The sequence below is a fragment of the Carassius auratus genome, unplaced genomic scaffold (genome assembly GCF_003368295.1).
Source record: "Carassius auratus strain Wakin unplaced genomic scaffold, ASM336829v1 scaf_tig00216558, whole genome shotgun sequence".
In the NCBI taxonomy this organism is placed as follows: Eukaryota; Metazoa; Chordata; class Actinopteri; order Cypriniformes; family Cyprinidae; genus Carassius; species Carassius auratus.
This window is the reverse complement of record NW_020528631.1, coordinates 349,981-422,069: the sequence shown is the minus strand read 5'-3', so window position 1 is coordinate 422,069 and position 72,089 is coordinate 349,981. Positions and strand designations below refer to the sequence as shown.

Sequence of the window (72,089 nt, the reverse complement as noted above, 5' to 3'; positions counted from 1 at the left end):
TTTTAATCGTGAATTGTAAGTCTATAATTATTAAATTATTAAAGACGATAATCGAATTAATTGCATGATATGCTGATTAATTAAACGTATTTATCTCAATTAAACACATACATATTCATTAATTTATTTTATTTTATATAATCACACACACACACACACACACACACACACACACACACACAAAGGAAGACCTTTTTTTTTCTTTCTAATAATCGTTAGTTCGTTTACGTCACCTGTTTGGCGTCGCCATTGCAGTTTGGCGTCTCATGAATTGAAGAGCCGCGTTTTGAAATGGTTTAACTTTGACAGTTTAACTGTCAAATATAAAGCACCACAATTTTTAAAAAATACGTCTCCAATTCAAGTTCGCTTTTTAACGTTATAGCCTGTACTGTGTGAACAGCAAAATCAGTTTGTACATCCAGCTTCAGGGGGAAGGAAAATTGACTTCCTTATTAGGGAATTTACATACGGGTCATTGGAAATGATTACATGTGTAGCTTTTAAAAAAAAAAAATTATTTTTACTTTTTTAACACATAATTTTATCCGTAAGGTGTTTTTATTTTTATTTTTATTTTTTTGCCGTCCCTGCTTTCCGTGACATAATAGACTACACTATTTTGCATGTCTATATATAGGCTAACTAAAACAAAGAAGATAATGCCCAAATACTAGGCTACTACCAAGAACTTCAAAGTTAGTGCCAACTATAGTTTCCACTGTTGCCTCCCACAATATCTAAATATGGATGCATAATTAGAGACCATTGTGTAACATAAATAAATATTAAATTTTAAAAACTAAATATTACAAGTTAGAACATCAAGACAATTTTTTTTCCCAACTGAGCATAAGCTTTGAATCCAAAAGCAAGCTGAGCTGCAGACATTCATATGGCTGCATAGTTTGCCTTTACGTCTGCACCCTTTTCACAAGTGCTTTCTGAATGAGCTCCTGTGTCTGATTCCAGCTATGACTTCCTCGTCAAGCGTCTGCTTCAGCACACACATCAGCACCCTGCTGTACCATTGTGGCCTGTATTATCATTTCCACACTGGGCATTCCATCTACATTTAAGCCATTACAATGGTGGCCCAGCATGTTTTCTCCCCAATTCACCCTAGCCTCTTCAGACTCTTCCATTCCTGCCCCTACATATTTTCTTTGAAATGACATATCATGTCTAGTTATTTAGAAGTGTTTTAAGGAATCATATACATGATGTAATTTCATGAAGAATACATTTCGAAATGTTTTATGTCATTCGGCCAACCCAATTTGCAGGATGACCTAAAGCATTTTGGCAAGATTTTTAGCACACATCTACATTTTCTTAAAGACACCTGAACAGACCATTACACATAGACATCTTAGACATCATAGCTTGAATGGAGCTTCAGGTATTCATAGTCTAAGATAGAGCTGCTGCCATACATGCAGTTCAATGGCAGCAGTAGGACTCTGTGGGACTTAGCAGCAGGAACAACACACCAGGCCCTCAGATAATGGACTCACTGAATGTCTACCATCTGGTGTTTGTTTAATACACAGAGAAGGTCAAACGGCCAGCGATCCTTTTCTACTCTCCTGCATTCACCTCTTAGATTGGGGAAATCATTGATTTTACCCCTCTGCCGGATGATCTTTGTGTGCTGGAGCTCAGTGTGACAATGACAACAACCTCATTGCTTAAAACAGCACTCTGTAGGACTGAAACAACCTGAATTCAGCTCGGGAAGTGGATGCTCAGTGGTGTGTCTTTGTTTTGATTGAGACCCCCAGACACAAATTCACCTCATGTCTTCATATGTTCAGGAAGGCTTGAATTATTGGACTTTCATTTGCTTTGATCTCTCTTGCTTGTCCGAAGTGGTTGGGTGCTTTACTGCTCGGCAGTTACTCTCAGATTGAAATTCAGCCTTTATATTACCCTTACCGGTGTATTCTTTTATCATGAATCTCAAGGTAAATCTACACATTCGTTGCCTTTCCATGACATCTTATAGGGCCTTGTGGTTTTGAAAGAGTGAATGGAGGCCCATTGCCTCTTTCAGTTTTATTCATGAGGCGCTCAGTTGCATCATGTACCCAGGCGCATTTAGCGGTGTCCTCATCGGTGGAAGTTACACATGCTAATGATCTCTTAAGTGCTAGACTGGAGAGTAAACCATGACTAACTGCAGAGCTGAGAGAGAACGGGACACGTGCACAGTCTCATTTGGCAACAAGGCAGGCTTTCCTCTCAAATGTGAGGCAACTAAATACACTTAATTGAGAGTGAGTGGACATAGAGGACAAGGGTGAGGAATGCAAGCTGTAACTTGGATTTACTTGATTATGAAAACAAATTTAAGGACCATACTCTTTACAGTTGTTAATGAGAGATGTGTTTTCATGCTAATGAGCTGGAAATATATTGTTACAACAGAAAATAAACAGAATAAATAGAAACTTTTAATTTAATCACCATCGATTAAATTAGTCCTACACAGAGCCTCATAATGTGAAGGCTGCATTAAATCTGAGAGGGTGGGAAAAATATGTGTATTTTTTCTTCATAGAAGAAACATGCTTTATCAAAAGTTGATATGAAGATGATTAATGTGTTGGCACCTCATATGAAGAGCCAGTCTGTTATGCCCTAAGCCTCCTCATAAAGGCCTCCTCAGGAGGGAAATAATACAGCTTATTAGGATGGGCAGGGCTTCTCTGAAGCACACAATGCTTACAACCTCCACAAGCAGGAAACAACTTTGAACCCAGTCACAGGAGGTCAAAGCAAAAGTGGCAAAATCATCTAAATCTCCTTAATGAACTGTTAATAGGTCAGGTGTCTATGTGTGCCAGTCTGAGCCTGCCTCCCCCTTAGTTCCTGTGTCAGTCTGCTGGATCTTCAGCCGGTCAGGAAGTGGGGGAACAGGTCAGGAGGTTGCACTTAAAACCCATTCCCATGGAAATAAATGCTTGTATATTCACGCTAAGTGTCTCTGAAAGCGTAGCTGAGAAAATTATAGCATTACACGTTTTTTTTTTTTTTTTATCTCTTATGCAACAAAAGTGAATTGATCGCTGCAAGCACCCTGATGATATATGAAATCCAGTGCATGTTTTGTGTCCATATGTGTGGCACTACCAAGGCATGCATGCTACATAGAGTATGTCACAGACCATGGCTGTGTGTTTAGTCATTTGCTTGTTTGTGGTCATACTTTACTTTTGTTACTAATTAGCAGGTCAAATCCTCAGTAGCGTAGAGAAATAGCACTTTGAATCGGTTAGTATTGTGATCTGCAAAACCAGCTCAGTCATTTACTAGAGATAGAAACCACTGTGATTTTTTTTTTTTATGGAAGAAAATTTTTAAGTCTTTAACAAGCATTATCATATATGGTTTTTAATTATAGAATTGTGATGTTCAAATGAAGCCTTCGGGAGATTTCATTATTTAATCAAGCAAGTTCTGTCTAGAATCTTTGGTCTCTTTTCCTCTTTTAAACTTTTAATGTCCCGGGACATTAGCACATATTTCCCAAGTGATTTCATAAATATAGTTTCCCACTTGTTCATATAAGGTTGATTGACATTCATGTTTTATAGATGTTATTCATGTTATATATGCATATATATGCATAGCATATAGACATAGTAAACTGTAGAGTAATTGTATTTTTCATAGATCACATCAGTGGAGATTTATCCATGTATAATTTTAACACGTGATGTTCAAAATTCTAATGGGCAAACACAAATTAAGATATCAGCCAAAGAGGTATTCAAGCTCTGGTTCAATTAATTATTCAAAGATTTTAACATTTTTACAATACGCCAGAAGAAACCATTAGCCCTTTTTTAAAGCATTTTTTAATTTCAATTTGCACTGCGGAAACATTTTGATGAATTTGATGAGGGCTGTGGATTTAATGTTGTCCCACTGGGAGGAATTATTTGATTCTAAAAAGACACATCATAATGGAAAATGTGGAGTGAAGGAGATTGCAATAGATTGCTGTAATTCAGACTCTTTGGCAACGTCTTTAATCGTTGCTAGCTCCAATCCCAACCTTCAAAGAAATGCTTGACTACAGTGAGAACCACTGTACCACTTTTCACCACAGGTAGCGATATAATGCAGCCAGTGATTAATTTTAATTAAACACATTTTGAAAAATGATATTGAATGTTTGAACCCCTGGTGCTTTAATTACTTTATTGCCTCTCAGCTCTAACTCTGAAATGCTTTGGCTGGTTGACATACTGGAATATATCCTAAAAAAACCTCACAGCTGGCATGCGGAAAGCTTCTTCTGATTTCTATAGTGCATTTGCTTTAAGGGTGATACAATCCAAGTATGTTGAAAATTATTACCACTGAGAATGCTAATTTGCTCATAGCCTAGGAGCTGTTTTAAATTAGATGTGAAATTAAAGTGAACAACTAACACATACTGTTGACATACAGCTGCTGTTATTCATTTTATTGTCAAATAATTGCAAACAGTGACTTTTTGCAGTGAGGTCTTTTTGACCTCAGTAGGTCTCTAACTTTGTCATACCTCTATTTCCATTAGACTTTGCAGACAGCTGGAGAAAGTGAAACATCCTCAAGACACTGGGGTTAAGGCTCACCAGAGGCCACAGCCTTGAGTTTGGCCCTCATGAGCTCTAATGACCTGACAAAAGTCAGGATTATTGGATGTGCAGAGAGACAAATAGCATGTACAAAGTGTTTGGCCTTAAGCCTCTTGAAGATCCTCAGCCCAAACAAGACAATTCCAACAAGCCCTTTACCCATCCTTTGTCTATGGGCAGAGAAGTTGAAACAGTTCAAATGGAGGATTACCCCACTTGAGCTGTTCTGAGAGAGATGAATTGATAAGTTCCTGTTGGGGTTAAACCAGGTGAGAGCAGCTATGCAGATGCTTTTTGTTAGCAGTTCTGGGATGGTCAAAGAGGAAGTAGTTTAACCACAGGGGAGCTGTTTGTAGTCTTTAACTGAGATGTTTGTCAAAGACGTATTCTTTAGTATCAGTTGGCAAACCTGAATTATGCATTGTACTAATTTGACAAAAAAATTTTTTTTACTTTTATTATAATTATTTTTAGAAAATAATAACATTTTATTCCATTTATTAAGTGGTAGATGTAGCTAGTAGCAGACATTATCTGGAAGCCCGCTTGTCTTGTAGTCAGAACAGCATTTTCCTTTCCCCATTTTCCTATTTCCTATAGTGTGTATCAAAAGGATTTCTGTAAACTAAGCCGTGTTGGTCTGAAAAGGCCAGGGGCAGCAGTTGATAAGATCTTCATACTTGGCTAGAGCTGGAGAGGCAGTGAAGAGTTAGACAGGGAAGGCAATACATCAAACCTGCTCCATGGCTACCGTTAAGAAATTTGTATAAATAGACAGGTTCTCATGGTGCCTCTTGAAGTCTTGCAGCCCAATTAGCCTGGCTCGCTCTTAATAGTGTTTTAGATGCCATTTACTTTTATAAATTCAGAAATCCAAGGTTTGAGCTCCAGTGACATTATGTTTTATGTTTGCATTAAATAAATTATATTTAGCTGTGGTCAAAACAATGTAAAAATGTTTTATCTCATTGTGAAAAATGAGATAAAACATTTTTACATTGTTTTGACCACAGCTAAATATAATTTATTTAATGCAAACATAAAACATAATAAATGAAAAAAAAAAGAAAAAAAAAAAACATATATATATATATATATATATATATATATATATATATATATATATATATATATATATATATATATATATATATATATATAATGTATTTATATATGAAGAGTTCAGATGCAAAAGCCTCTAAGTGCCATCTGAAATTTTCATATAAAATTATGATTTTTATCAAGCTATGTTTATTTAACTTATGCTTAGGTTGAGTCATTTTATGCAGTGCAGTCATTTAAGCAATGTGCATTGAGTCATTTAAGCAATGTGCAGGTCCTTTTCCAGGCTATTAAAGTTAAATAACTGAACATAAATATAGGAGCCTGATAAAAATCTATGAATTAACACATATGGAATTATATACATAACAAAAAGTGTGGAACAACTGAAAATATGTCATATTCTCGGTTCTTCATAGTAGCCACCTTTTGCTTTGATTACTGCTTTGCACACTCTTGGCATTCTCTTGAGCTTCAAAAGGTAGTGACCTAAAATGGTCTTCCAACAGTCTTGAAGGAGTTGCCCGAGAGATGCGTAGCACTTGTCGGCCCTTTTGCCTTCTGTCTGCGGTCCAGCTCACCCCTAAACCATCTCGATTGGGTTCAGGTCCGGTTACTGTGGAGGCCAGGTCATCTGGCGCAGCACCCCATCACTCTCCTTCTTGCTCAAATAGCCCTTAATGCCTTCAGTGTGATTCTACAATTTTCATAGTCAAGAAAATAAAGAAAACTCTTTGAATGAGAAGGTGTGTCCAAACTTTTGGTCTGTTCTGTGTGTATATATATATATATATATATATATATATATATATATATATATACACACATACAATAAATGTAATAAGTACATCTTAAAAAAATTACATATGTATACATTTTATGGAATTTTTTATTTGTGAGATTCTATATTTAACCTAAAACTCTTTTTAACAGTTAATTTGTCATACTGTATTTGATGTCAAAAGTAAGACTAAAACTTGCAAAAAATGTAATTGTGATCAGTTACATAATATAATAAAATATAATATGATGTAACGTAGTGTAATATAATAATTTCCATTTTAAATTAACATTTATAAATCATTTTATAATGTAATACAAAAAAATGCATTTTAATTTTTGTCATTTAAATTCCATGGAAGCATTCATTATTTATGTGTCAGCTATGCAGAAATAAACACTTTTAAAAAGCTTTGATAAAATAGTTAAAGCTCGAGCTAATATAGAATGTATTTTTTGTTAGCCTTTTTTGTTAGCCAGATTAAATGTATTGATGGGCTTAACTAGCCCTGTCTTTAATAAATACTATATTATGATGGTGAGGTTCTGTCGGCGTGTTTGCTGATGAAGGCATGCCTCTCAAAGTCGGTAATCAGAGGAAGTTTGGGGGAAAGATAATCTTTTGCTCCTAGCATCCTCAGAGATGCAGGCCAAGCAATCAGGGGATAGCTGTGATTGCTTGGGTTGCACTTGTGAAATCACAGCCTGCATTGGTCCCAGACCTGAAGGAGATGCTAAAATCGACCTCTTCTAAGTTTCTCTTTCAAGTAAATACTGATTGGGGCCTCCATAAACCAGCTAGCACCTTCATCTTTTCAGACATCTGGGGGATTCTCACCATGAACCACAATAGGAGTAATTTATTGTACTTGAAATACAAATGTATGATGACTGATGATACAGCTTTCTGTAGTTCAACCACGCATGAGCAGAAAAATACAAATACATAATACAACATTTTTTTTTTTTTTTTTGATACAAGATGTGTTGGAGCATAAATGAAGTCTAAATTCCTCATATTTTACACCATTGGTTAATTGTGAAAAAAGGGGGAAATCATGTAAAGCATGTTCCATGTGTAGGTGGAGAATTGGCAAGTAGGCAAGAAGAAAAGCAAGGACCTGCTCCAAGATGGGTTGCGTTAAGATTTCACACATGCAGAAAAAGCCAATAAACAAATAGCCATCCCTTGATGGCCTGAAATCAGATGCTAAATGAAGTCACTTGGGATGGAGCTGACAAATGTAGCCAAGGCTCAAAGAGCATCTCAAACTCTGTTGTTTTCTTCTGACCCGACCCCCTAAAAAGCCTTTCCCTGTTTCATACTTCTATGATTGAATTCAGTAGGATCATGTATCCCAAAGAAAAGGCAATTAGTAGATGACACTGAAATGGCAAAGGAAACAAGCTTCAAACATGGCAGAAGACAGCTGTCCAGATATTACCAGTCGCCGGAGCAAACTGCATCCGATTAAAGTTTAATGCAGCTTTTAAGCAAGGATTTTGCTTATCAGTGCAATGGGGTCTGAGGGAAAATATTGTTATTGATTCTTTCATTTTAGACGTAACCGATCCTTTAAGTAATTTCTCTGGGTTCCTGTGTGTCAGTTTTTAAGTGTCTGCTTGGGTTGGATCACGAGGCCCAAGTTCATTTAGAATTCAGAGCTTAATGCACAAAGTGTTCCCAATACGATTTCAGACACATCTGTTGGAGGATGAGACATTTATTCCATCGGAGACCCAACCAACGACAACATTGTCTAAGTTGGGGCAGCTGAATTATGAAAATGAAGTGCTGCTCAGAGGCATCTTAATTGATGGGAGATTCCAAGGGAGAACATTTTAAAATATTGATCCACCACTATCTTAGAAGCAGAGAGCTATTTACTATTTATTTTATTTTATTTAGTTCATTAAAGTACTGCATTTCTTTTTCTTTTTTTTCACTCAACATATTCTTCTGGTTTGAAGTTCCAATAGTATTTTATTAGGGAATGCAATTATTGTTATGCATGGCTATTTTGTTTTATTTTGTTCCAAGTTATTTTTGTTAAATACACTGCTATTCACACACACACATTTACATATATATATATATATATATATATATATATATATATATATATATATATATATATATATATATATATATATATGTATATATATATATATATATATATATATATATATATATATATGTATATATATATATAAATAAATAGAAAATAGAAAACAGTTGTTATATATTGTAATATTTCAAAATATTAATGTTTACACAACTTTGGTGAGCAGATACTGAATTTTTTTTTTTTATTATCCCCAAATGTTTGAACAGTATTGCCTATGTTTGGCCTTAAAATAATCTGTGAAAGTGGATAGCATATATTAATATTTCAACAGTATTAAACGTCAACAGACCCAAATATCTGGCGAACTTGATATAAAGATTTAATTAAGGAGAAGCTGGTATAAACTCTCAGATTAAAATTCAGTTTTAAAATGGAGTGAGCGAGAGAGAGAGAGAGAGAGAGAGAGAGAGACTCGGCAACAAAGTTTGGCTCATTGTGCAGGTCCCTCCACTCCATGAACAGACTGCGGCGATATACAATAGCCCTGCTCAGGAATGGAGGTGTGGGCTAATTTGTCCATCTCCTGCAGTAACCCTCCACTGCTGTAAGAGAAGAAAGACCACATTCAGACCTCAACTGGATTAGACGGGCCAAAAAGAGCAGGATGTTGAAAGAATGGGAAGCTTTTGTTACATTCCCTTTCAGATCATATAAGATTTTGATTAAAGAACAGTGGTTTTAATGCATATTGGTCGATTCAAATTCAATCAGAACTTTTTAGACATTAACGTACAAACCGACAACAGTAACCCGAGCTTAAGTAGTACATCTTTGGCACATTAAGGGTTCTTCAAGAAAGGAAACCAAAGACAGAAAATATAGGTTCAGGTTTCAGGCTTTAGCCAGTGTGAAAATATCGTCAATTCGATAAAAAATTTATAATGCAACTTTCCTGGTCTTAAATTTCCTTCGGCTGCACTTGAAATGGGCACTTGTTTCCCCATTATGGCTTTTTTAATCTACTTATGTCCGACTTGTCTTGCTTAAAGATCACTCCACCGTATTGGATGTTCAGTATCTAAGGTATGTGTTCCTCTGCCAGGCCTGATGAAATAACACAACAGTTTACATATTTCTAAACCCGATCTGCAGACCGATTGAAAAATCCATACCGACAATCAAATTTCCCTGAAAATATATACATACAAGTCTGCTTTGAGGTGACTGAAATGAGCAAATTTGGTTTCAGGAGACAGGAAGAGAGTCGGGTCTAAGGAGCACGGATCAGGCGGTAAATGGCTACTCATCGCAACCAGGAACGAAACTCATCCATCCCAAGAGACCCTTAGAGAAGGGTGAGAGAGGCAAGCTGTGAGGAAGGAAGAATTTGCGCTGCTCTCTCTTCCTTGCAGCTGGTATGAATTATGCACTGAGGGGGAGGGATCGCCTTACATTAGCCATCTTGTTTCTTGTGCCTTTAATGACAGTTGTTGTAAACATACATAGACAAACACCGTTCCCGCTTCTACACAAATCTCTCTCCCTCATCTGACTGAGAGAAATATCTCCCAATAGATCAATGAAGAATATCTGACCTGTTTTTCTTGTGGTGCCCTTTTAATGTGCCTATGTGTGTTTTGAAAGTCAGATGGGAGGGAGGGTGTTCGTAGCGAACTTTCATCACCACCATTATCCATCAGGCATAAAATCAGGGTGCTGAATGACATGTAAGTGTTTGCGTCCCCTCCTTGAATTTGCAAGGTCAAGGGGAGACATTTGGCCCCTGCTAAGAACTAAAGCCCCCAGTATGCAAAACATTTACCCATTTGTGTTTAAGAGATGGCCTGCTTAAATAAATGATGAAGGTTTACATAAGTGTCTAAGGAACAACATTCACGTGCATTCCTGTGGCCATACGGGTTTCATGGATTTGGTTTTGCGTGGAGAGTTAAATTGGGCCACAGTAACACCGTATCGAGGCCTCAAGGCCTTTTAGAGAGATATTATAGAGAGGCTATGTATGTTTTCCTTCCTATCTACACCTTTGGGTTCCTCTGTGCTTGAATTGTTAATGCCTATTTCAAGATCAAGAGTTGATACAGGATATCCGAGAAGCCTGAGATATTCATCTTGTCTAGTGCACACTTCAACAGTGCTGACTGCTGGACTGAATACTCATCACAACCATAATCAGGATCCCCTCAAGTGCTTGCTAGTAATACTCATTCAGTATCACTAGTGAGATGGATTCCTATGTGTTATGTCTTCCCAGTGTCACAGCCTAGTGTTCAGTAGAAACATCCAGGCATTTGGTCTGCGGGCACTCGAGGTGGGTCGTCTGTCAACAGCCAAACTTTAGCCACGGCCGCCTGAATAAGCACACTGAGAGCTGCTTTGTCCCGATCTGCCCTTCGCACTCAAGCAGACCAGAGGAATGTCAGGTCTCCAAGGTGAGATTGTGTGGATAGCTTCGACTGATCACTTGAGGAAGTCCCACGTGTTAAACTGAGCCTCGGAGGCACCCCGAAGCAGCTTAGGGGAATCGCCTTATTGATATACGATGAAAACCGGGGGCCCGGCAATCCCTCCTTAATCCTATAATGCAATCCTGCGCCGTGGATTTGGTTATCGGAGGGTTCTCCAGTGTCACTCGTGGAGGCGTATCTGTGTGACCTGACATGGTGACCGCGATCGCTGACTCGCCTATTCAACTTGACTCAAGTTGATTCACTCACTCGGATCTAGAGTTTCCCTTTTCTCCCTCTCGCTCTCCCTTTTCCCTCTCCCTCTCCCACCTCTCCTGTTTCTATCTGAGATCAGACAGCAATGTTACTACACCACATCTTGATTTGTTTGTGTAGTGCGTTTCAGGGAACCGCTGAGGAAATGGAAACAGAGAGCCTGAAATTATCTTGCATTATTCAAATGCTTCGCCAACTAGCATGAGCTATTTTATCTCTGTTTACTCTGTGACCTGGGATCAGAAGCTAAGTGGCATATGTATGTCCATTAGCTGCAGGATTGAAGCTCCCTCTCACCCACCGCCCTGTTTTCATAATTAGCCCTTCCCTGCTAAATGTCAGAGTCTGCTGCTGCACATCCATCCGACGGGCCCTTGGCAGCATATGCTAACTCCTAAACAACACTGATATGGCTAAGTGTTTCAGGAAGCGAGGCCTCGGTTCCAAGGGGTTATGTAATGGAGCCGGCTCCTTCATTAAAGGCTTCCTGCGCTCTGTGGAGTGTGCCTCGTGTCCCTAGGCTCCTTGCATTGCCATTCACGCTGCCCACATGCAAACAAATATTAATTTTACCCCAGCACAAACAATAACAAAAGCAGATGTCAGTCAAACACTCTTGAGTGTGGCGGTGACCTGCTGTCTTAGGGAGGGTTGGCTGGGCGGGACTTCAGAGGCCGGCTCTGCAGAGGCTTGGCTATGTGTAAGAGGGCGGTAGGTGGACTCTGGGCCTTGTTGTGCTGTGTCCCGTCTCCACCATTAGATGGAGTGCTGGCTGTCGGTGGAAATGAATCTGTTTTGTGCCCACATCTCCTGTCAGCTCCATGCAAGCAGAGAAACTGATTAGATAATTAGTATCACCATTGATTATGAACTTATTATTCAAATGATAATGCACAGATACAATCATGGGTTGTTATGTGCACTGTAAATGGTTATTTATAAGCATGTTGCAAATATAGAAAACAACTTGCTTTTTCTTTGTTTATTAGTACTTAAATATCAGATATCTATTAAGTGCTTCAGTGTGTAATGTTAATTTTTCATAAATATGTTACAGGCATTCACTACAATCATGAAGCATTTTAAAACACTCTCAGAAAAAAGATACCAATTTGTTACTGGAGCGATAGCCTAATGTATAAAAGGTAAAAAAAAATTTAAACCTGATTTACCCATAAATGGTGTATATTAGTACCTAAAGAGACCATATTAGTACCTTTTGAAAGCTTGGACAGCTTGGTACCTTTTTTCTGAGTGTATATAGTGTTTGTAAGGATGAATATGAACATGCAGTACAATAGACCATTGATGTAGCTTGAAATGTAGTTGCATTACACTATTGCAAGGATTAGCTAAATATATCTAAGCTTTAATACTTTTCAAAGGATTGGGGTCAGTAAGATTTTTTATGAAAGTGTTTTATGCTCACCGAGGCAACATTTATTTGATCAAAATACAATAATATTGTTAAATATTATTACCATCTAAAATAATTTAAATGTAAAATTTCTATTTTAATATATCTTAATGTAGTTTATTTCTGTGGTGGGAAAGGTGAATCGAAAATTCCCTAACTTGGAATTTTCACTGATCTGTCTTATTGCTCATTTGGTGCTCGAGAAACGATTGAAGCTGAAAAAGGTTGTGCTGCTGAATGTTTTTGTGGAAAGCTTGAAAAAATAAAATAAAATAAAATTCTTTGATGAATAGGTTAAAAAAACAGTGTTTATTTGAAAAAAAAAATTAACAAAAAATTATTATATTAATTAAACTACATACTAAATTGTGTTTGCATAGCTAATCTTTGGCTTATCTATTTTCTTCTCACTTTACAACTCCTTCCTCATTCATGCTTGTAAGAAGATATAAGAGTACTACAAGGACGTTTGGTATGTATGAGCAGTATCTCGAAAACACGGGTTGTGTGGCCGTGTTTTTTAAAAAGATGGGGGGTATGACAAAAATGTCCTCCCCTTTCTCAAAGACGAAAGTGAGGTTGCCGATAGAACTCCAAGGTGCCGATGCTGAGAGTGTGGACTCACTGCACTGACGCTTGACAAAATATTTTGGTAGGAAATCAGTCATTACCAGAGCCAATGACAGGCGGACGATGAGTCTGGCATCGATCGGTGGTGGAGGGGGGTGATGATCTGTCCATGCTTGCAAGTAACTCCATAGGGCATCACTCTCTCAGATTTCCCTACTCTGTCCCCATAACCAAGAGGTGGCCTGTGAAAAAACAACCATCAAAAAAAAATTCACTTCACCCTCTACACCCACCCCCCTTTCAGGGCAGGGGATGAGCTTCTCAGGCTTTGTGCAATTAAACACTCCATCTGTCTGAGAAGCCTACGTCCTCCTGGAGCATTCGCAGCCTCTTCTAATTGCAATTCTTATTAGAAATCAAGCACCACACTGAAGACACAATGCTTGCATTTCAGCATCCCCTCTGCAAAAGAAAAGTGAACAAAAAAAAATCAAGCTAATTAATGATTATCCATAAGCTGCTGATCTGCATAACTGCGGCCATCCCTCCAAGGTTCAATTTAAGCCTGATTATGATGCCACATATCAGCTTGTGCTTTATTCATACAAACGGAGGGCAAACCCACTCGGAGAGCACAAGTACACTTGTATACTTTATGTACAATGTATGTGACAATGTTTCTGCACAACACAAAGAGTGTGCATCTTTTGATGTGTTCTTTGGGTGAAGTGTGAATTGAGGAAGGCTGGCGGCCAGATGGGACTGCTGGATCAGGTTACCTGTTAAAACTGCACATCTGCCCCTGCAGTCAATCTCACTGACGTCTGTGACAGGTCGATGGAGCCTGTGCAGGAAGAGCTGAAGCACGGGATGGGAAGAGGGAACTGGGATGGGTCTGACCACTATAACCACCCCCCTCTCTGGGATTTCGCTGGACAGGGCAGGAATTCTATAAGGCCACTTGGTGCTCTGGAGTCAGTGGGACAGAGGGACAAAGGCAGAGTTCAGTTACACAGGGGCCAGGGCCGTGGCACCCAGTCGATACAAAATAGATTTACAGAGTCTCTTACATAAGTTTTTGAAATGTCACAGGCTCCTCTGTCCCCTCTTTGTCTGCAAACATGGTGTCGAGTATTATCGCAGATTCATTCACACAATCGCCTTGGGAAAGATGAGACCTTTCCTATCCTGTTGTGGATAGCATGTGCCTGAAAGCTTCAAAACAATATTATACACTTCACGTTAAGTTAGTGTGCTTTTTAAAAATAAATTTATGACAATGCCTATCTATTATTTTTTATTTTATTTTATTTTTTTAAGTGAAGTGGCGACATACAGCTGAATATGGTGACCCATACTCAGAATTCGTGCTCTGCATTTGACCCATCCAGTTTACATTTTAGAGTCGCTATTTGCATTATAAGGGGAAATAACATTGGCCACAACTACTTGCACCATAATAGTATAAATACAATAAAAATATGTAGAATTTGTGTAGACAATGTAACTTTTTTTATTTTACTTGTGCAAGACAAATACATCTTATTTATTTATTTATATACTTAGTACTTTGTTTTCTATTGTTATATTATATTATATTTGTTTATTTAATTTTATTATATATAGAAAATATTTGTATTTATTTGTGTGCTTTATATAATTCAAACAGTATAGTGTATGCAGTGTTTGTGCTTTTTTATATTATATAATTACATAGTGTACATAGGAAAAATTAGTTTATAATATTTTATATTATTGTATTATCAAAACTTTTTATATTATTTGATGAATAGGAAGTTCAAAAGAACAGTATTTTTAAACAATTTTAGTGTAAGTCTTTACTGTCACTTTTGATGCTTTTAAGAAATTATTTCTGAATAAAACTAATAATGTAAATATCTTCAGTGCGCATATATAATATAATTATTATAAAGATGTATAGTGTAAAAAAAACGGGCTGTAGATAAAAACTAAACTATAATTTGAAATAAATACAATACTTATAGTTAATATAGTTAGTTATTATAATACACATACATGTATATATACACAATATACAATATGTTATACAACTAAATATCTGTTTTATTATAGCAAGTTACTATACTTAAAAAAACTGTGTTAGTTATGTTATGTTAATATTTGCTTTCCCTTATATCTGCCTTTGCATGTGAACATTTATTGTATAAATATCCCTGCATTTACAAATCCAGATTTCAACGGCTGTGTGGAATCATCCATAAACCATTTCACCTGTCACTCACGTAAAGGTAAATGACTTATCTTTGCTCTTTGAATATCTCCACCAAGAAAGGGGCCCTAACCCCATCCTTGGCCTCACTTTGCTATTTTTGATATTCTGCTTATAAGTGATTTGAAAGTTGATTGTGAGCAGACAGTCTGAAACTTTCCTGTCAGCTACTTTAAGGGCAAATAGATAGCCTCATGAATTATGCATAGGAGACAATTTTCTCTCTGTCATTGAGTCATCAGTCAGAAGCTTTGCGAGGACCCCGGAATCAGCCAGCCCAGCTACATTTAAAGCCTCTAATATACAGGGGTGGTTTGGGCAGCGTTTACGAATTTCTCACTTAAGACAGCAGCGGTGCGGAAAAATTCCTCGCTGACTTCCAAGAGCCACCTAGCTTCACAATGTTATGCTTTTTTAATTATTTAAAATGCAGAACCCGCAGGTGCATAATGGTTCCTTTTTTTTTTCAAATAAAGATGTATTTTCATAAGGCAAATAAATGCAAATATTTGCACGTTTTGTCTTTTTTTGTTGTTGTTGCTAACAGAGACGCGTGGCTGAAAGGACCCTCTAGAGCAGCAATTTGATCCATGATTGCATGCATTTACCCGTGTAATTGAAATAATGAGAGATGATTGCTTTGAGCTATTAGTCATAAGTTCCTGATCTTTTTGTTTAATCCTGGCATCAGCTGTCAGTGTGCTGGTAGGAGCTTTGGGGAAGAGACACTAAGGATATCATTTGCATCACCTCAGACTGTAATTTGTTTTCCCCCTCATATTTTTCGTCTATCTCTCTCACCCTCTGTCTGTCTGTCTCTTCTCTGCAGCTCTCTGAGCTGCACAGGAGTTCTCATGATGTTTTGATGGGAACAAAGTAAGACAGAGCCCAAATATTCATGGTACTCATAACCAGGATGTTGTCAGCCGTAAGCAAAATAAAAGTCTTGGTAGCAGCAGGTGCACGTAAGGTGTAATTCTTCCACAGAGGCCATTTTGTCCTAATGGGGACACACTTTAGAACAGCCTGTAACACAAGGTGTTATGTATCACTCCACCAATGACAAACCCTCACAGCGTTTTACAAATGAAGTAATAATTCCCCATTGTATCAGGACCAGCTGTCTGAGACTATCAAAACAACAAAGGAAAAGAAGCAGGGGGAAAAGAAAAAGATAGAACGGCAATTAATCACAACCATTATCTTCAAGACAAATCAAAGGTGTCAAGCTGTTTTGTAAATATTACTGTGCCAGCAATATTTGATTATGAATTTGACACAAGACAACTACAGCAGGTATCATAAACATCTGGTAATTACACGGAGACAAAACATTCGCCTTGTTTTTATCAGCTGTGGCGGGCTGACTTGTTTAATTGACTTGCATCTTATTGTTAGACGCCAAATTTAAACTTGTTTAAAAACACGTTATGTGTTTCAGGTGCTTGGTGGAATGATGTTAATAATAAAAATCGTTGTGACTTACCGGCACAAAGTAAGATGTTTTCGATTAGCACATTTCATGTTTGTTTTAAACTATATTCTGAAAGCTTACATGGATAAAGGGCTTGTTTTTTTTTTCAGCATGAAATCTCTTTTATTTGTTGATGATGTGCTGCCACTGCAGAACTAAACTGAGCTTTCTCTCAGAAATTTCTTTGACCTTTGTTATTGTTTAGACTCATGGCATTTGCTTTTCATGATAATCCCTTTGAAATGCTACATTTTCATATGCTTTAACTAACTTAAAGCCATAGTTCAGCCATCAGCATTTAGCCATCATACTTTGAATTTTTTTTATTTTTCATCCAAACAATCTAAGTCAGTGGATTTGTTGTTTTGGATCCCTTTGACTTTATTAATGGCCAAAAAAACAATCTGACATTTTTCAAAATGTCTTTAGTGTATTTTGTGTTTTATAGAACTGTAATTTTTAGGTCAGCTGCCCCTTTAACCTAAATGATTAAAGTTTATTTGTCTTTAAAACATACTGGAAAAAAGGTGAAGTTATCACATCACTGCTAATGTGGGAGCACTGCTGGCCTCTTAACACCAGACATCAGATCTCTTGCTTTTTCAATTTCTGAAAGCCTCGCCAGGTAGTTGCAGCCCAACCCCCCCTGAATCTCTTGTATTTTTGAGCTGGAGAGATGGTGGATTAGACAGAGTGACAATTCCTGCATGTGAAATGTGTGTCAATTCTCTGATGAATGCTCGTGTGTCTCCCTTCACTCTCTATCCTCTCTTCAATCCTCTCCCGAAGGTAACAGGTATTAGTAAGAGATCTCTACATATTCCCCTGTAGGCTTTCCTTTAAAGAGCATCCTCTTCAAACGCCTCTCCTATTCAGCCAAATCTTTCATCTAAAGCATCCACTGCAGGCTATTATGAACCCTGACACTTACAAAAGAATTTTTTTTTCTATCATATCCACCTGCGTGTTAAAGTAACGATGTGACACACACATTAAGGGCCGTATTTATCTCCCTATCTGGGTTCCTGTCTCAAAGGGGAAAGGATCGGTTAGGCAGAACTCACTTTCTGGATGGTTCATTGCTATTCTGAAAGCGTCGCCGCTGTTTGTCTGAGGGTTCGCTTCTTTTCCTCCAAGTCCTATTCCTTCTGTCAGCATGTCTGCGAGCGCAGGCAGGTACACACATGCGCCAGATAAGCAAGGTCACCTACAGACTCTCTGAATGTATGAAATCTCTCTACTTTCTGGCAATTTAGTGTTTTTTCTTTTCTTTTTTGTAGCCGAGCGTGTGAGATCCATAACATGATATGGAATACATTCTGCGGTCACTTGCCTGATCTCTCGCGTTCCAGGTGGCCCCGGCATGCTTTTCTACTCAGGCTTTTTAGAGGCATCGTCTTCCCCCAGACACAATTTCAATGTTCTAAGCATTAGGAAGAGGTATGAGAGAGATCTCACTGTTATCGCCTAACACGCTTGCTACCGTAATTAAATAGAAATGCAAAGCACAGAGCAATTTGGGCCCCGGTGAAGGCTGGATATTTCCTTTAACAGTTACAATTTAATTGGACCATATCAATTTATTTCACATTTTAAAATGTCATGGCTTCGCAAGAACTAACAAAATTTGCATCCTGCACAGAATGTTATTGCGCAAGAGTGAAATAAATATATAAGTCTAAATGCCAGTGTAAATGCCAAGTATTTCGAAAGCCGCTAAAGTAGGCTTGTAAAAGCACAGCATCCTCTCTCCTATGCCTGCTCTTCGCAAAGTTTGCCAAATGCTTTCAGTGCAAGCAGTCGGGCTGGCTTAAAAGGATAGCAAACTGTGTCATGCCATTGTTAGTGTTTTGACATCTGTTTTCAAACTCTAAGAATTACTCATCCACACAACCAAGGAGCTACAACTTTGACACACAGCCAACGAGGACAAAGGACTACCAATTTGTCCAATAACAAATTATAAAATACACCAGAAGCCACAATGTAAATTAGCCAAGGTCTTTAGATGCCTCTCCAATAATGAGATAAAATGTGCCGCAGTCATTTAAAGAGGATTTTATTTCATATGCTTTCCATTGCTGTCATCAAACTGTGACCCTCTTGTGTGTGTTTAAACAGGATTCTCAGCTGCAACTGTTAAACTGCTGTAAATATGAACCGTTGGCAGTCTTTCACCGTAAAACAATGTGCATTTGCAAATAAAATCTTTATCCTCCGCTTGCTTATTTGCTTAAAACATTTTATTTTCCCTTTGGAATACTGCAGACGGAATGTTATGCAGGCTTGGTATTGCAGGATGTGTTAACTGCCTCTTTAATAAGCTCATAGTTTAAATAATGTTTAACAAACCTCAATAAAAAAAAAATATGAGGAACATAAAAGCTCATGATAATGTTATTGAGTATATTATTAACATTTCCAGGAAAATGTCAGTTTATGATTTCAATAAAAGGATAGTTCACCCAATTTCTTTTTCACCATTTCCTCACCTGCATGTCTTTACAGTCCTGTGTGACTATGACTATCTTCTGTGATGATATTTTTTTAAAAATGTTTCACATTTATTTTATGTTCTACAGAAGGAGGAATAAAAAAAAAAGCTCCTTTAAAGTAATTTAGTGGCATTCTCAAACATTGCAATACTGTGTAAGTAATACAGGTAAAGACTGTTAATGTATTTGTTATGACACAGCTAGAACTTCAATATATTATAGTGTGTGTATATGTAATGGAGGCCAGAGACTATGTGCTATGCAGGTAAACCTCACTCTCCTGATCTCAAGAGATGCACTAGCACCAGAGACTCGGGTTCGAGACCCGCTTGGAACAAAAACAAGGTGTGGTGGTGATGACCCCAGAGAGAGGGGTATATTGGTGCCGTGACCCGGATGGTAGTGAGGTTTAGGGGAGAGAGTATAATGGAGGCAGACTTGGAGCTGTGCAGGTAAACCTCACTCCCCTGATCTCAAGAGACAAATACGCAACTGATGCTAGTGGCTGCAGTCATTTAGCCTCCTTTTAGTGTGTCCACCTCCCACGCTGAAGACTTGGGTTCGAGACCTGCTCTGAATGAGAACAAGGTTTGGCGGTGAGGACCCATGACCAAGGGGTTACACATATATAGGCAAATTTGCAGTATATTTGAAACCACAAATCTTTTTACATTCACACCAAGGATATTCTATAGCTACAGCTGGGACTGTTTTGTTGCTATTGTTTGATTTTGGAACATTTTACCTTTACACCCCCTCTGCGGATACTTTATTTTCTCTGCTTTTGGTGCAAACTGTCACAACAGCCTTCACATTTGGTTCTCTCTTCCAGGCCTTTGGGTGGTGTCTTGTTGCATTCAATTATGAATACAGATTAATATATTCCAGTCCTTGCTTTGTTGTTTTAAATGGGTTAAAAGTTGAAAGACGAGCAAACTGTCATATCAGCATACTCCACCGGGGCAGACAAGGAGACGAACTTGCCTGGGAAAAAAAAACTGGCTGTTCAATGAGGCCTCAAATTCCAAAACAATTTATCACCAGATTAAATATCCCTGAAGAGGAGAAGGACTTGTCCATGGGCTGTTTGTAATTCAATGCAGCAGCAACATTGTCAAGTGCCAAAGCTGAACTAAGAGACTTATTACTCCTCTGTGACAAGTTTAGCCTCCGGGTGTCTGCACAAAGCCTCTTCTTACACGTAAAAAGTACCCCCCTTGTAAAAGTGTTGTCTGCGAGTATTTAAAGTCATTATCGCACAGTATTTACAAAACATCCCATCAGAACAGTTTGACATTTGACCACCTATTTTGCTGATTGTGTACAATAGAGGTGTCATGGTGCTCAAAAAGAGCTCTTTGGAATGTGTACAAACTTTGGCCAAAGTTTAGGTTATCACATAACACTCAACAGAAATGAAGACGTGCTAAAAGAGAGATAAGATGGAGAGAGAGAGAGAGAGAGAGAGAACATTCTCTCCCACATTCCTTACCTGCACCTTGTGGTGAGGAACCAGTTCACTGACACATGATGAATTAGCTCGCTCATTACCAAGGACAGCAGTTTTTCTTTCTAAACAGAGGAAAGGGCTCAGAGCGGCAGCTTTCCAGGCGTTTGTCACTGACTTAATGACTCTGTTGAAATGTGGAAGTACATACTGGTAAAACAAATAAGCTAACACAGGCAAGAAAACACCAATGAGAACTGAATGTGTGTGTGTGTGTGTGTGTAAATGTATGTTTGGTTATGTTTACTGTATATGTTCACTTTAAAAAAAAAAAAAAAAAAAAAAAAAAATATATATATATATATATATATATATATATATATATATTTCATGATACAGCATCTACAAGGGGAAACATAGAGCTCTTGTTGCTTTCTTGTGTTTACAACACTTGAATCAGTCAAACGTAGTGATCGCAAAAAAGAAAAAAGAAAAAAAGGAAAAGGAAAGTAAGATAACAAAAATATCTGATATCATAATGCGCATGAATGAAGTCTATTGCCTTGAACATGCTTGAATATGGCAAACGACTCAGTTTTATCAGTTCTAGTAGTCATCTCAAAGACGTGTTTAGCAACGATGCATGTCAGGATCACGCAAGAGAGGAGGAAACAGTTCAAATATACCATGCATCTGTGATATCCATCTGTTTAGAATTAGGCTTGGGATTTAGGAGGCAGTCAGTCATAATATTTGGCTATATTGGACTTTTTTCTCTGGAAGACCTCCCCCGCTCCGTCCTGGGAATCGCCCTCCATTTGCTACTACAAATAAACTTTGGATTCATTCACCAAGTTTGGTGACAATTGGATGTAAACTGTTTTCATCACTTTAAAGGGAGATTTGCCTCCTTGGCTCTCTTGTGAAAACACCTTTTGACTTGAGCCAACAGTGCAAATTATAGAGGAAAAACAAACAGTCTGGGAGGGAGCGGACCTTTTTGTTCCACGCACAGATACGGATGAAAAGCCCCGGTTTTGGCGGATGAAGGGATGTCACAGACATGGTGTACACACCTGTAATTCGTCTCTTTTCCATTATGAACGCCTTCATGACAACAAAGCTGCTCCGAGCAAAAGACACCACCCATTCTTTCGTCCAATGTGGTGTTTTCTCCACAAGACTGAATAAACCCCATTAGCACCTTAAGCGTTATTATATCCTCTCAGGTGTCGTTTAATGCCTCAACTTGACATGTTTTCAAGTCTCCCTGTCATGTTTTGGAAGGTCAAAACCCTTCATCTGACGTCAAAGGATGGGGCATTTACATTTTGACAAAAAGATATAAATATAATAGCAACAGTAACAATCAATTTGGTGTTTTAAAGTGTTTGGGTGTGGCCCCAGAACACATGTATCGTCATACACACACACACACACACACACACACATTGTTCACCTGATCCCAGTCCTTGATATAGTTTTTGTTTCCCCTCCTCTGACAAAGAGCCCCAACAAACCATGTTTCACCTGCAGTAACACAATGTAAACAAGTGAATGATGGCTTCTAATAATGAATGTATAGAGCCATTGTTCTGTGTGGAGTCATTGCCTCATGTAAAGATTTAGTGTCAGGCCTCAGGGTAGCTACCTAATGCTTGTCTCACTTTTCCTCAAAAACATCAAAGAGAACTTGTCTTCAAAAGTCACAATAAAGCACATAGGTAGAGCTCTGGAGTTTGCAGGGCGCTCATTCAGCAGACATCCACCCAAGTCATTGTGCCGATGGGTAGATATCTTAGATGTCAGGGGATGCCCTGCGTGGTTTGCTCCAAATGAACTCGTCAGTGCTGCCAAATCCCTACAGGAAAGGACAAGGTTGTGTGTTTGTTGATGTGAGGAGGGCTTGTCTTTTGTGAAGGTAATTATCTAGTGTGCAAACACAGTCTTTTAGTTGCACTCTCAGTACAGATGCATGTATTGTTTGCCTTGTTTGTGAGTATGTAAGCATCTCCTGGGGGGGAAAATCAAAAATCAAAACACAGGCCTCGAGGTCAGAAGTTCAGCCGTGATCTCAGTTCTGCCTGATCATGATATGATTTCACATTGATGTTTAGGGGTTTTTTTTTTTTTTTTTTTTTTTTACTTCTCGCAGTTTTATTTACAGGGGGTTGATTTTTATCAAAGCATATTTGTTTTTATTATATAATACAGAATTTCAATATTTATTGTAAAAAAAAAAAAAAAAAAATGCATACTGTACATATTTCACAAATTACAATTATCCCACTCACTTAACACATTTGCTTCAATTAAGTTTTATTTAGATCTAGTTAACTTTAAAAGAGAAATCAAAGTAATTATCAGTTGAGTATTTTGATTGTCCATCATTTCCAATCAAGCTGTAGTTATGCAAAACATAATTAATTATGTGTACAGTATATACATAAACTGCAAAATCTCTGAAATGTTATTTCCACCATAGAATACTACTAAACACAACACATATTTTGAGATGTGGTAGAAATGTTCATTATTTTCAGGGGAAAAAAAGTGTAAATGAATTTATGTATGTGTATTTTTTGTATGTGCTCTTAGATATTTCATTGAACAAATTAATGAAGAAAACCAAGAGAGTGTCCACACTTCAAGAAAAGCCTGTTAAAATGTGGCCCAATTTACAATGTTAAAAATAAAGGAGATTTGTGTATTGATATTTCAAAGGTGGTTTACCCAGACTTTGCATTGTTTTGTGTTTTAGGTTTAAAGGAACGGAAACATTACTGGTCATTTTCTGACAGGGCATTATCCATTTTTCTACTGGTTTGTTATTCTTTATGATTAAGATGTATATTCACAGTTAATACAGTTAATTCTATGTCAGATTTAAGTGAGTGGACTGCATTTCTCTTATTCTTTTAGGGAAGTGGTGGACTCTAAATGCTGTGGAGGTAAAAACTGAGGTCGTGAGAGCTCACCTCTGTTATGTGCTTTGGAGGACAGTTGGCTGTGGGGGCTACTGGTATCTGTGGCAACCACTGATAAGGATCATTAGTGGGGTCACTGGTTACTAGGGAAACCCATGAGGTTGTCAGCAGGCAGGGGGGCAATTGGTCAGATTCGTGCTTCGGGAGCACAGCACATCCTGTGAGAAGACAGACTAGAGGTTAACCGTAGTGGAGAATGTGGTTGTTGGGGGTCAGAGATACTGTCTCTGGTGAAACTGCACCCCTCTTGGAAAGAGTGCCAAAAACAAAGCTCTAATAAGTAAGCCTCAACAAAAAGCACACTTGATACCACTCTTTGTGGTGGTCTGTACCTGTCCAGGCATGCAGATGAAAACACGGGTCTGAAATGAACTCATGAGCAGCCCTGAGCAAAAAATCTATGTAAAAAAATTATAAAGGAACAGAGGCCAGTTTTGAAAAGTGAAAAGTTTTTTTGACTCAACCTGATATTCCACTGGGAAATGTTATTCTCTCTTTCAAAACTAATGGAGATCTCATGTTTGTTTGAGATGAATAACCTATAAAATTGGGAAATAAATTGACACAAATGAGATCTAAGATATCCAATTAGATAAGATAAATTTGGTCTTTAAGGAATTTGATTAAATGAAATGTTATTATTATTATTATTATTATTATTATTATTATTATTATTATTATTATTATTATTATTATTATTATTTTAATTCCAGCGATATTTGATTTGAGCTAAGTTTGACACATTATTGAGTTTGTTTTTTCTCGTCTCATTGGAAAAACAGCTTAGATATTAAAGTAATATTAGCATTTTTATTAGATTTTTTCTCTGGGATCTAAACACTAAGGTCACTGTAAAAAAAAAAAAAAAAAGCATTTTCAATATTGATTTTTTACCAGTTGCAATTCATTGTGTTATGTTTTCAGTTAATGGAAATGTCCATAAATGTAATTAATAATATCCTGGCAGAAATATACCAGTACATTTTCAGATTTTTTCAAAAAATGGTATAGTGGTATATGGTATATGGTATATTTTTTACTGTACCTCTTTGTGTGAGTTTTTTTTTTTTTTCTTAGATGTTCATATTTCTTACAAAGATATTTTGTAATAATGTATGCATCATTTAATATGCATCAATAATATATGCATCATGTATCATTTAATATATAAATTATTGACATACATATTTTATTTCTTTATTATTCGCATAAATATAAATGTAATAATGTAATGTAATTTCTGGGTAAGTAATTGATTTTTACTGCTAATTTCAAATATATAGCTAAACAAGAGAATTAAATAAGACTAAACAAGAAGTTTATTACAAATTTCTAACACTGAGTTATCTGTACTAACAGTGATGTACTAGTCTACCAGTGCAGCACTGTAGTTTTCGTCAGGGTGCAAGGCATTCATCAAGCACTCTCAACCTTTTTTTCTATTAATTTGAGCCTTAAATGGATTTTCTCATGACACAGAGCATGCAGAGTTTCCATGGTGACGGAAACCACTGCTCAGCATCTCCAAGGTAAAAAGCCCCAGTGATTGACACGCGTTGAATACTACTAAAAGAATGTGAGGAGAAAATGTGCACATTAGAATAAGCACATAGCATTTACCCTGTGACAACTCCCTGATGTGTTAAACCACAATTTGCCTCAAGTTGGGAAAGAAACAGACTGTTTTTAAAACATGCACCCACCAAACTAGCCTTACGTGATAAGAAAACTGATTAAACATAGCCACGCAGCTGTTTAGAATAACCACTCTCCACAGAGATGACTGAAACCTTCTGGAATCACATATTACAATGCCACAGCTAATAATCATTTTCACCGATTGTTGACAAATACATGCAAGGTGTTTGAAGTGACAGCATTATTATAGATTTGTGACACTCCCTCAGAGAATTTGAAACGGACTGAATTGTCAGAACAGACGTGTCATATCTAAGTAGATAGCTAGCAGCTTCTATACCATAGATCAAGAATAAATCTGTCATGACAACCTGAGCACCTATGGCCATGTCTGAGAAATGGCCCTGTGCTGACAGCCATCTTGTCTTTTTTTTTGTCTTTTTTTCTGGGGAACAAAGACTGTTGTACCTTTCAAGGGTGATTCGAGGCGTATCCTGTTTCGCTCTGTGCTCTCTCCCACCCATTTGTCAAGGCAAAGATCATTAGCCTCTTAAATGATGTTCCTCCTTCACTACTTTTTCCAACAGCCCAGTTCTTCTCCTCACCTACATAAATTAAAGATGCTGCAAATGAGATGTTGTTTCGTCATCCACACCATCTCATAGTGTTTATTTACATTCAATAGCTGGGGTTATTCTGAGGTCTCTATCTCAGCTAATCTTTTAAACGGTTGCTTGTGTTAATACGACCCTCTGAAATGCCACCCACATAAGGACACAATATCAGCATTTGAGTGGATTTATATATCTATATTTATATTTCATTGCAGTTCAGTTCATTCTTTGTTACTTTATTCATATTTTGGTAAATTCGTATTTGAATTGCAATTGCTTCCTAACTGTGCACTTCAGTTAACCATAACCTGCACATACATGGAATTTAACGTGATTCATTGTACCCTTTGTTTAGTGCAGCAGTACACACATTATATTGCTTTAGCTCCCATGCGTCCAGCTGCAGACCAAAATATTGCAGTTATTTTTTTAATCACACCAATTTAGGTTTTTCATTTCACAGAGGTGTCGCTCAATTAGTGGCTTGTTTGGCCCATAGAGGTGCCACTTATACTTATTGACCGTGCCTGTGCCAGTCCTGGGGTCAAGTTGTTTCAGTTGGTGGTGCCAAGGCAGGTGCTAAAGATTAGTGCCGCCAAGAGTGTCTGTACTATGAAGAGGCAGTGTTTTATTTGCAAACTGAATTGTTCTAAGACGTAATCAACACAAACAGTCGGACACTGTAGTAGTACTGAAAGGAATTTTTTGTTTACATTTCAAGCCGATAATTGGGACTGCAAAGAAACCAGCCATAGCAGTGAAACCATTTTACTTTTCAAAAACAAAAATTATGATAACATGATGTGTGAACACTTATTGTGTTATTATAACATGTATGTGTTGCATGCACTTATTGGATGTGATTTGAAATCCCAGAAGAAAAAAAATTGCATTTTTGCTGTCTTTTGCTGTTCTATTTATTTATTAATTTATTTTAAGTAAAATGTATTTTAAGAGCATATGTTAAATCTTATGTCTATCTGTGCATGGCAGCACAAGCTTTCAACAAACTCAAGCTTTTAGGCATATGTCCACTGACACTAAACATAATACACCACTTTGTGGGCGTGATGTTCTGTTCTCTGAGGTTAGAGAGGGGACCAGGTGCTCTCTTCTGATCAGATACTGTATTCCTCTGTGATGCCTGGGGGAATAAGTCTAGTCTTTGACTCTCTACTGGGACAGTTATAATGAGCCGCCAGTTATGTTCTCCTGGGGGTACAACATCTTACCTGTGCCGTGTTCATTCTGCTGATTTGTGATGTCTGAGGAGGATGTGTCAGTCTCTGGCGCTCAGTAATCGCCTGTGTGTGGACAGACAAGCTGATGTTCCCCCACAGATATGGTTATTATCTTAGGATCTCTTCAGGTCTTTGTTTGGAGCTGCAGAAATGCAAAACCTTGACAAATTTGAGATCAAACGATTAATATTTTTGTGGATTTAAATTTTTTTATTTAATGATTCTGATTGATATATGTTGTTTATTTATTATTTTTTATTTATTTATCAAATATTATATTGTACAATAATATAAAGGTCAGAGGGGTCGGATATTGTTTTGTACCTCATTAGATTATAATCCTCGAAGGAAGTGTGTGAGCTCATTGGAGTAGATCCATTCTCAGCTCTCTGTCTTTTTCTTACTCATGGTGGATGGGCTTAGAACTTGTCTGTTCTGTGGCCGTAAATGACAGGGTTCCTCTCACTCGTACAAAGCCAACAAAGCTCCCGTCTGCACTTCCCACCCCTCCTGACCTAGACAATGCAGGTAAGAAAACGTCACACATTCATCGGGTCAGCCTTCACCCCTGTAGGTCAAGCCCTCTTAAGCCACTCGTTCTTCCCGTGTTAACAGCAATTAACTAGAAATGAACCAATTTACAAACAAAATGGGCCGATCGCATAGGAAGCGTCCTATCTGAGTGCAAAGGGTAGGTCTTTTGGATCACGCAGACCCACCTCGTTGCCCTCACTCTCCCCAAAAAGAAAGCAATCCTCAAGCTGTGGAGGAGTGTAAATTAGTTTTCTCTTTCTTCTTCTTGGTTGCTTCCAACAGAACACCTCTCACCCCATTCCTCCTGTAATGAGGAAGGCCATACAAAGCTCTCAGAGTCTCTAAAGGTGCCATGTGCTGTGTAACCCCCAAAAATAGGGGGGCGGGATCAAATTTTCTGGCATTTTGATTTCACTCGTTCATTTCAAATAGTAAATCCATTATGTGTCAAATCTATTACGTATCCTATTGCAAACCTAATCAAAATGTAAAATTAATGTACTAAATTAATTTGAATTAAAGAATAAAGTTATTAAAAGAAAATTCAGTCAACTTGCTTTAAAAGATTTCATTTGCCTAAATGTTTAATTTGATTTTGCACTGAAATTGTTTATTTTTATAAACAATATATATATATATATCTGTTTTGGATGAGCTCAGACGTTGTGGTGAATTCCTAACCCTTAGAGCCAACAATTAAGTCACACTGCTTTAAAAACTTCATTTAATTACTTTTCCAAAGCCTATACATAATAACAATTAAATATAATCAGAGAAAACTGACACACCAAGATTATGATATGCACAGATTTAATGAGAGCCCATATTTTTTTGTCACTGCACTTGCTTTGCTTTACATTCGTACACTTGACTCTGTGTCTGAGATAAATTTAATTGTCACTTTTTAAATTGATGTTTGCGTCTTGCAAGTTATTGCAGAGTTGTTTCCCGCAGACCAGTAATGTGTTTGTATTTTGGGGCTGTCTTTTATTGAACATTTTTAGTTTTGTCCCCTATCCCAGAAGGGGGATCCATACGGCTAGCATCAGGAGTGTTGCCAAAACACCTATCTTGATTGACAGGTCAAAGAAGTGAAGCAAGCGATGGGAAAGATGTGTTGAAGGCTGAATGATCGGGGGATGTCTAGTCTTCAGAAGGAGAGAGTGTGGACTGTGGGAAAGAGAGAGGAGAGGCCTACATCCTGATTTTGTATGATTTTGAAAGTGTGAATGTGTTCTTGGCTCAAGTCGTAAAGCAGTTCACTGCTGTCATATTCAGACGCTAACCACTAAATAACTCCAGCTTGTTGTGGTGAGGAGACATCTCCAGAGAGGCTATTAATTTTTTACCTCCTGGTTTCCCCTGTCAGCAGGGCTGAATACAGCATATGCAACTGAAATGTTCACTTTAGATGAGTTAAGAGGCTAATTTCTTGATTTTTAACACCATTCAGATTCACCAACATTAGATGTCTAATGGAGTTTGATGCATGTTGATGAACAGTAGGTGGTTTTTCCATGAAACAAGTCACTGGAGAACTGCTTTTACTTCTCCTGGAGCAACTATGTAGAACATTTGGATCAGGAATATTGCCTTATAACAATAACTGTATAACAGTGATATTGTAGATAATTGAATATTCTGGCACAAATGCGTTTAAAACTTTTCAAACACTCTGCTGGGAATCATCTTCCAAACAACTAGTAACAGTTCCTTCGCTGTCATTCTGAATGTGTGCGCACAAACTGGGGATTGTTATTTTCAGGATAAAAAAAAAATGTGTGCAAATATTAAAAATGGAAAATAGCACACACTCATCCTCCCAGCTCCCACGGGGGCAGGGTGATATTGGGCACACCACTCTGGTGTCAATTTATGCAGTCCATGCTTCTGTTGCCTCGATTCATTAAGATGATTCACGCTGCTGAAATGCTGTGAGGAAAGAGACAGAGTGCAACAGGGAAACATTAATTACATGTGACATAATTCTCCCTACTCTTAAAGAACACCAAAAGTGTATATGACCAGGTTTTGCATTTAGACAGAATTCTTAGAGGAATACAAAGCGATGAATAATATGCCGGAAGATGTTTCGTGGACTCCATAAAATTATATTTCATTAATTTACTGGTTTGATTTAGAACGCAAGTGCAGCTGTCCCAAAGGATTGCTCTGTGACTGGTAAACAGTGGGGGAGAAATCAATGCAAAACTGTTTAAAAAAACAGAGTTCATAAAAGGAGTCTCTCAGAATACAGTGGAGAATCTGATTAGGACCTAATAAACACAGTGTCTCACCACCACTGAGAGCAATGCAAATGGAGCTGGAATTCATACCAAACCACTCAGACCAATGAGCTCTGATCAGTGAAAACAAACATCAGGAGGAATCATTAGCAACATTTCAACTCCAGATAAAAAGCCTAAGAAACTGTCTAATACAAGTATAATGGCCATTTGTCTATTTACAGTTTGTTTTGCTTTCTGACCAGGTTACACCGTGTCCTAACTACAAATGAAGCGACGCTGCGACACGCCATTGTTGATCGCATGATCAGAGGTTTTTTTTTTTTTTTTTAGCCATACTGAAAGCAACAATAGAGAGTTTACCTCTGATCTTGAAAATAAATAGTAAAACTGCAAACTGTGTTTTCCATGACAAAGATGGTATATCAGTCACTCAGTATGTAGTTTTAATAATGTTAATTAATTAAATTATAAACTTGTCAATTTCGTTAAATCTGTATTTGCTGTTTTTAAATATGTAATATATAATGACATATATTTTGTATAGTTGAATTTAATTATATTACTAATAATATATTACTTATTAATTATAAATGTATGTATGTATATATATATATATATATATATATATATATATATATATATATATATATATTCAGTTTTACCTTCCAAAATGAATGTTTTTGAAAGATGTTGCTTCTGCTCACCAAGGCTGCATTCACTTTGAATGAAACAGCAATAAAAACAGTTATAGTGTGACATATTATCGCAATTGAAAACAACTGTCTATTTCATTATTTTTGACAATGTAATTTATAACTGTGCTTACAGAGTCTCATGATTCTTCAGAAATCATTTAATATGCTGATTTGGTGCTCAAGTAACATTTCATATTCATCAATGTTGAAAACTGTTGTGCTGCTTCATATTTTTGTTACTTTTTAGGATTCTCTGATCAATAGAAAGTTCTAATCAAATCTAATCTAATCTAATAATCTAATACAATACAACAGAATATACTTGTATTTTTTATATAATATAATGCAACGTTTATTACTTGCATGGACTTATAAATATTTTTTTTTAACCAAGTTCTTTTTTAAGATAATTCTCTAGATAATTCTCTTTGGAGTAGTGTCATCATAATTGCAAATAATGGCCCAAATGTTTTTCTCCTGATTTCAGAATAGTCTGTGCTTTAACTTTCTTGACCCTGTCTTCTTCGTTCATTACTTTATCACGAGTAACAATGTTTTGCAATGTTTGGTATCATCCTTCTTCTGTTGCATGATAAATTCCTCCTCCGGGATGTCAAGCTAATACTCTCAAGCAGTCCAGCCCTCAGCCCGCTCTTCTCTATCAACAGCCACTTGTTCAAATAATTAGAGAGTAATATCTCACTTCACCTCCTTCTTTTCTTTCACAACTTCATCCCTGAGCCTGTTTCTCTGTGTCAACTTGAAGCCCAAACCTTGTGCTGCCCCAGGTGTGCCCTTTCAGTGATTCTTCCATCAGTGTTTATGCTAAAAGTGCATGTTGAGGACAGGATGGTTAACAACACTGCGTCTGACCTCTCTGTGATGCTTAAACCCAAAAGGTCTGCCACCAACCATTAGAGCTCAAAATCTGACCATCGTCCTAATTATAACCTGAAACTACATTGAATTTCACTATTTCTGTGCAAAAATAATCAAAGAAAGAAGACTATTAAGGTATTATCCAGCTGGGATTTTTCACCTACTCTGTGTTCTTTCTGGACTTTGTCACCCTCACACTCTTCACCTCCCCAATCAGCCGATCCAGAAGGTCTTCATTCTTCATTGCCTTGTATATAACATCTGGCTTCTAAGGCTAAAGTTGATCCATCCATTGCACTGAAGTCCAGTCTATGTTTAGATCTGAAATTGTAATACAGAATAGTAATAATACCAGAGTTGGATTGGGTAAACATTTTGGTGGAAGATCTTTTTGTGTTCACCATAACAGTCCAATAACTTAGTAGAAGAATTTATTTAGGCTTTTATGTATTATTTAAATATTTCATTGACATTCACCACTAATTTCTAGACAATCAAGTAATAAAGTAAATATGGTGTCATCATTAATGAGAAAGGAAATTCACCTTTAAGAGTGACTTGAGATATACATAATCATAATAATAATACTGGCATATATCTCTCCTCACCATGTCTGCATGATAATGTTATGTATGTTTGACTGCTCACATGCAACTCCCCCAGGAAAAAAATATCAACCTCAAACAATTCTTAAGCACTCTGAGAGAAAAAGAAAATCTATTCCACTAAACAAACTGCTCGATTGTTCAGCTACTACTATTGTCCTAATACTTGTAAGCTCATTTCCCTCTCTGGTTAACAGTGCACCATTTCAGATCTTTGACTTCTAAAACATTGTGAAATGACATCTTTCAGCACGAAAGAAATTCTAATCACTCGCCTGCAATTTGTGACAGTTTTAAAGGCTTAAACGATGCTAATATATGCCCTCCTTCGCTGTGTGAAACCTGCAAAATGGAGTGTTACAAAGCGAAATGTCTTTAACAGTCCTGTAAAATTCCTCTTACAAAGATATCCTCACGGTACTTCAGAATTGAGAATAATGCACAGTTATCCCAAGAAAAAATGGCTCTGGTCTGCTAAGGACCATGGGAATAAAAAAAAAGAGGAAGTGAGCGACCAGGAGCAAGTGATTTTTTTTATTTTTTATTTTTTTTTGGAGGGGCTCTTAATTTGAAATATGTAAAACAAGAAGAATGTGCATCATGTGAAACAAATCTAATTAGTCTTTTTAGTTTGCACAAAGTAAATCTTCAATAGAACTTGCACTATAATCTCATCTACGATCTTTCTCAAGCGTTGTTTGCTTCAATACCTGGTGGATTACACTAATGGACAAAGCAATCTGTCAGTGATATCTTTATCTCACAGCTGTTCTCAGGTCAGTCAGGGCACCCAGTTGAGTGGTCAATGATACACCACTCATGCAAGCTGCAAGGGACATGAGCCCCAGGACATGAGGCCTAAAACTGCTCGAGTATCGCCCTTTCCAGCCACCTTATCTGTCGCAAAAATGAAGGATGAATTTGGACATTACCCAAAAGCACATCTGTGAGCCTGGTGAGTTTGTGTGTATTTTTGTGTCAGTGTCCTTTTTTAGTTTGAGGTATAGAGTATCACTGAAGAAATGCATTGTCTTAGTAATCATGCACAATATTTATTAAACTAATTGGAATAGTGCATGAACTACATAGGCTAGTGATTATGTAAATAATGAAAAAAAAATTAACACTACATTCAACAGTTGCATAATATTGTTTTATTGCATCAGTTCCTCAAAAGTTAAAACAGATAAATTAGAATTATTCGTACAACAAAATGTTTCTTGAAGAGCAATAAAGCCTAATCTGCAGTGCACTGCATTATAAACTGTTAATACAATTAATACGTACTACTAGTGAACTTTATTTCACCCAAATAAATTGCTGTCATCATTTACGCACCCTCATATCATTACAAACCTTTCTTCTGTGGAAGATGAAAGAAGATCCCTTGAAGAATGTTGTTAACCAAATAGTTCTGGTTACCTTTGACTTCCACTGAACGAATAAACAAATGAATGAAAATGTCATGCTGGTGTAAATTATAACATAATTGTTATATTTTACACTTAAATAACTAAACACAGGATAGTGGTAAATGTAGGTGTGTTCATTAAATATATATATATATATATATATATATATATATATATATATATATTTGTATTCTTATATTTATATTATTTTGTAAGCTTTTGCTGTTGATGATGATGCAGACTGACACATACAGTATACAGGCTTGTGATGTGATAGGAAGTGGATTTACACTTCATCTGTACACATTATTTCTATTTTTGTACACTTTATCTCTATATGTCCATGTGAGATAAACATTGTGGATAATTTGTGAATGTGTCCCAAAATGTTGAAGACCCTGCATGCTGATTTTAAGTTGTTTAAGTTAAGTTGTTGGGGTTCGTAACCAATGGGGGAACAAATGTTTATTTTAAAATTAATTTTCCCTTTTGTTCTTTAATATTTATTCTGGATAAAGGAAATGGTTAAACAGAGATAACCTCAGATTTTTATTTACTGCAAGTATATACAACAAATACAAAGCTTACTCATATATATCACCTACTGTTAACCCCTGGCAAATTACAATACAAGCTGTTATGAGTAATCATGATATTTATATTAATCATATTTCTATAAATGTAACATTCTTAAATGATAGTGTCTGAGACATTGCAATTGTTTATGTACTGCAACATTGCATGAAAAGAGACAGCTGTTATTCATAATACTAAAACCTTTATCTTACAAGTACACAGCAAGAACCTCCTAATCCTTAATTTTTATGTGAGCTGTTGGAAATTCAAACATGTTTTTTTTTTTTTTCAAGCGTTCCCTCTGCAGACAAGACCTGTTATTTTTAGGTAGCCTATATCAGCTGTTTTCCAGATTTCCCGCAATTAAAGGCTGACTCAACTGATTTAAGACAAATACTCTGAAAAGAAAGCTCAAAACATTAATTTTGTCCTCTGGTGGGATGCACAATTATTTCAATTATAGGCTATTGTTGCTTGTTTGGTCTGTTCGTATTCTTACAGTTGGTAATAGTAGGCCTAAGTGTGGCTGTCAATGGTTTTCATAAATATTCTCCTCGGTATAGACACTCATGCTAAAACTTTTGCCCTCACAATCTCAGTTACACCTCTGAGATGTCAGGTATATATTAATCTGTCACATAGAGCTTTGCAGGTCACTTAATTACTCTCTAATCAGATGTATTTCAGTGGCTGAATGACAGATGTACACTATTCTTACTGATGTTATTCCATTAGTGGTCTTTGTGACATACTGGTCCCTCCTTCCATTACATGAAGCAAATGATTGTCATTGCATGATAACTGCACAGGTGCTTTGTTACTGCGGTGCAGGTGCTTCTTGTGTGTTTGCAATAAGAGTAATGATCAGCTAGGGCTTTGCAATAATTGCAGACAACACAGCATCAGTTCACATACGCGCAAAATGTATTTTATTAAAACTAAACTTTTGATAATGTTCCACTTGCCACGTGTCTTCTATCCACCCTGACCAAAACTCTGTGAACCCCCTCCCCCTCGTGACCTCACAAAAACTCCAAATGCATTTGATTCATTATTTGTCTCTCCTACTCGCAGATTAGCTGTCTGAAAACAGACACGCATTGCACGGGTCTTGTGTATTCCAGCACATCTGTTTTGAATGAAGACTTCTCCTGTGGTCTCTCACCCCTTACTTAGCAGGACTCCCTGGTTGAATCCAAGTCTAATTTTCAGTATGACACCCTGAGGTATCGCTTACTGGGCTTTAGTGGTGGAGCGGCGGCTCTTTGTGGCCAGCAGGTCGATATATGAGAGTGTTCCTGCTGGAGCTGGGCACAGGTGAAAGCAGTAGATTAAGATAATGAGAAGAGTGAGGCTAGGCTTTGTGTGCCCTGAACACCTTCAGCATGTGAGGAGGTGCTATGTGTAGTTTAGCTGTTCTGTTAGAAAGATGTACCATGGAAAGTGAGCGCTGTGCACATTTGCAGATAAAAAGTCAGGAAAGATTTATTCTAAGAGGAAAGCACGTGTCTCCAGACCCAAGGATAACCGAAGAGTAAAGTTTGAGATGCTGTCAAAGAACAACTCATGATGATTACCACAACATGAATTTTGGGGGAATTTGTTAATGTTCCCCTCGCTGTCGTGGAGGAAGGAACGATGAATATTAAATCAAGATAAGAAGACATTGAAACACAGCTCATTCGCCATCACAAAAAAATAATTATTTGTATTTCATTTTATATATATATATATATATATATATATATATATATATATATATATATATATATATATATATATATATATATATATATATACTCTACGCAACAGAGAAAATTAATAACCCCATTTTATGTGAACACCTGACTCAAATAAACACCCAAAACAGATCCCACAACCGACAGTATCACATGATGTGGCACCCAGGTTCGACTCTTGTCACTCTACGTCTCGCCAGCTGAAATAGCAGTGGTGGAAGGCTATTTCTATTTCAGACGACCACGACAAAATCTAGTTCAGTGGAGAGCAGCTCTCCCTCGTTTTCCGTGAGTCGACAATCATCGGCGCGCACAACTTCGTAAGTGAGGGGCTGCCAGCTGCCGCGGCGGGAAAGAGCAGGTTGCCATGGCAGCCGCGTTCGGAGGGGAGCTGCAGATTGGCAGGAAAAAGCGTGTCAACAATTGCCCTGTTGCAGCGCGAGAGAGGAGCCGCTTCGTAGCCCTGCACTCCTGACGGCCCCGTGCCTCGCGCCGCGGCCACCCCATGCTGTTTAATAATATCCATTCGCAGAATGTGATTGATCTTGGACTGTGTGGTAAAGATCAGCAGCCAGAGACTTTCCATTTTCTTTCCTCAAAACTCTCCAAACAAACATAACTGCCGCAATTAGTAAACAAGTCTGTCTGCGCGCTACGAGGGCTTAAACGCGCGGGCAATTACAACAGATCTTTAAAACCGCGTGTGTCATCGCCACGTACAGTGGCAAACTGGAACCTGCGGCAAAATAAATGAATAAAATAAATGAATAAAACAGTTGTTTCTGGCATATTAAGGGGTGACAAAAACGTCTTATTTTGGCAACTTCTGATATAAATGATCAAATTATTGCCAATTTAAAAAAAAGCTTATAAAAGAGTCATCAGGGCCTACAATCTTTGCTGTTCAATTCACAAGGTCCCCGTGCACTGTTCTTAGTTCTTAAGGTTAAATATAATTAGGCCTAGCCTATACACCAAAAATAAATTGGATGTATTGATGCAAAGACATTATGACGCAAAATTTGATGTTTAAACATTAATTTATTATGTTATCAATGGTAATACCTGTGTAGATAAACAAATAAGCAACAACAAACAAGTAAATAAACAGGAGTGTAGTGACGTGTGTTTTGGTGTGTAGCTACCAAACGCGCACCTACCTCAGTGCTCCATTAAGTCTACTACTCACTTAAAGTGATCTGCCCTTTTAAGTGAGTAGGATATGATGCTCATTTTCGACTGGAATTCGCCCAATGATATATTGTAACAGTCGCCTAGTGCATAGAAACCACACCAAAGGTGAATTCAGGTGAATAAAATGCCTTTCACTTCGCAGGCACGTATACAAAGAGGGTTGTATTCTCACAATAGTTTTCCGTTCACATTGTCCTTTTTAAGAGTGTTGGTTTGTCACGAGGTAAAATACCAATCTTCTTTATTTTCTTCTATCTGTCTTCATTTTGCTGTATTTGTTCTCTGAGGTCGATGGAACCAAACCTGTTAATGTGGGCCTATTCAGCGACTCGATGCACAATTGCTTTGAAAATTGTCAGAAATATTTTTCATAAAATGCTGGTGAAAAACAGCCCGAATGTGCTCGGTACCCTGCAATCATTCTGGATTTTTACACCTTATAAACAAAGACGGGGGGATTTTTCCTTTGTGTGCAGACAAGTGCGACTTATTTGCCATACACATCTCGCCTCTTCCTGAACTCTCTCGGTTGAAACTGTGAATTTGCTGTCATCGGTCTAATCACGGTGCTATTGATTTTTTGAGCTCCGGAGCCATATCTGCCCTAATAGCCGTTCAAGTCCAATTGACTGGTCTGATGATGACAGACTGTTGGTGTTGTTTATTTAAAGCAAGGCAAAAGAATATGAATCATAATTGCTATAAACAACAGCAGCATGGCAACGGATCAGCACGCAGAACTGTTCGGGTGAGTAATTAAAGCTAATAAGATGCAACGCATGGAGGCAGCACGTGTATAAAATCGACACCTGTTTTAAGACACAAAAATAATCGATACATATAGGTGATGAGAGAGAGTGTAGGCAGGCCGGCTTTGTGAAGCAGAATTGATCCGGGCCGCAGCCTGAGAGGGGCGCAGCGGGGCTGCCGTTTGTTTAGTAAACTCCCACGAATCCAAGTAGATAATTGCTCTGTGAAATTGGTGGCAAGGGCAGCTTGGGTTCCGTGTTCCACCCACCTAGAGGCCGACTGAACGTCTGCATCTCTTTATTTCCTTAAATAATAAAAAAACATCGCAGCATGAGTAGCTACTAGGAGAGAGGTGTTTTTATTGTTGCATGGTGAAGAAAACCAGCGCAGCGAAGGCCGTTGTGTGACTGGGACTCGAGCTGTGCTCCTCCGTGTTGAGTCTCTGTGACGAACTTCCTGATGATGACTGCGACTGTTTTTTTGACCGAAGAAACAACACATACGGCATAGCTGCTCCTTCCGATACCTCCGTGATTGTGTCCTCGCTCATTCAGAGAATCACCCCCAGAGCGTTTGTTACACTGTTGATTTATTTTAATTTCTCATGCTCGAACTGAAGCGAGATCCCTTTTGAAATGATTGTTAACTTTTCTTGTAGCCTTATCGTTGTGTGTGTGTGTGTGAGAGAGATAGATAGAGAGAGAGAGAGAGAGAGAGAGAGAGAGAGAGATGGATGTGTCTTAACACAATCTAGATTAAGGTTAGATATTAATATTATTATTATTATTATTAATCAAGAACTGAAAGGGTGGAATACCACTCTATTGCTATTATCCCCTAGACATTTGCATTCATATTATTAAGACAACTAAATTAATCAGAAATTAGCTTTTATATTTTAATGGATCATACACTGCGGTGAGAAAATATATAAAAATAATAATATACGCATGAAATATGCAATATATGTCATATATTGTTATTTTTATATTTAGAATATAAACATATACAAATACATATGGCCCACTTTATATAATGTCTTGAACTGTTGCACCTCATTTAAATTAATCATTTGATACAATGCACTACTTACATAGATCTTTACATAATACCTATATTTTAAAAATATATTTTATTATGTTAGTAATTTCTTTCGTTACATATATAATTATATTATCTCTAAACCATACCACCAAACCTGTCCCACCCTAATCTTAACTATATCCCTTTTCAATGGTAGCAAAGGGGGTCTGTAATATAACATGAACACAATAAGTGCACTGTCCCCAAACATGATTTTTATTTTTACATAAATACATAGCACTTAAAGACATCAATACAAATTGGGCCATATATATACAAGAAACAGAACAAACTGAGACAGACTCAATCCGGAAGAACTGTGGCAATGTTTCCAAAATGCTTCAAGAAACCTGCAAAGCTAAAGTGTACATGTTCAAAGTTTTAGGCATTTGTATAAAAATGCTGTAAAGTGAGGATGCCATCAAAAATATGCCATAAATGGATTTTATTAATTAACTTCTATTAACTTAACTAAATTAAATCAACATTACGTGTGACCACACCATGCATTAAAAAAAGCTTTTGTTCTAGGTGCACTTGCGCATTGTTTTTCAGCTTTGCAGGGTTTCTTCAAGCATTTTGGAGACATTGCCACAGTTCTTCTGGATTTAGTCGGTTTTAGTTTGTTCTGTTTCTTCATGTTTTTCCAGACAGACTGATGATGATGCTGATGAGATCAGATCTCTGTGTGGAGCACTGGCTGATGTCAGACTCCTTGTGCAAACAAAAATCTAACTGATTTTTTTCATTTAATGGCAAAAATAATGTTTGGAAATGTAAACTGATATTTACTACTGTCACACTACAGCAAAATATAGAAATAACTGACTTTAAAACCATTTGTTTTTCTTGAAAATACTAATGTGCTAAGACTTTTGCACAGTATACACATTCTGAGGCATAACTGTTTTCTTCACCTCAGATAGAAACGCAAACCCTCATTTTCTCCTCCATGATGTATTAGTTGTCTTTCAATGAAATGTTGTTTACTTTCAAACTGTAGACAATAAAAGACACCCTCAAGATGATATCTCTGGAGACCTGTAATGTCTACAGTGAGTGAAACCTTTGGGTGTTGAAAAGTGTGCCAGCTTAAACCTCACTTATCTGATGGGGAAAATGTGCCATGGCTTGATAAACATATTATATATATGCATCAGAACTCTCAATTAAAATAGCTGCTGTGACACTGATCCATTGCATTCCCTGCGTATGTATGTGTGTGTGCGTATATGTGTCTAAGGAGACCTTTGTTTAAGGTTTTCTTATGTTTACAAGCTGGCAAACATAAAGACACACAAATCTGATATTATTTAGGCATCAGTTTCATTTCTGTCAGCAAACTGGCCAAATGTTGGGAAACATTTCAGGTTATACAGAAATCTAGAAGCTTCAGTGGTCATGCAAAGGCTTTTCTCCCCAAAGGAATCAACAACAACAGATATGTTTTTTTCTCCCAAAGTAACAATTTACTAGGTCACAGTAGATCAGCATGTTTCCTCCATTACAGCAAAACCATTTGCAACAGGGGAATATTATCTTGACATCAAACAATATGTCACAAAACATTGCTTGTAAATATGGAAAATGTACATATCTTCTTATGCAAAGCAAATTGTTATACAACGTCAACATTTTCTTTTCTATTTAATTTAAATAAGATTGACTAAAGGGAAAAAGTTAAACTCCTCCTATAAAGGGATGCAAAATAACAGTCTAGGATTTTACAATGCTTCTGTTTTCTTTTTCTTTCTTTTTTGTACTGACAGCAATTTAATCAAACTGTGACTTCATGCCCTACTATTTGCAAATTGTATAGCACCTCTAAAACATAAAGGCAAAACATTTCACAAACAAGTTACATGGACCTTGATTACAACTGTAAACATTCTCAGCATGGGTGAGTAACGCATCACAGGGTGGATTCAGGCTACTGCAGCACACACTGCCAGACATCTAGGAGGAAGACAATGACAAATTTAAGACTGTTATTTCTCTTTTCAATTTATGCACATCTCTCAATCCCCTCCCCCCACCTCTTTGGCACTAAAAGAAATTGTGACACAGTAACACTAACAGATGCCAGATCATTCATCATAAGGCAAGATAACAGTAATATAGCTAAATTCACCTTATATCAGAAAAAAAGAAAAGAAAAAAAAAGAAAAGACAAATGCGAATATACATTTACAAGAAATTGGGAATACACACAATTAAAATACACAAAAGATAAAATATTTCAAATAAGACATTAATAGGACATTTTATATGACACCCAAGTCATTTCCTCAATAGCATATAAGGCAACAAGTTTTTGTTGGAGTAATGTAGACAGCAAAAATAAAAACAGAATCTCGTGTGATTACTGGATTGATGGATATGTAAAAAACATTGCATACTTTTTAATTATTAAACAAGTTTATAACTTTAATTCTATTTTGCCATTACCCATCTTTGTGTTAAATATCTAAAAAATCTTCTTATTTTGATGAAAAAAAAAAAATTCTGGTAGTAAGCAACGAATCACCTTTATGATGGACACCTTGCAGATATTAATTATTTTCAAATGTCTGATTTGTATTATAAAACAAAGTTTTTCATTCTCAGTGAACAGTAATAATGACTCATATTTTTTATTGCCAAATAATGCAGTGTTCTTCTTCACTGCTGAATTATGATCACATAATTTTGAATTTCAATTAACTTGTGCAAGTTTTCACAGGTTAATGTGCATTTTTTAAGTTAATGGCTGGTTATACAGAAATGTAGTTTTTTTTTTACTTAGTAGCCTACTATGATTTATTACTTTATAATAACGAAATCCACATTTGTATCAAATGTTGAAGACCATATGCCAGCCTCGACATCTTCATGATAGTCACAATCCAAATAATAGGTGTGACTTAATCTCCCTGTCTTCTTTCTTTTTTGTCTCCCTCCCTTCCTCTGGTCCTCCTTGAAGAGCAGTCACTCTGATAAGGATGAATAGTGAAAACTATTCAGCGTGTCATGGGCTTGTGCACAGAGCATCAGAGGGACAGAGCTGAGGTCAGTAGGAGGCACCTTAAACAACCTTATTTCCGCCCAGCCTCTAAATCCCAATCACTCTCATTTGGACAACCTGATTTATATAAAACTTCAAACTTCATGTCGCGATCCAGTTTACTTGTACACTATGTACAGTTCAACTTAAAAAGAATTCTTTAATGCAAATTATTACTCAGAGCCTCACAGCACTTAATGCTGCCATTATTGTTTCTTCAAAGGAATATCTCTTGCACCTCAAAGCAAACAGCCAGATTTTCTCATCAATACTCCCATTTCCCCCTTATACCTTTATTTAACCTGGGAAAACTCTTAGAGAACAGTTTCTCTTTTGCGAAGGTGACCTGGATGGAGGAGGGGTTAAGGGGAACAGAGTAACATGATGCAGCACTCAACTTGGGGTTAAGTGCTTTGCTCAGGTGCACAACGGCAGTACTATACACTAGGACCCTTCTGTTACCCATTCATGCTCTTTGGTGCCCCACTGGGGATTCAAACCAACAGACCCCAAGTTTGTAGTTGGTGGCCCTGTGTGCTCAGCTAGCTACATAGACACACATGCTCCCTCAGATCTCGGCATCTTTCCTCCCAATCCGTCCTGCGGAATTCCCCCTTGATCTCAGTCAACAATCCCTCACAAATTAGAGCACCATTGCTTTGCAATCTCATCTCAAGAGATCTCTTGTGCCCAAATCCTTTGGACCCATCTCTGTAACATCCTCAAACAATCAGACATCTTAACACATCTTCCTGTATACAAGCTCCTGCAGGCTGGCAATAGAGAAGTTTGCCTTGTTTGTTGAGAAGCCAAAGTCTCTCTTTTTTTAATCAGTATAAAAAGTGTCTCCTCCTCAGAAAGTGATCCACTGATGAGATACTCCATGGGCACGGGATGACCCACATCTATCTGCTACCTTTGGAATAAAGCCACAGCCACCATTTAGAGTATTGTCCATTCATATTATTCCACAGGTGTAAGGATGATCATCAAGAGCAGTGTTACAGCTACCACATTTTGCATATAACATTCAGTCAGGATCTCCAATGGAAGATAAACAATGTCAGTGTAAATACAGAGCGGGCTAATTTGCTATCTTAGTGTTTACATATTTGTTTATTGGTCAAATGTAATGTTTTTTTAATTTAAAGAAATAAGGAAATTAAAAATAGCACAATCAACAAACAGTATAAATTCGTAAATTCACGAAACGGATGTACCTTAACCCTTTAAATTATGATTCTACATTAAACGCAAACACAGAGGACGACATGTATATAATAATGTGTCATGTGTGTTAATATTTCACTCTGTAATTCGCGTGACGTAAATGTTAATATTTATCGTCACGTTAAGATGTCAAAGCATGCGTGGGGTGCCACAAGGGTCTGGCACCTGTTCGTTTCGACTTTTATTTGTGTATAGGCTGTGTACACAAATGAAATCTGATGAAAAATTCTCGCTCGTGCACATGTTGTAAAATATTATGGCTCTAACAAATTCGCATGCATTTGCATCCGAAATTAACAAAGGAATTAAATTAGCAGAGGCAATGTTTTCCTCTCTAGTTAGGTTGGCTGTCTGTCAGCAGCGCCGTGTTCAAGGCATAGCCTACTGATAAAAGAGGTGGGCGCAGGGCTGTATGAATGAATCTGTGCGACTCCATTGCAGACGAATAGTTGTACAAGATCAGAAAGTAATCTTGATATGTTTAACAAGTAGCCCAAAGCGAAGCCTGATAAATAATAAAGGAGCTTTTAGTGGATCCAGTTTATGAAACATTAACTCTAGGGGCATAATGGAGTAATTAGTTTTTATCTCACGTTGGATGTTATTGGACACTGCGCCGCTGAATGAAAACTTTTCTTTTCAGGCCTAACTGTAAAGACAACGGGGAGTAATTTTCTGCACCGGGAGAGAAGGGTGGTCTTTAATGCTCCTGGTGAGATCTGGATGTTCAGGTACAACACAGTGTTTATGTAGTACTCCCAAAAGTGTATCAAAGTTCGGATCCGTGGAAATAAAAGAAATGTCAAACAAAACAAGCATTAGACTGCATAAAATAAAGTATGGACAAGGGAAACAGGTGAGGCTTTGTTTAGGTGGCTGAGGTAGATCAATATCTCGGCTTGCAGGCCAGGAATCTTGCCCGTTTTCCTCTAGCACTCTGCAGATCAGCTTACGGCTTGTAGACAGACTGTCGCCTATACCTCACTGACAGACAACCTGCCTCACCCCAAAAGACGGAACAGAGAAAATATCTTCATTCTCTTCTGAAGGAACCGCTCGAATTAGTTCGTCAAAATAATTAAAAAAACAGCCTGGGCCTATAGGAATAGATGGACTGAAATAAACAGAGAGGAAAGACGTGGCTTTTATCAACCTACGCGTGTTTATGATGAGACCGTTTAAAGGCCAAGCCCATCCTCCTCAGGGTTTCCTCCGCCTCCAGTGAATAACCTACATAACATCTTTAGTGTTTGTCTAAAACAGACTAAATGTTAGTTTTAAAACAAACAGTAAACATTTTGTGAGACGTATTGATATAGACTTTGAATTCAGATTTAGTTTTTCAAGACACCATGGCGTGCTGTCCACCAGCAAGAGCGGAAGTCGAAAGAGTCGATGGATGCATCAGTGCTCGATTGGCCAAACTGACAGTGAACGAGTCTTCTTTCTTTCTTTCTGTCTTTCTTGCTTTCCTTTTTCCTTTCTTAGATTTAGTCAGACCTAATTTTTATTTATTTCATTAATTCAGATGGATTAATTATTTAATATTTGAAGATGGATTGAAGATCCTCATGACCCTCGATCTACAATTGCATTATTATTATTAGGCTAGCTATTTTTATTGTTGTTGTTTTATTTTGTTATTTATTATTTAATTTGTTGTGGATGTTTTGTTGTATTTTTTGTTTTATTATTGTCTAACAGTTTATCATCATTATTTCTATTTCCTCTGTTCGTTTTGTTGTTACTGTATGTTTCTCCACAGTTTCTTTAGGTTTTAGAATTATTAAACATAAATTAGCATTATGATTAAGTTTTCCAATTAGTTGGGTCTATGTTTACACTGACAATCAGGATCGCTTGTAAAATCTTAATAAAATTATATATATATATATGCTTATGAACAATTTTGCCTACAAATAATGTTTGACTCTAGATTAGTTGGCTTTAAAATGAATAGCATTACCCCCCAACTTAACAAGAAGTTCATACCAATGTGTGATCACAAACAGATATTATTATTATTATTTTTTTTTTTTTGCATTAATCCATCAGTCGTTTCATAGGCGCGAGCGAGAGTTCATTACAGTCAGCAGTCCTTTTTGTATGCCTGTTGGTTCCGTTTCGGACACCTAACCCGCACTGGGAGTTTGCAATTTGATAGCACTAAGGCTGTGATTCCACGCATTGTCTCGAGGCTGCTTTTGATAGATAGTGCTTTACAACTGAAGGAGTGATGTCAGGTAACAAGAAGAATTTTGGCACCTGTTGGTAACGTTTTAAGCCTAAAGAAAACTTTTGTTTACTCAATAAAAAAATAAAAAAACTGACGAACCACTAAAGAACATTGGCCTAATATTTAATGAGAAAAATAACTGATTAATAATAATAATAATAACAACTATTATTATTATTATTATTATTATTATTATTATTATTATTATTATTAAGATAGTTGTTGTTCATTAGCCTGAATGAATGTTATTACATCATGTGTCCCAGGTGGTGTTTCCTTCTTGTGACTAAATACACCAGACTAAACATATTGGTTTAACGCATGTCTTTTATGTGTCACACAATTCTCCAAAAATGGCTTTGGAGTCTGTTATAAGATAGAACAAACTATATTAAAACTCAGACTACCACAATTAATAGTAAAATAATTCGGTTGATAGATATCAATATCAAGCAATATCAAACATAAAACTGCATGATATACGAAACATTTAACATTAGATATGCCCTTGGGGGTTTTAACACTTTAGCAGTAGGCTACCAGATAATAAAAAAGTATCTTAACAGACAATACATTAATAGTAACCAAAAGCTGTCACACCGCTCTCTAACAATTCGATGACAGCGTACATAATCCTATCCTCCAAAGCTTGTATTTCCCCCGTTTTACAGAACTGTTTTAACATTGTGAATACACAACATTCCAGAAACAGACTAGTGCGCGAGAGAATATTGGCAAAATTATGAATTTTAAATCTTTTATTGAGAAAAAGGCTACTAGCACGGGCAGTCTAAGAAATACATTTTCAGAAATAAAACTATTTTAACATTAAATCATTCAAATTAAGCATTTAACAACTTGACTTTCTTATTAATACTTAGACTAAACAGGCCTATGGTGTATCTTAGACGTATTTTGGCAGCTTATTCCACTGGGGTTAACGTCCAAACGACCAGGAACACAAATAGTCTCTCAGAGGAGACTTGCCCCTCCATTGTGGTTAAAACCCGCATAAAACAAGAAGACAATTTACACCAAAAAAAAAAAAAAAAAAAAAGGATTTAAATGACTGAAACTGCTCGTCTGGTTGTAACTCTTCCCATAGAAATACTACTCACACCTAAGCCTACTTGGCGAATTTGCAAGCCTCTGTCTGATAATACTGAAACAGATAAAAAGTGCATAAGTCGCTCAAATGTGGCGATTTAACTAGTGATAATTCGAAATAATTTTTTCATTGTCTCTGCTTGATATAAAATGTTACTTCATGACTTCTTGTCATAAAAGCTACACGCCTTTAAACACTAGGATCAGTTTAAATGTATCTGGAATAACTAGAATTATGCATACAAAATTCCAGAGAGACCATGAATTAGAAGAATTACATTTGCTTTTAAACAATCCAATTTCATCATGATACAAGTTGTTTGTTTAACTCGACAGCTCCCTTCACGAAGTCGAAAGCTTTATACACACACACACTCATTAAAACGATTATTCACGATCTGTCGAATGTTTTCTTTCACTAAGCAAATATTTTACTACAATAAACAGGGGTATACGAACCCTCTTCCAAAATAGCCTGTTGACCCAAAGACAAAGAAGATTAGCCTACTTGGTCTAATAGCAAAGTATTAAATCTTGCTAAAGGAAAAGTATATTTTGTTAAAAGTGAATAAATAAATAAATAAAACCTATATGAACTATATGACATGGTAACCTACTTTTCTACTCTGTCTATTCTGACAAAAGTGTGATTATTTTTAGATAATTATGTACATTATGATTTTATTGTGTATAAAATATTTAGTTAAAAAACTTTAGTAGGCCTATTGGCTGGTTTTAATTTTACTGTTTTCTGTCGATTTATATTGATACAATAATAATAATGATTAAACATTTTACAGCTTATTTGTGCTTTGTTTCTTTTATTTGTTAAAATATTAGAAATCTGTTTAGTGGTTTAGTTGGAACAAATTTCTGTATTATCTCTTGTGTTTTTTTTTTTTCACAGCTTATAAATGATATTACAGTTCATCTTGCCACAGGGAAAACTAAGTTTACGAGAGGCCATGTATTTTGCAAAGATATGAAGTTAATGTCACTCCAGTTCTGCGTCATTCTAGCGCCCTCACTCTGCCTGGCTGGTCTGGCTCATATCACATGAAGAGAGGAAACGTCTTCTGCATTCTACAAGTATTGTAATGGTTCAGAGTTGGATCAGCTTCGTTTTACCACACCATTATCTGTGAATTGGCGAAAGGGAATAAGCATTATAACACTGATTTATATCACAAATTCTAACCTGGCCTCTTCATAGGGCTGTATAGTGACATTTTATAAAACAACTAATACCAAGCAGCATAACTGACTATGATGGTCGCCAAGGAAGGTTTTTTCTTTCTTTCTTTTTTATGCATATACTTATATTTAAGCACAAGCTGTTGCAAGAAATACATAGCAGATTAAAAGTTTGTTGAAATTATACAGGTAGCACTTTTGCATTAGTGCTTTGGTCAAAGAGCTCAATTAATTATTTTAAAATCATTTTATGAACATCAAAATGTTTTATCAGTGACATAATTATTTAGCCTATGGTAGCTATAATTTATTTGGGAAACCACGTGCAGGGAAAAAGTACTGCATCGTTCTTGTAGGCTACGTGTTCTTTTTTTATTTACTATTTTGTTTAATGCGTTAATTTTAGCAGGGTACTGCAATATTAGGATGCTGATGTGCTTGCGTGCTGTCCCCAGATCCCCCCGCAGTCTCTCTGTGCCTCGGGTAATAAGCAGAAACCACGCCTTTTGTGTAGCCTGTGACTAAACCCTGCTTACAAGACCTTGTCAAAAGACACAAAGGAAAAATAGCTATTATTTCAAGTGCATCGCTTCATTAAGTCTGCATAAACGTCTGTGCAATTCAGTACAAGCGGTTCGTCTTAACTATGGGTCCACAGCGTCGAACCAAAAATTATCCCCTTGCAGATTTCAATTAATGGTGCGATTCTAGGCCTCGTTTCTGCTTCGGGTAGAATTGTTAATTTTTGTGTTTAAAACTCACGCTGTTGACCGGAAGCAGATGCAAACCAATTAAACCCAGAGCAAACAATCACTGCCCAAAGATCATCATTTTGCTGTCACAGATTCCCATTAAAAATGCTTTGATCGTGATGCTACCATCATTTAACATCCACCACATGCAAGATCTGCTTTTAATACATAGCCTACACTCTTAGTAATTATTACTTGCATGTCATCAGAGAAATGCGAAATAAAAATAGAAGTGTAGAGAACATACTAAAATATTTAAATGGATATTCAGACGAAACATTTCGTAAAAGTATTACATTTAAATTCACATGGTTAATTTTCATCCGTAGCTTTATATGCATCTATATGCATGTATAAATAAGTAGGATACACTTAAAATAAAACATTAAAAATAAAAGCATTTTGCATCTCAGCAAATAGGCTACACCTTAGGCTATAAATAGGCTATTTTTTTCTTTTCTTTTTTTTTGCATGTCTATTAATAAAAAATATTTTTATTATGCTTCTAAATTTGACCTCTTCTTTTTTGCTTTTGTTTTTGAGTGGTCACCCCGTTTAACATTTGAGCGATAAGATCTAGCGAGGAGATATTGAGTTCCACCGGTCTATTGTATAAAGCACAGAGGTTATTGCATTACGGTTGGGCACATCCAGCACAATGTCTCTTTTAAAAACATGAACAAATTACTGGACTTAAAGTGTTGAAAGCCAAGTCGTTGCTCTGTACTATTGCAACTAATGACTCTATTGTTAGCTGAAAAACAAGAGCAGATAGTGATTTTCAGGCGTTATGCATTGCTTTGTATGGCCTCTACAACCAGGATACGCTTGTAATAAATGTGTAATAAGCTAAAGAAAAAAATATATATATATTTAAGAACACATTAGCATGAAGTAACGCAAAGAATTGATTTTAAGGCGAATTATTCAGGTGGGGTTGTTAGGCCTACGACCTAATATTATAAAATTAGTCTAGCATATCCAATGCCATTGTTTGCTCTTTCTTTTTCCTTATCGCTTAAAAAGTGAAACAGCCAAATATACATTTATAAATAAACTGTGTGTCATTTTTGTCCTCCTTTTCTAAAATAAATATGTACGTTTATGTTTGTAGCACATTGCAGACCGAGGCCTTCAGTTGGGCTAAACCCGCAAACTGTCGCTTAAATGTTTACATGTATGTAAACACACTATGCTAATCAGTATCTTGTAAGACTATAAATGCTAGCTCTTCAAAAAAAAGACAAAATGTTCGTAATAAATGTACTTAACCTACTTTTTTTTATTTTGTTCGGTCAACAGTTTAAGCGACAAACACGGGCATTAGACCACAAAATCACAACAATGGAATTTAAAGACGACATAAACAATCACTCAATATTTTATGAGGCATTTACTCAACACGGGTTACACGTTCGCAAAAGTTAACCTATAATTACAACAGGTATTGACATTTCACTAATTACAAAAAGAATGTGACCTGCATGGTGGTGACCACATACAGTAAGCAAACACATGCTAAAAGCATTCATTTCGTCTTTCCCATTCAGAACCGTCTGTAAAGTTAGGAATACTGAAAAAAAATCTATATTTTGTTGATTGATACCCATTCTTTGGTCTACAAAGAAACTGTATTGTTAATATATGCATAAAATGCACTATAGATGCAGTATTCAGTCTGTATTAAAGAACAAAACAACAAGGAGCCACGGTTTTGACGGGCATTGTGCACTTAGAACATATTTATTTCAAAATGAAAATAAAAATTTGTGTTAATTTTTGAAAAATCTCACCCCACCAGTGCGCTCATGACATGATAATACTGCAAACATGACTGGAGGTTGTTCTGTAATCTATTAGATATTTTAACATTTAAAAATTATAGGAAACAAAATCAACCACTATTTAAATAAACATTCTAAAGTAATCATACTGCCTTTCCAAAAAAAAAAAAAAAAAAAAAAAAACTATGCTTCATCCTTTTTTCTTTTTTTACTCTGGTCACATTGCACGTTGCTGACAATGGAATAATAAACAGTTCCGCTACACTTGACGTTTGTATACAGAAATAAATGCATAATAATAATAGTAATAATAATACAAAATACCTGGAATTCGGCTTGCATTGTCTGTTCATTCTCCTTAATTTTTTTATTTGTTTCATTTATAGGCCTATATATTACAGTGTAAATTGGTGAAAAATGTTCACTTACAGTCTGATCCTGTGGATGCTAGTTAGTGTATAAGTGGATTTGATGTTGACCCTTGATTCTGATGTGTGAAGTAGTCAGAAAGTCCGCTGGAAAGTCCGGAGGAAAAACTAGTAAGGGAAGGCCTTAATGAGTCACACGCGAGAGAGGAGGCCGTTTGCGGGGAGGAGGAAGAGACGGCCCTGGAGCTCATGGATGTGCTGCTCTGGGAGCTCATGGATGGATGAGGGACGTGGGGGAAAAAATAACTGGTCTGGCCCGCCAGTAGGTTCACTGAACACGGATTCAAAGAGTACGTCCCGGAGCAGGGTACGGAGAGCCCACATGGCACTGAGGCGGCCAAAGCGGCCGCTGTGAGATGATGTGTGGCGTACGGAATCTCTCCATTCACGAGTCTGTCAACAGTCAAGCCATTGGAGGCAGGGAAAGAGTGATTGCTCCCCAAACTGTTTTGAGTCAACATTGTGCTATAGGACATTGGGTGACTAGGGTAAGCCGAGGACGTGCCGTTGTAACTCAACGCGCTGCTCGCCCTCGGATGGTGGAGCGAGAGGAACGGAGACATGGGCCAATATAAAGAGCCAGCTCTATCCATAAATGTCAGTCCGGTGGAAGTTAGCCTCGCGCCTCTTTTAAACGCCAGTTTTGCCCTAGAAGTGGTCGATCTGCGCCGAAGTTTGCCCGTCGTGCCGCCAATGAACACGTCGTCGCTGGAGGGGTCAAGCATCCAGTAGTTCCCCTTCCCGGGGTCATCGTAGTGCCGGGGCACTTTAACAAAACATTTGTTCAAACTCAAGTTGTGTCTGATGGAATTCTGCCATCCCTGCTTGTTCTCCCGGTAATACGGGAAATTTTTCATAATGAACTCGTAAATACCGTTAAGGGTTAACCGCTTCTCCGGACTCTGCCGAATAGCCATCATAATCAAAGCGTTGTAGCTAAAAGGAGGTTTCTCGTACTTGCCGTTTTTCTTGTCGCCTTCTTTGCCTCCTTCGCCTTCCTTTGAGTCCCGTTTCTCTTCCTGCTTCTCCTTCTCGTCCGTGCACGAGGAGTCGTGGGATGAATTGTCACTTTTAGCGCAAGTGTTCTCCGACTTTTGCTCCTGTGCTTGGACAGGTAAAGGAGTCTTCTCCTCTTCTTCATGCACCGCTCTGTGCTGTTGGTGTTGGTGGTGGTGATGATGGTGGTGGTTGTCGCTTTGCACGGCTTCGGGAACCAGACTGTTTATACTGAACGATGATTTAGGAATCATTTTGACTTCTTTCCTTTCTCCCATATCCAACATCACAAGTAAGATAGAGTAGCAACAACCAGCAGCAGTTGGACTTCAAACCTCTTGCTCTGGCAACTCCTCTAATTAAAAAAAACACAACAACTATTTCATGTTCCTTAAAAACACGTCGATATGAGACAGCTAGCTACAATTAATTATGGAGCCACAGACACTAAGCTGTAAAAAAATAGCTTGAACCCTTTTAGAGACTGCAGCCAACCACAGCAGCATAAGTATTAACCGCGCAGCCAATCATTGAGCAGTTCTTAGCGCCTGTTCCAGTGCGTAAGGATACACAAGATCCACCAATGCTCATGCCCAGTCAACAATGGCTCTCTTTTCTCACAGCAAACTCCTAGCAAGAAAACAGTCTACATAACCTTTTTTTTTTTTTGATAATTGTAGAGTGCTGTTTCAACATATCCATGCGTCCTCAATTTGTTTTCATACCGCAGGGGGGGAAACAAAAAGGGACTCAAAGGTAGCCACCAAAACAGGTACTACTTCCTGTATTGGAAATGCATGGCTTTTAATAAATAGACATGGACCAAAAGCACATAGTTATAACATTAATTGATACTCGGTGAACAGCGACAGTAGGCTATCTAAATGTAAATCCTTTGTGACTATATTTATAAGATGGAATATATTTATTCGTTCTCGCTTAGGCCTGTCCATCACATTTTAAGTGTTTTTCTTAAAAGCGTCAAGTCCGTATATAGCAGTATACTTACTCGCACGTTTATTTAAACGATTCTGAAAATAAACGAGTATGACGTTCACCCAAAGCGTAATAAAACGCTATAAGCGTCTCCATTCCTATAGCGGATATAAATGTTATAAATAACAATAACCTATCAACAATTATTTTACAAGACAGACAGATGATAAGAACAAGATATAGCATGACAGTCTACTATATATATACACTATTAATAAATATGATGATGATGATAATAATAATAGCCTAATAATAATAATAACAACACAAGCAGAGGATCATTTCTGGGGTTTTATTTTATTAATTTAATGTGATAAACCAGACACATGCTGTCTTTTCATTGCTGTAGCTATTTACAAGGCAGACAACAACCAATGACACTGAATATAGAAGGTCAATTAGTGTGATCAAAGATGTCCTCGTAAGAGGAAATATTGTATTTGAAGAGGATGGAGAGTATCTTTATAAGAATTTAGACAAAACAGGGAGCTCCCAACACAAAATAAATACTTTATATACCAGAACAGTACTATAGCCTAGTTAAGGCCCCTTGTAGCCTTTTTATTAGAAATTCGGAATAGACCTTCAATGCATGATAGTTTAATAATAATAATGTATTAATTAATTAATCTTTTTAAGGACCCAAGAAACGCAAGAATAACCTCGCGGATGCTGACATCAATTAGTTGCTTTATATTTACGGTTGAAGTTTCTCTAATGGAAGGGGTGATATGTGTGTATTTGTGCTGGGGACGTTGCAGGGGGGTTGACTGAACAACAGACACACGCACGGCACACACGCATTCACATGTGCAAACAAATCCTACACAGACACACGCAAACAAACAAACAAACAAACAAACAAAACGTACTGGATTCCCACAAGGTGGAATTTTAATAATAAACTCGGGCCTGCATAAACCTATAATTTCATATAAACATTCGAATCAATCAAATGAACATATTACCAAATTCAGCCTATTACAGTGTAACATAAATAGTAAATAAGAAACACAAAATGATACTTTTTTTTTTCAAATTTACCTATTTATTTATGTTGTGTTTTTGTATTATTAAATAGCTCTTATTTATTTTCTGTATTCTAGATGTGACCAAATGCATTAACCTACAACAATATGTAATATATGCGCTATTATTTCACGCCAAAATGTACAAGTGAATCAGGTTTTATGCAGAACATCCCTAAGAATTACTGGTCGACATTAAGTGTTTGTCGCATGGATATAATAATTTTTGTTGCACTGCACACATTATTATTGTAATCATACATTAAAGTAGATTTCCAATAAAAACAAAAATCTGGCACCAGTTGCACAACCGGCTATAATAATTTAATATATGAGAAAAAAATTGTAGTTAGGACATCATTGATTGCATATAGACCAGTTTTATCAAAGCATATGCCACATGTTGCTTTTAAAGTAGGCTACTTTGATATAAAGCTATTTCACCCTTCCAAGCCGAAGGGAAAATAACAGTTTGAGCGGGTAAGATTGTGTCTCGATCATGTTAAGTTGTTTTTATAACATGTTTGAAGCCCACTTTCAGCAATCAAGATGTTAATGTCTCTTTAGTCACTGTCTGACTGCGAACAAAGTGAACAATATGTGTAAGAAAAAATAAAATAAATTCTTTGCGCAGATCAAACCGAATTAGACACGGATAATGCACACGTTTTCAAACTCTCATTTGATTACAGTTGTTTCCACACATACCTTTAAGTAGCCTAAGTACGTTTAGCCCGTTTTAAACAGCACACAATAATAGCTACTAGGCCTATTAATATATTTTAGTCCATCTCAAACATGAGGCTTCCGCTGCCACTGCACAGTTCAGTTTGGTTTGCGACCGGCCCTTAAAAACATGTACAATAACAGGCCTGAGCAATAGTATCATCATTTGATTAATTACATAAACGTGTGGCATTATTTTATTTGATGTAGTCTAGGGTGTTTTTGATAATTTGTCATAAGAAATATAAATCGGTAAATTTAGTAGCCTACTATTATTTTCCATTAACGCTGGATCATAAGATATCAAAACTATAGCAACGTCTTGTGCAAACAAATTAGAAACGAAAGGAAAGGGGTTTTTATTTTTTAGATATTTTAGTATTTATTTATTTACATTGGACCAACCTGAATGCATAAGGTTGGTCCAATGTAAATAAATAAATACTAAATGTATGCTTATATGTATGCATTCAGGTTGGTCCAAATAATAGAAATAGATTTTAATAGATTTTAATATAATATAAAATAATAGCATACAGCAATATACAATAAAATGTTGATGATTCTTTGAGTATGCAGACAGTGTTTGATATTTTCTGAAATGTTTAATGATGTCCTCTAATATTTTTATTTTTGTTATAACCATTCCATTCAACTTTTACCAACAACAGAACGATTGTGTTGATGGGTTGATAAAGTTATTTTTGCATAGTGATGTGGGCTCTTGCTAAAATGACTGAAATGTTCATGAACACGTCGCTTATATAAAAACAGATGTCACTTACCTTGACAAACAAACATACGCCTGTCTTGAAACGAGAACTGATGAACAGGGAAGCAATCCCGCACAAAGTCAGACTGTCTTCTGTAGCTTGTGTCTTTATTAGAGTGCCCTCTAGCGGCCAGGAAATATTACAGCAAATCCTCTCTTTTGCGCTTAGACTTTATTCAACAGATAATGGGGAAAAAAAAAAAAAACATTTTATATTATGTTTTTTTCCTCAATATAACTAATTTAACTTATTTATCTGGATTCCAACAGGCTACTAAATAATTGAACCATCTCACAGGGTCCAAATGACAAACCCCATGCAAAAATGTATCTCAAAATGTATCTCATATATAGAGCCAGCTGGAGAATTAAAGTTAAACTGACTTTTCGTTTTATAAAGCCAAATAAATAGGTAAACTGCTCAATTTTAAGTATGATATAATCTTCCCTCTTCAATCCTATCTTTAAAATGAAATACAATACAATTACAAATCATTATCGTGTTAATTATGCATTGCGGCAACGTAGGGATCATAACTGAAAATTAATCATAATGGACTAATACGTTTTATCTTAACAATAGTTAGTACTAAAGTTTAAAAAGTTGTATTAAATATTAGGTAATAGTAGTGAGAAGTAGCCTAGGCTTATGAATTTTTTTTTTTTTTTTTTTTTTGGCTTTACTTTTTATACAATTTACACTTACAAGTAAGCGGTAGGCCTGTAACTTAAATGATCAGATGTTTCTAAACTCGAACACGATGGCTTTTTGTGGGGTGGATTTTCTCAAGGACTGAGAACAATCGTTTATTTATAGTCTGTAGCGCCATCATGTGGTTGGTCAAGTGACAGCATAATTGATGCATAACGAGAAAAGGCTTATAAACAGTCAAATTACTTATTTATATGATCTAACTGTATATAGGTTGCACTATGCACAGTTTCTGATAAACTCATGATAGAGCACAGATAATACCATCAGACTTTAATTTGTTTGGAGATACTACAGCCATCCAAAGTCTAAATTTATTGAAATAATATTTAATAAAATAAATGTAAAAATCGTAGATCGGTAAACACAGTCAGCAGAGCTTTTCTTGCTTTTTTTGTTCTTATTAATTTTAGAACAAAGACACATGCAGCAATTATTGATGACAGTAATATTTGATTGTTTACTCATGTTTAGAAGGCAACAATCATGAAACTTGTTCCATTTTACAAATTTTTACGAAATCCACCCTACAGCATACATCTTCATCAGCACTGCAATCTTTAAATGCAATCATAATTAAGCACATGATTTTTATTCATATACCAAAAATATATATTCATATAATGAAAAAAAACTATTATCTGATCGATTTTGGTTTTAGATTTTAGTTTTAATTCTATACACATATTAAACAATTTTTTACAAGGTATCATTGCACATCTGTAATAACCAAAACTTAAAGTTAGATTAGCAGTATTAGTTTTACAGAATATTAATTCGATCAAATAATAACAATAATGTATAAACGGAGCAATTCCAATAGGGTCCTCGCACTGCAGTGCTCGGGCCCTAATAACAGTAGATTTAAATATAAATAGCTATTAAAAGAAGTCAGTTGTCAACTTTCACCAAATCAAAATATTTTTTGAAAAATTTCATAAAGGCACTGCTGTTTACAGACTTGTCCTTGGTTCAATTCTCAAGCTGGTTTTGTGGTGGAGGCGGTGAGGCATACGAGGGAGGCTGGTTCCTCTGTAGACCTCTTTCATTCTTTGTTACACTCACTGAAGAGATCCATTTTTTTAAATGATGTTTTAGAGAAACCATTGAACATCTGATGAGAGATAACTAGATCTTTACCCATCAAAATAACATTAAAAAGAGATTTTCATTTTGATTGACCGCATTGTTGCATTTGAAAGTCATTTATGATAACAATCCAGGCCCTGATACTACAGACTAATTATCCTTTAGTACTGAGATTTTACAGAAACACTTTGAGATGCATGATGCATGCAGGTATGGGGACTCACCTGAGTCTTGGCTCTCTCTCCTCTGTCAGGTTAGCGGTGTTTGTTGTAATGCATGTGGGGAGGTTTAGGTGGTGGCTCTCTCTCTCTGTGGAGTCACTGTTAATACAAATCCACAGTAAGTGTTAAGCAGAAGCACACACACTGGCACACATAACTGCACAGAAGTACTCAGGCTCTGTTTGTTCTCTCACCCTTTTCCTGGTTCGACTTTGTGGTGGAATCTTGTGTGTCAGATGTGTCGGCTGGCACAGACTCACACTGCTCCGTGCTTTCTCTACTTGCTTTTGTGTTAATTTTGTGTGGGGACAAACATGACAATCAAATGAGCATGTGAGAAAACCTACTGCCCAATAATCTAATTGATTCAGGAGCTGACATAAATATATGTATATATGTGTGTGTGTTTGTAAATGAGACAATTCAAAGACTAATAACAAGATAAAGAAACATCTATTAAAGTGTTCTCTTTATATTCATGTTGGTATATTTATGTTAGTAAAAATAAATATATTTCCAGTAAACTTCGTTTATTTGTGAATGTACACATCTGAATTATTAATATCAAGAATTATTCGTTCATAAATATTATATTTCTGGGTTGGAGTCATGTGGCATTTTATGACCTGAAGTAGCCTTGCCTTGTCATAAAAAGTCATATTATATTATAAGAGACTTGCTGACCTTGACAGAGCATTCTGGGGGTCTGCAAAGCTCTGCAGTATGTGACCCTGTCTGTCTCAAAATCGAATTATGAGATAACAAGCATCAACATTTCATTTGGATTTGCAACCATTTATTTCACTAGGACTTCAGTCTTTCTCATGGCTTTACTCAGTCAATATTAAAGATATCAAGGTTACATTTTCAAATGATTTTCTTTATATTATGAAGGATGATTTATGTAAAACAGGAAACCACAAGACTTCAGTTGGGTTTTTACAGGCAGGGGTAGTAACATAATATGATATAATTATAGTTTTTTGTTTTTAAATATTAATAAGCAGTGAAGCAGTTCTGATAATGTATACACTGTTGTTCAAGTTCAAGTTTTTTTTTTAATGAAATTAATACTTTTTTTGTTGTTCAGTATGGATGCAATAAATTGATCAAAAGTTTCCAGTGTGTATACTGTTTACAATATCACTGTTTTCTGTTTGGAGCATTGAGAATCATAAGAAATGTTTCTTGAGCAGCAAATCAGTATATTAGATTGATTTCTGAAGGATCATGTGACAATGAAGACTGAAGAGTAATGGCTGCTAAAAATTCAGCTTTGTCATCACAGGAATATAATACATTTCAGAACGTATTAAAATAGAAAATAGTTATTTCACAATATTAGTCTTTTTAGTTTATTTATGATCAAACATACCACCTTGGTAAGAATAACATATCAAAATTAAAAACATGCTCATCACGGAAGCGATGCATTCAAATCACTGATTGTATCAATGTGATTTGTTTTCCTCTGACATGTGAGCAGACGTTCCTTTTACAGTGGCAGGTGGTGTGAATCATACCTCACATGATTTTGAATGTGTTCTCCTTTCTCCTGTAGCAGGGACTGTCTTTACAGACTGCTCCAGCCAGTGTGATGAACGAGTGGCCAACATGTACAGTTCTGTATTAAATGACATGGATCAAAGAGAAAAATAATCAGAATCCACAACAAAAACATCTCCTTAAATTGATATAATGCCTCTTAATTATTGTCATCATGTGGTGGACTCACAGATGCAGAGTTGTCTACAAAAATAATTGCCTTGTCTGTCTGGATACATAGTTAATTAATGATAAACATAGCACTTAGAATAGATAGTGGGTCCTTCTTTCACTAGCGTGTCTAGCCAAGTGTGTGTGACCATGTTGTGTGTGTCGACTCATTCCTCACTGGCGGCGTTTTGGTCTTTAAACAGATTGAGTGTCTCCTCTTCCAGTAGTGCACAGACCGTTTCCCAGTGATCCAAGCCCTGTTCCAAACCAACAGATCAATGTTCCACCATTAAGTGCTCTTACAGAAACAAAACCGCACTATAAACAATGAAGTGGAGCTAAGGATGTCGGAGAAAGCTTTTTAATCAATATCACCACTGGTGTTGGTTGGAAAGCTTACTTTATTTCCTCCTTGCTTCGGTTTAATCTCCAAGGTATCCTCCGTTATGGCACGTCCTGCTCTGATCAAGAAAAGTACACAAATTACAGACCAAAAAAAGGTGGTATCTAACAAGAAAAGCATTTACCTTGGCACCACCGTAGTCCTTATTCTCCACTTCTAACTCCACTGACCCAAGCCACTCCTCGATGTCACCCAAAGAGCGCTGGATCTGCAACGCCTAGAGGAAAACCACATTATCCACATAAGATGATATTTCAGACCAGCATCAGTAAATCTGAATTGGATTAGTCTGAAAGTCATAAGGGTATGTTGGTGTATCTATTGTGTAAGCGGCACCTCTACAGGATATCATGTAGAATCAAGAAATAAATATTTTCAGTGTGCACACTTCTGCCTTGAGCTTGTGTTTTAGCATGCTGTACCTGATATGTTTGCTGTGGACGTAACTTTTTCTCCTTGCAGTTGCTTAAAAGCTGGTCCCAGCTGTCAAATCAACATCCTTTATTCGTGGTTTTATCTTGCTTTTAGCAGGATGACTGGATGTTATCACCCTCCTGAGGAAACAATTCATACTTGAGGCTAAGTGCTGTTGATGCTCCTTTAAGTCTGAATTTCATACAAACAGAGAAAGATGAAGAGATATACAGACATTCTTTAAGATTCCAATGCTGTACTTTTATGAGGGTCTGCACTCTGTTGCGGTTGGCCAGTATCTCTGCATCAAAGCTCTTGTGTATTAGTAGCTTAGCCTAAAGGTTAATAGGATCCGTCCAGCTCTCAGTTTTCAGAGTTTCTCAGAGTTTTACTCATTCAACCACAAGGAAACCTTTATAAATAATTACCTTTATATATAATTTAACTTTGGAAAAGACATACTGATGTGCAAAATAAATTGGACTACATACAGTAGGTGAATGTCTATTTTCCACATTCAGCAGGAGCGGTTTACTTCACACACTTCATCCCTTCCTTCCAGGAATTTCTGCAGCTGTAGAGATTCTTCCAATGCTTTTCATCTGGTTTTGCTAATTTCCGATACTTTGTCCTTCCTTTAAGAAAGGAATTTTACTTAAACAGTACTTCTCAATATTTCTGATCCATAGACCTTTTTGAAAAACAAGTGTGCTTTCTTGTATGAATGCACACTTTTAGTGTACTTCAAATTGTCAGAGTAAATTTGTACGTTTTCTTGAGTCACCTGAAGCTAAAGTGCTTGATCCAGAGTTTTCTTTCGGTCCTCCCGAGCTTGAGCAAGCTTTGTTTTGGCATCCTCCAGCTTGGGTAGTTTTTCTCTTATCTCTGCTGAATCGCTGTGTCTGGACCTCACAAGATTCTGTCCAAAACTCTTAACTGAATCTATACGCTCACAGCAAGCATCAATCTCAGCCTGCAATCATTAAATGTTGCTCTAACACAAGTATGGTACCATATAACATTATGTATTAGTATGTACTATGACAAATTAGAAGTCATTTTGAATCAGTGCATCCTATAAAAGAATACATGTCACTGTATTAGTTTTAGCATTATAGTTTGTGCCAGAACAAGAACACAGGAACTGGGAAGTTGAATGATTTAATATCTTTTTAATAACTAAATTTCTTAACTGATTATTATTACTATTATTATTATTATTATATATTGATAATATTGCAACTAAAGGTTGCATATCTTGGTTTGATTTCCTTGTCCAGCTTCACTAAAGCCATGTTGATCTCTTCCTGCTTCTTGCTAGGTTGTCAGACAGATCACAGTGTCTCCTAAACCGATCATTCGTCTCCTTCTCCAGGGCCTGATTTTACAAATTAGTACCATTGTCTTCTCTGTAACCCTTCTTGTAAGCTGACTAGCTTCAGTGAGTTACACAAACCCTCACCCTACAGCACATAATGGACCATGAATGGTTTATTTAAAATCTTTTGTACATACAGCAGTTAGTTCATTGGAAGGTGCTGAGTGTTTTTCTATAAAGCCTTTAACCACAATGCAAGCACACACAATAGATGTTGTATAGGACGTGCTACCCACAGTGCACTGATTAATATGGATGAATGTGTTCTTTGTATAACAGCTGTCTATTCTACTCACAGTGCCTCTCTCTAGGATGACTCTGGCCTCCCTCTCCATCTCCTCGTGTCTGCGAATAAGATCCACATCCACTCCACAGCTTTGACCCTGGAGCAACAGCATCTGTGGCCAAAAAAATACATTAAATATTTAATTAAGACTATATGTGACCCTGGACCACAAAATCAGTCTTAAGTCACTGGGGTATATTTTTAGCAATAGCCAAAAAAAAAAAAAAAAATAAAATATTTTGTTAATTTCCTATCGTATATATATTTAAACCTATTTTTTGGTTGACATGGACATTGTACATTAATAAAACATTCCTGTAAATGTACCAGAATTAGCCAGGCTATTTTAGGCTATTTTACATCCGTAGTCCCTGGACAAGATGTAACAAGTCACCTTAAAATAAAAATGTATTAAAAATGCATACTAAAAAAATGTATAATTACAATTAGTAATTAGTACAAATCATACAATCATATGCATTGTTTAGAACTTTATTTGGACAACTTTAAAAGGTGATTTTCACAGTATTTCGATTTTTTTGCACCCTCAGATTCCAGATTTTCAAATAGTTGTATCTTGGCCAAATATTGCCCGATCCTAATAAATCATGCATCAATGGAAAGCTTATTTATTCAGCTTTCAGATGATATATAATTCTCAATTTTGAGAAATTGACCCATATGACTGGTTTTGTGGTCCGTGGTCACATAATAACAAATATTTAATTAAATATATTTAAAATGTTATATTGAAAAACTAAGTGTAAAATACATTTTCATTTTCTCTCATATTGGTTTCAAAGCCAAAGTTGGGTTATGTGGTCCAGGGTCACATTTATAAATAACAAAAAAAAACAACAACAAATAAATATAGTGTTAATCTCTGACTCACTACCGAGCCAGTTTGTGACTTTGGTACAGCGACTTACTGTACCTGCTGGACAGATTCAATGATATTTCCATGGGCCAGAATCTCTGCTTCAAACACCTGACGCTTCTGCAATATCTTCACTTCAGTCTGAAGATTGCTCTATCCATTTTGGAGTCTTCTAGTATTTTATTCACATGGTCTGTGATCCATTCATCTGCCTAAAATACAAATAAACATCACAAACTAATCAATTTGTTTCTCTTTGTTTAAGTCGCATGGATTGGAAATGTCTAGTACTGTACCTCTGACACATCTCGGTTGAAGATAGCTTTGAGATCTCAAGATCCTCGCTGCGTTTATCCGACAGATCTTTGATGCGCTCCCTCCTCTCCTGGATAGCTTTCAGTTTGTTCTTAATGTTGCTTAAATCTTCTGTCTTTAAGCTTTCTGCTAACTCCTGAAGAGCCAGCATCTACATGACATGAAAAGACATCCATTCATCTATACTTAGTCTAAAAATGACATGTGTTTGATGCTTCAGGCCATACTGTAGGCTAATGATCAACCCACCTTGTCTTCCTGAGAATTAAGACGTTTTTTTAAAAGCTTCATGGCGTTTGATCAATGTCTCTACATAATCCACCATTGTTCCTAAATCACTGTTCTCCAACAGGATCTGCAAAGAAACAGATATTGTTAACCTTTGATATACTGTATGCCAGACCAGACATTTCTTACATGTTGACATGTAAATAAAAGTAATCCTGGTAGTTTACAGGAGCACTGACCTCTCGGGAGCTAGTGATCTTTTTCATGTACTCAGTGTCTGTATAAAACGTCTGCTCCAGATATGTGTTCTCCAGCCATTTCCGCTAGGAATGCCAGTCATCAGAAAGCTTCTCTCTCTCTTCTCTTGCAGAGCTTTCAGATTCTCCTGGATCTGATGGCCACACATGTATTAATGTATTTAGAATTTATATTTATGTCAGTTTATTAAACAAAATTATAGTTTGCAATATTTTAGTTTAAGTCAGACAAAATAAGCTTCTCACCTCTGTAGCGTTAGGTTTGTCATGCTTTAGCAGTTCCTGGCTCATGGATACGGCCTGAACGTATGTCTCCTCACGTGCCACAATCTCAGCCCATAGCTGCTGGTGCTGGAACAACTGCAAATCACAGTTGGCAATACCTTTATCTGTCCTAGGTTTTTGTAGAATTTGTGGCATTCCTCAGATTTACACAGATTTTCTTTACGATCTTCAGATAAATCCTGCAGCTCTTCCCATGATTCTCTGTCATGAAGTGAACTTAAAGTATAATTATCTGTAGACTGTAAAATGATGTAACTTCAGGACTGATATATCACAAACAACTGACACAAATATGAGATTACTGTATTTATTAGTATGTAATATTTTGTTTAGAATCTGTTTTCCTGATCACATGGTGTTTCTCGGGTGAAGCGCCTCTCATGATGATTACTTTTGATGAGTCTGTCAGCCAAATCTTCACAGGTGTGCCTCCTCTCCAGTCCCACCTCCAGCTGCTTTAAGAATACCTCAAATCTCTCACACAGATGCTGTCATGAAACATATCCTGATCACAGACAACATGCATATCTCATACAGGATTAACTTTATGAGTCATATTGAGACGAATTTTAAGGGTTTAAAATAAGAAATTAAGGTTTTGATGGCGAGGACCCCAAAGACATGATCATTTCTAGACTCAGATATGTTTCAAAACAATTAACTGCGTAACACCTTTATCTCCAGATGCCACCTCAGCTTCTCCATATCTTTCAATCTGAAATAATATTACCGTTAATCATAGGCACTAAGCATGAATCGCAAGATAAAGGCTAAACACATCTAACTTTGCGCTCTGAAGTTCAATCTTTTGATTCAGATCAAGGTTCTCCTTGAGCAAGGCTTGAGCAGATGCTCTATTTTCCTTTCCAGGGCTTCTGTGTCCCTCTCAGCTTGGGCTTGTCTGTGTTCCTCAGCCTGTAGGGCTGATGGTGAGCTGCCCACATCAGGCGTGTCAAGCTGGGCTAGCCTATCCTGGAGCTGAGACTGGACATCCTGGCAGGTCTGCAGGAACTATTTCACATCAGCAGAGCTAAGCAGCTCATGATCCATCTCATCCTTAATTTTTGAATGTGTTCCCACCTGGACATGCAAAGAGACACTTCAAGGACACAATAGTGTTTTTAAAAACACAATAGCATGGTGGGATGGTACGGCTGCACAATGCTGATTTTAGCCTTCATACCTGGGGGTTATGATTCCAAGCCTGAGCTGAATCTCTTTTTTCTTGCTGTGCTGTTTTTTCTCAAGCTCCTCTCCAAGCTTGGTAATGTCATCGAGCTGTTTTCAGCCGCTGGCTAGTTTGGTAAGAAACTTCTGTGTATAACATTGAGAAAGAAGTGAATGTTTTTAAAGCAAAATAAATCAAGCAAAATGTATTTCTAATAGAGTTACTTCTCCAAGCAACTTTAATTTTGCGTTATTCTGCTTCGCGTGTGTTTTCAGGGCGAACTTACCTCATATTTGGCTTGTACAACCTCTAAGTTGTTGGAGTTGGAGTTTAAAGTGTTGAGGACATTCTCCTTGTCTCCAATCCAGGAATCAAACTCCTCACAGGCATTACAGAACCTATGTAGTCGTGCAGTGTCATCCAGGATATTATTTTTGGTATTATTCTGGTAGGAGAAAGTGCTATTTAAATGGCTTTACCTGTGCTAAATTATAAAGACGATTGAAATCCCATTCTAGACCGCTTTGTCTGTTCTCTATAGTGTCTTTTTGAAAGTGTGGGTCAGGCAATGATGAGGTAGATATTTCAGCATTGCCATGCCACACAGAACGAGTGAGAGGAGGTCGGCTTAATTTCTTTTTTTTGACTCTAAGGTTCTCCATTTGTAGGTTCAGGTGGTGCTTTTTGCATTTAATTGCATCAAAAAATAAACAAAAGTTGTCAAGTATGCAATTTAATGAGAAGTTTTATGAAAGTCAATTTGAGAATGATAAAAAGTCTTACAGAAGATGGCATCTCCGTGATGAATGTGGACGATACTAGTTGCTCATTTCCTCTGCTTTCTTGAAGAAGCAACGTATCACCTTTTTCCCTGCTGACAATTGTCCCTGGTTAATATAGGAGCTGAAAAATGGTCAAGGTGATAAGAGAAAGAGAAACTGTTTCATTGCACACACAGACCAGACCAGGAGCATTTATAATTTTTTAGGATTAAAGGATGCGGTTTACCTCTTTATCTGAACCTAACCTTGCTTGTTCTTGTGGTAAAGCCTTGCTGATGACTTTTCCTTCTTTGTTATCTTTTTATTCTTCTCATCTTCACCATCTGATGAATCACTGTAGTGTACCATTCAGCTCTGCTGGGTTTCAGTCTTTTATTGATGAAAAATTGTAAAGCTGTATCCATTAATCTATGCAGTAATTTCTGTGTTTTATACTAGCAATGATTCACATTTATATCACAAATAAACAGTTTTTCACCATTACCCTTCCTGAAGCAACATTAGAAGATTATTCAAACAGACTAAGTGCTGTAATTGTATTGCAAATGTACATAACCGTTAATGGAATATTTTGGTTGTGACTCATTTTAAGAGGAGCAAGTTGGGCAGCACTCTTGCCCTGCTCGCCCAGCCGTTTAACTTCTGAGGCACATGCTTCCATTTCTTTCTCCAGTTTTTGGTGACATCCTTTCCATAATCCTCATCAGTGAGAAGTGGTTTGTGGTCATCAAGCCACAGGCTGGCTTCAGTAATGTCTGCAAAATACTGAGGGAAAGGAGGAATGGCACTTGGAACATTTTTACCCCAACCACTGCTTATTCTTTAAGTTTCTTCCATTGTTTCTGAAGAGTGCAAATCCACTTTTGGATGTCTCTCTCATCAGAGTGTCTCCCCCAGCGCAGCTCTTGGTCTCTGGATAAAACCCACCCTTAAATCTACCTATACCACCAAACCTGTCCCTAATCTTACCCATATCCCACCTCAATAGCAGCAAAAGTGTTTTGCAATAAAATATGAATACAGTATGTACACAGTAGTTAAGGCCACTTAATACAAAGTGGCCTTTAGGTTTATAGATATTAACTCGATGTCTCTGAGAACAGCAAATGTATTCACAGCATCTCCAACATGTTCTCTCTGCTGCTGCAGAAGCTGCTGCAAAGCTTTCCATTGGTTCATGATATCCACCTTCCTGTCACATACAAGATGAAAGCACATATGAACTATTATTGACTACTAAATACTTCCGCACCTATAAAATGTTTTTTTACTTTTAAAATGTAGTAATTTTCAACATCCACATTCCTAAGGATGAACAAATGTTAAAAATGTTGTGTTTCTCTTAAGTCCAGCCAATACTGAAACAAAGAAATCATCAATACAAAACATAAGAAACTGCATAAATACGAAATGTTATTTCATAGTGCCAGCATTAGTGGAAATGTTTTAACTAGAAATACATTTTTTGACATGTCTTTTCCACTGCATTATAATAGGAGATGAAAACAGTCATAGCCTGTATCAGTAATTATATCAGTGATTATAAACCTGCTATTCTCTGCCCCCTCACCTTGCTGTGGTAGTTCTTTTTCTACAACAACAGCCATTTCATTTGAAGTGCGGAAACGTGGTTGTGTATCCTGACAATGTGTTAATAGCATCGCCTGACCTCTGAGCTCATCTTTGCTGGATCAAATCTTCCTGTTTGTCAAAGAGTAGCCTATCTGAGCACTTCCTCCATATTGTCAGTATGATCCAAAAGGCTGTGTCTTGACTATGGAGTATAGACAACTAACTTTCTTTTAAAGCAGCATTTACAGCCCAGAGTCTATACTGATCTGTTTGAGACCAGGACCCCTCCTTTTGATTCACAGTCAAATCCACTAATCCTAAAGAGTTTGAGATCAGAGTCCTGATTCAACACAGCAGTAGCTGCAGTTTATACTTTCACAAACAGAGGGCACCAGTGTTCAACATTTCACACACACACACAAAAAAAAACCTTTGCGTAAATGTATCTGGAAGGACATGCTCCTGTGACATTGCTTTGTCCCAATGAAATAAAGCAAAAAGTGCAAATCTTTGCTACAATAATCACATATACTAAACACAGTCTAGAAACACACTAAACAACAAGGAAATAAGTCTTATATCACTAATTAGTGCAGTTCATAGTATTGCTACTACTACTAGTTAGTTAAGCAAATTGCCAATACATTTATGGCACAGGTCACTTCATCAGTATTAGTTTATGGGATTTTTTTGCCTGTATTATTACCAGGTAAAAAGCATAAGTCTGATTGCTTAGAAAAGTAATTGTACACCTCGTCTCAACAAACTATAAGGCGCTGAAGTTTAATATTTAGGGTTAGAGGCCTACTCGAGAGATGGGAATTGGAATCTAATTGATCTTATTGTGAACAATTCATCTAAATATTGAAATGCAACATCTCACTGTTGTAGTCTGTCTGCACAAACTCCGCCTCTTTCTTACATTGGACTGCAAGTTTCCATTCGGATCTGCCTCCATCCAACCAACAACTGATGCCCTCCATCTACACTTTTTTTCTTTGCGGTAGTCTTTTTCACTTGGCTGTACACCACAATACGGAAGAAAGGTTCTGTTGCTTCTTCCACTAATCACAATTGTTTAACGATTTTTTTGTAATAGCAATACTTCCCATTGCATTTTACATTACTTCAAATGACATGTTTGCTAACTAACCTTAGCTATCCTCTTCTGAATAGTTTGACCCTGCTTCATTTTGAAGAAGTAGTGGTAGTAAAGGGAGACGTAAATCATGATAGACTTCTCGTCAGGATAGGGCACCATGACACTTCCACATCCAGAAGTTGCATTATACCAAACTCATCTTCTGCCAGAGTGAAAGCATGAGTGAGGTTCCTCATCGGATCATCCTGCCATAGTCTGTTGTAGTCAAAAAGATCAGGTCTAGAACAGTGTTAACACAACTTCATGAGATTCTAAGTAGTGAACAAATTCTGTTCCAAAAGAGAATGCTATACACTATAAGTATTACCGATGGGCATGAATAAGAGCATTGAAAGCCAGTCCATCTCTCCAGCTGTTAGAGAAGTCTTGCACATTTACATTGGCGTAGCCAGCAAACACTGACACCATATCAGTAGAGCTTCTTTGGCTGAGCGCCACACTGACATCACCACCAGCCTGAAACCAAAACAGAACGGAAACAGAGCGATAAGCATACCTTTTGATTTTTAGAATGTTTACAGAAGCCACTCTCAAGGACTTACCTCAACAATATTAATGGCTCCAATCTGGAAGCAGAGAACGATGATCCAAATTAAGCCCAGAATCAGGGTTCGGTCTCCATCCACAGTATTTTCTGGACCAATCAGACCGACTGATCTATGAGATGATGGATAAAGAGAGGGAAAATGGATGACCTACAATTATAAGTACATAACTTATTTTTATAGGTTAATCCACAGTTCACTTTTAAGAAGTTACATTTATTAAGAAGGTATTCTAATTTGATATTATTGGAGTGTACCTTGATTTTAAGGAAGTGGACTCTTAGGCTGCGTCAACCTTTTCTTTTAAAGTGAATGCACATTCAGATATAATTACACACATTTCCAACACACAGTTTATGCAACCAAGTATTCATAAATTGCTAAAACACTGAATTACAAGTAACGTTCCAGGTAGTCGGTGTCAGTTTATAGTGACATACATGTTCTTATATCCTATAACTGCATTTGTTTTGCATCATAGGCATATTAGTTTTAAACAAGTTTAGGCATGAAATCAGCAGCTGGCTTTGTTTTACCACTTTGTTTAGCTAACTGCTACTGTATTCCACCATGACGTGACTCACTCAAACTCCTCTCAGTAAAGCCATCCTGCTCTCTGCTTTCAAGCAAGAGACTTGCAAGCCCTCCCTAATCCATGTGTTATGAGAATCTGATGTCTCTCAACAGATCTGCTTGCTGCCTCCAATAGGTTCTGCTTACCCAGGGAAAGAACCGAGGGAGCTTAGAGCACACCCTGTTCTTCTGGTAGTTCTTCAGACATGTCATTCATTACTCGAGCAAAGATTTAAAAAAAAAGGAAGAAAAAAAAAGATCTGCTTGCAATTACTGCATACTTGTTTGCAGCTTTCGCAATTGCTTTTAAAAGCAAGAACGATTATCTCTAGCTAACTTCTATTTGTTTGGGTAGAGTTGATTTTCTAAGCAATATTTAGATATTTAATGATCAGTGTGACCTTTTATAATAAACATGTTATGAACGGTGTTGTCTGATACAGAACAATACACAGGAGAAACCCAGGAAGGGGAAAAGGAAAGGGAAACGTTTAAAGCATGTCATTCTACTGGACAGCTGCCTGTGTGCAACTATTAATATATTTGTGTGCCCTAACACGGCGAAGGTCAAAGTAGCACCACTTGTGTGTTTTAACATCTTCCTGATGTTAGTGGTTATTATGTAAGTGAAGTCTCTCAGTTGGTTCACACAACAAAGGCAACGAGTACGAGAGGTCATATGTAACTGCTGTTAAATATAACACTCAAACGGAGACATACAGTGGAAATATCAGCTTTAAAAAGATTATGTGATGACAGTCAAGGCCGTACTATTTCCATCCTAAATCTAAAATTTGTGATGTTGATGTAATACAAAGCAAATCATCTGTGTTTTTCTCTCCCCGCTGCTGATCTGTCACAAAAGGTTGGCATAACAGTTTATAAAGATTTTTCCTTTATGCGGACCTGCCATTTTCTTTCATCATTATTATTAAACTCAGTCTTTGAGTATGTATATATGAAAAACAGTGAGCTAACTTGTTAAAATAAGCAACTAAACTAACTCTCCATCATGAGACAAGTACATAAAGTATGTATATGGTAATATAATAGACAATGAAAACAGAATTGTGACCTTAAAGGGTTACTCCACCCAAAAATGAACATTTTGTCACTTACCCCCATGTCGTTCCAAACCAATAAAAGCTTAGTTCGTCTTCAGAACACAATTCAAGATATTTTGGATGAAAACCGGTAGGCTTGTGTGTAATGAAATTGCTTCACCACAAGCAGATACCACTGAATAAAGTAAGTGGATTATTTATATGTTTAAAGATAGATAGATATCCATAGTAATATAATTACTAATGGAAAAGGGTTGATCATGACACATTTGAAATGTAAGCTTTAAATTTTATCGGTACTTCACTGATTTTGGATCTTGTTGCCAGAACTAGCACTGAACTGGAAGGTTTTGGAAGGAAAGTATTTGTACCCCATTCTTTGAAAAGACATTGTTCATCCATTTTGTGTAGGTCTTATTCTGCACCATCATCCGCTGTTTCTAAAGCTCTCGCAATCGACCATCTGACTCCTCTCCATCTCACAGTTTAGACATGTCCTGACTGCGTTAGTCTCTGAAAATAACATTTGAAAAATGCATGTAACTTTCAAACAAACACAAACACAAATAAAAAAAAATCTGCACAATTGCTACACTAGATATTACTAATTTACAATAAATAGCTGCCCAAGATGAGTTTAAACATTAGCCATACACACGAGTAGTGAGGCCTTTAAGTTTCGATTTTTTGGAAAGTTAAAAAAAGAGATGAAAAGTACCAAAGAAATGTCATTGTGAAAGTTAAATAAATCACTTTCAATTAAATGTATTTTGTTCTCAAAAGGTTATGAGGAAGTGAAAGTATCAAGGCAATCATGCCTCTCTTCTTTTTTTTTTTTTATTTATACTGTAGAAAATCATAGTAGTCTTAAAGTAATGGTGCTATTATAATATAGAAATATATTTTATATCCATGTTATTCTATTTCGATTTCACTTACCCTTTGTCAAGGTTTGTTTTCAGCACTTAAGCACAGTTAGTGCTAGTCACAGACTTTCATCATAGGCAAGAATTCATGATTTGAGTATAATCTGATAAATCCTCTTTAAGACCGATCAGTGTTAAGGAACCGTACTGAACTTTGACGCTGTTGTAATGAAATGAAAGGGAGGGTAATTCTCACTCACCTGACAATGTGCTACATCAGGAGTAATGGGTTTCAGACATATTCAGTATTTCATTTTTAATTCAGCAGCATACACCTCTCTATAGGCCCATGCTAGTTGTATGCCAACTGATTCAGGGTTAAAATTGAAAATGACAAAACTACTGTGATTCAGAAAAGACTCAGTACACATTCAAGTTTACTATGATTGTGAATTTCTAAATAAAGTGTTGGAGAAACAATTTTAATTTGAAAGCGAAACATTTATTACATTCCCTTATTTCATTTAAAAAGTTATAGAAATTTTGCAAATTACATATTAACAGAGGACTGAAGGTTTTACATGTCAAAAGCTCATTAAAGTATAGGAAGCACCATCAGACACCTATATATGCTTAAGTGTCTGGGAAATTTGTACAGAATGACTTTAAATCACATTTTACAGTAATCGTAATTTCACCTGCGCACGAACACAATGATTTTTCATGTTTAAAAGCCATAAGAGATGGCCTT

At 36.8% G+C, this 72,089-nt stretch overlaps 1 protein-coding gene and 1 long non-coding RNA gene across 11 annotated transcripts; both read right to left on the bottom strand.

Annotated features, from left to right (window-relative positions):
• Positions 1-39,929: 39,929 nt before the first annotated feature.
• Positions 39,930-64,297, bottom strand: LOC113098419 (forkhead box protein G1-like). 10 transcript variants are annotated; one of them, XM_026263477.1, is made up of 18 exons: positions 63,568-64,297; positions 63,304-63,455; positions 63,086-63,191; positions 62,818-62,987; positions 62,579-62,733; positions 61,655-61,756; positions 60,765-60,953; positions 60,472-60,615; positions 59,989-60,120; positions 59,691-59,783; positions 59,564-59,624; positions 59,342-59,420; positions 58,971-59,071; positions 57,642-57,731; positions 57,451-57,546; positions 55,439-55,595; positions 50,909-52,258; positions 39,946-41,089 (listed from the first exon to the last, which is right to left on the bottom strand). In XM_026263477.1, the coding sequence occupies exon 17, from the start codon at positions 52,188-52,190 to the stop codon at positions 50,931-50,933; it is 1,260 nt and encodes a 419-aa protein (XP_026119262.1). In that variant the 5' UTR covers positions 52,191-52,258; positions 55,439-55,595; positions 57,451-57,546; positions 57,642-57,731; positions 58,971-59,071; positions 59,342-59,420; positions 59,564-59,624; positions 59,691-59,783; positions 59,989-60,120; positions 60,472-60,615; positions 60,765-60,953; positions 61,655-61,756; positions 62,579-62,733; positions 62,818-62,987; positions 63,086-63,191; positions 63,304-63,455; positions 63,568-64,297; the 3' UTR covers positions 39,946-41,089; positions 50,909-50,930. The 10 variants fall into 10 exon arrangements, 8 of the variants coding, with proteins under 8 accessions (XP_026119262.1, XP_026119264.1, XP_026119261.1 ...); XM_026263479.1 differs by lacking the exons at positions 60,472-60,615; positions 60,765-60,953 and having other exon boundaries at positions 59,183-59,420; positions 59,989-60,172; XM_026263476.1 differs by lacking the exons at positions 60,472-60,615; positions 60,765-60,953 and having other exon boundaries at positions 59,989-60,172.
• Positions 64,298-64,301: 4 nt separating this feature from the next.
• On the bottom strand, positions 64,302-71,274 carry LOC113098421 (uncharacterized). Its single transcript, XR_003289018.1, has 9 exons — positions 69,093-71,274; positions 68,833-68,947; positions 68,598-68,746; positions 68,282-68,509; positions 65,783-66,748; positions 65,558-65,677; positions 65,061-65,219; positions 64,790-64,920; positions 64,302-64,686 (listed from the first exon to the last, which is right to left on the bottom strand). It is a non-coding gene; the product is annotated as an uncharacterized LOC113098421 (long non-coding RNA).
• Positions 71,275-72,089: the final 815 nt, after the last annotated feature.

What these genes read in the sequence shown, in the direction of transcription:
- LOC113098419 (XM_026263477.1), bottom strand. Translation starts at nt 52,190, where the DNA reads ATGTTGGATATGGGAGAAAGGAAAGAAGTCAAAATGATTCCTAAATCA.